This window comes from Bacillus rossius, chromosome 8, assembly GCF_032445375.1.
Source record: "Bacillus rossius redtenbacheri isolate Brsri chromosome 8, Brsri_v3, whole genome shotgun sequence".
Taxonomy (NCBI): Eukaryota; Metazoa; Arthropoda; class Insecta; order Phasmatodea; family Bacillidae; genus Bacillus; species Bacillus rossius.
Genome location: NC_086336.1, coordinates 28,283,430 through 28,355,518, shown reverse-complemented (window position 1 = coordinate 28,355,518; position 72,089 = coordinate 28,283,430). Strand labels below are relative to the sequence as shown.

General features: G+C 35.2%; 1 protein-coding gene across 1 annotated transcript; it reads left to right on the top strand.

The window, feature by feature from the left end:
- The first annotated feature begins 39,394 nt into the window (after positions 1–39,394).
- On the top strand, positions 39,395–58,325 carry LOC134534669 (uncharacterized). The gene is made up of 2 exons (XM_063373131.1): positions 39,395–39,448; positions 54,984–58,325. The coding sequence occupies exons 1-2, from the start codon at positions 39,437–39,439 to the stop codon at positions 57,576–57,578; spliced, it is 2,607 nt and encodes an 868-aa protein (XP_063229201.1). The 5' UTR covers positions 39,395–39,436; the 3' UTR covers positions 57,579–58,325.
- The last annotated feature ends 13,764 nt before the right edge of the window (positions 58,326–72,089 follow it).

The window sequence follows — 72,089 nt, the reverse complement described above, 5'->3', positions numbered from 1 at the left end:
CTGCGACAGGCTTGGCCACGGGCACGGCGACTGGCTTAGGGATGTGCACGGGGTACGGGTGGGGCACAGGAACCTTCACGGGTACCTTCACGGGGTAAGGGACTGGTTTATCTACCGGGTAGGGGACTGGCTTCTCCACAGGCACGGGGTATGGCTTGGGCACGTGGACGGGGTAGGGCCTGTCCACGGGCACATGCACGGGCACTTTGACAGGATAGGGCACGGCCTTCTCCACTGGATAGGGTACCGGGTGTGGCACGGCGATGGGAACCTCTTGGTGGATCGTGACGGACTTGACGTGGCCGGACCCCAGAGCATAGCCGCCGCTGGCTCCGCCCAATCCGTATCCTCCACTGCTGGCTCCGCCCAATCCGTATCCTCCACTGCTGGCTCCGCCCAATCCGTATCCTCCACTGCTGGCTCCGCCCAATCCGTATCCTCCACTGCTGGCTCCGCCCAATCCGTATCCTCCACTGCTGGCTCCGCCCAATCCGTAGCCTACACTGCTGGCTCCGCCCAATCCGTAGCCTCCGCTCAGGCCACCATAGCCATGGCCGCTGCTGCCGTATCCGGATAGGTCGTGTCCGCCGTATCCACTGCCATATCCACTGCCATATCCACCACCGTAGCCCAGGCCGAGAAGCCCTCGCTTCTCCTGCTTCTTGCTGTCTTGTTTAGTTTCTTTAGCAGAAGTGAAGGCGGCAAACACCAGTATGACAACACTGAACTGTGAAACACAATATCACAATGTATAATTATTTTTCAAATGCTGACGGTCAATAATTGATAGAGTAGTATCACTTCATATTTATCGCTTATCAACCCTAGAAGTAGAACAACTATGCCAAAAGAATATTTCAAGAGAAACAGCTAAATGATCCTTATAATTTATTATCTAATGAAGTACATATCGTTTATTAGCTATCACATATATATAGTAGTTTTAGCTTATGAGAGCATAATTTTGTTTATTAATGTATGAATGCATGTTATTTTTGTTGTCCTTTATACATATGTAGATATTTTTCATAATGATAGAAATTCAATACTATCGTGCAGGAACCTGGTTTCTTTCCTGGATGAAGGTATTGAGTTTATAAAAACGAATTATAACGAACATCTAAATCAACTATGAGGGATTCACGTTTTTTATGACGTTGTAGTGACGTTGATCGTACCACAGGAACATACAATTATTTTTAAAATAGAAAGTAGCCTTTGTGCTAATACAGTGAGAAGAAGTAACAAACATAACACACTAACAAACTTTCGCGAACCATAGGCAAGACCTGACCGTCACACCAAAAGATAGCGCGTTAAAAATTCAAGGCAACGCCATCTATTGATGAATTTAAGAACTAAACGTTTATTAAGGCCGTTAGTTTGCTAGCCGCCGTCAGATTCACTAAGCGGACGGGTCTCACCAAGGAAACGGATAGGAATTTTATCAATTCTTACTATATGTGTGATCGTGTGGGGGACATAGAGAAATGTCACACAATCACTGTTTTTATGTCTATGACCTATGATTTTCTTTTATAAAAATGAATTTACCCTTTTTTCACTATAATAGGGATACATTTCGTATTAAAATATGGCTTATGTGCTAATTCAGGATGAGAGCTAGCTGTATGCCAAATCTCATCCAAATCTGTTCAGCGGTTCGGGCGTTAAGGCGTAACAAACATACACACAAATTACGCTTCTATAATATTAATAGAATTAAAGTGTCCTATCTGAAACAATACTTGGCAAAGAAAACAGTTTTTTCCCGGTTATTTTCATATCACTTGTTAAGAAATGCGTATGTTGTTACAAGCCCAGTTGTGACTGTCCTGAACTTGACGGTAGCGCAGATGTAAACTTGTTTTAGAAATAAATATCATACCCAACTTGAGAAACAGTCTTTATCAGGGTGAATATATATATATATATATAAATTAAATAATATCTGAAATGCAGTAAGGACATAAATATCAATGTGTACCTATATTAATTAAATAACTTCTCTTTAAATGTATTTTTATGGGATAAAATCGTTATTCCTTTTTTTCACTGTTAATATACTGAAAGTTTAATGCAAAGTAAGCATCAAGCTTAGTACGGAAGTAATTAATAATATTTACCACACAAATAAAGTTCTTACCGTGCTCTTCATATTGGTGAGGGCAAAATAAGAAAGAAGGATGAAAGAAGTTGCAGCTGAAAGCCACTGCTGAAAACTGGTAACAGGTAAGGTGTTCCTGGCTCTTTTATACACAGGCGCAGCCCAAGTTAATAACCTCGAGTTCGTAAAAGACACGGTGGATGACCACATGGGTTTTCTCTAATTAAGAACAAACGAAGTCTGATAACCTAAACGAATATCAGACAAGGAGTAGGGAGGTGACGCCCTAACGGTGGATAAGTGAAGCATTTGACCCATTTATACCCAAAACACTGACAATGACGCTTATTTGAGTAGTGCATAATGTATTTTGGATGCAGGTCTGTTATTGTTTTTCAATTTCGTAAAACATCCAAGTTATGTGGTTGCATATAGCTTTTTCATTTTTAATGTTAAAAGATAGTTTTTTTTATATAATTTAAACCCACATAATTGCTATTGTTTGTGACGAATCGATTGCACATTTTATGTATTTATTGTCACGTTAATATGTAATTTATCTCAATTAAATATTTTATGTATTTTCTGAACATGAAACTTTAAACAGACACTGAATTATAGCGGTGCGGAAGGAAAACTGGAAACCACCATTAGATAGTAAGCATATTGTGTTATGTTCATTTTGAACCTGACTTGACTGACAGAAGTATTAAGCAAGCTAGACTAAAGGAGAATGTAGTTTTTAAGTTTTTTCCTGCGTTTACAGGACACTTGAAACCTTTAAGTATTTTGAAGGAAAATATCACTTAAGCCTAGTGTGACCTATGCTTAAACTGACGAAAACATCTCTAAAAAAAGGTTACTTGAAAAAAATTGGTTGTCTGTAAAGTCGGTTTACGGACGATAGTTTAACGTGACAACGGCATAACAAATCATTGATGAAATGATTGCATACTTAAATGAATAAAACTGAATCATTTTTATTTTAATAATAAAAGAATAAATACTTGAAATTATACTAGTAATCAGATTTTTAAAATGCAAGAATAATAAACCTATATTTCCGAAATTGTTGTTGTAATAAGCAATGAAAACCACATTAACTTTTCACTTCACTTTATAAACATTCGACGAAACTGTTCACGTGTAGATGACTTGTAATTAATTTTAAAAACTGGCGTTTTGCTATAAAGTTTAAATATAATTATGAACAAGTTTTCATATAAATATTCTCTAATTAAATATGTAACGTAACCCATCATTACTGCCCTCGCCAACAGATGCTTCTTTTTTTAATAATAAAAGAATAAATACTTCAAATTATACTAGTAATCAGATTCATTTTCTTACGTAAATTTGACGTAGAAATTATTTCATATTACACATACAAACAAAGTTTTAAGTTTTCACTTCTGTCGGTGAGGCGCAAGCGTACAATGGGCGTAACGGGACACAGCGTAACGGAACAATGAGCATGACGGGACACAGCGTAACGAAAAAATGTGCGTAACGGGACACTTTTTCGTGCGTGCAGTCAACGTTCATCGATTTATTAGAAGTTGTCACGTCAATAAGTGTTATGACAAGTTATAAGTACGTGAGTAAATGCTTAAAGCTTGTACTATTGCATGTTATTCACTTCTTAAGTATACCTTTTGCGTTATCGTTTTCTTAAAAATTCAGGAAATACATTTCAGTGATTCAAATTCTGTTACAACTCTCCACTTTGGTAAATATGTAGTAGGGTGTCACGGAAATTAAAATAAGTTAAAATTGTGAAAAGGCTTTTATTTTTACATCATAAAATTATTTTCGGTAGTTATATTCAGAATGCCAAACAACACTATCGTTTAATTATTGTAATATCATAATATCATTTTTCTGACACGGAATTAATAATAATCCTCGGAAAGTTTAAAAATTTAGTTTTTCAAGTATTAAATTATTGCATAATCAAACAAAACACTTTATTTAATAGTGTTTAGGGGGTAAAAAATCACAAATTCAAAAATACTATATACTGTAAAAAAAAAAAGTGATCACCATCACCTGACACTGCCGTACGTAAGTAAAATGATATAAATAAACCACAAAAACATTGAAGACATCTTTAAGGAACTGTAAGTGATTAAATTTTTACCAAATTTTACAGCCTAAACTGTGCTGCTACCAAGGTTATAGTGAACCTCTATACCTGTGCGTAATTGGTACAGTACTATCAGTGCAACCACTAACATTTATTGTGATTATGTATGTGACACAATCTCTCTCTCTCTCTCTCTCTCTCTCTGTGTGTGTGTGTCGCTGACCACAGATTTCTTTAATTAATAGGACGTGTGTGTTGATATACCAATATGCATACAACCAGTGTGAAAATTCAAATGCCACCTCTAGAGTAATCACACTGACTTATATACACTCTGAATCATTTAGATATTTAAATAGGTTGTTACAAAATTATTTTCGGTTGCTGAGATTAGTCATATGTATAGAAAGACAAACTGTAATTGAGGGTTCAGAATTAACAAATAGCAATAATAAAAATAACTGTATTGGAAAAAACACATTTTTTTTTAAATATTATATATAACTCTAATTGAAAAATAAACATCTATGCTGTTTGGACAAGGACTTCTGGACATAAGCACTATAATTAATAAAATTGTTTTTTTACAAATATTTATGAAAAAACAATTTTGTTTTATATATTTCTGTATTGCTTTAATATTAGACTAGCTGACCCGGCCACGCGTTGCTGTGGCTAAAGTTTTTGTTATATTACATTATAGTAAACAATCTAAGAGGAACAATAAGAGAATGTGTAATATGGTGATCTCCTTATTTGACTTTCTACTGCTATAACCCTTTAGTACAATGAAATTATTTAGGAACAAAGACGAAAATGTTGATGTTGGTATACAAATTCACTGGATTGAGATTTGAAGGGGAAGTACGTTGAACACAATTAATTAAAATGTTCTTACATTTGCTATTAAGCAGAAATCAATAGGTACAAAAAAAATTTATCAGATTTAATATTTCCATTTAATTTTATAACAAATATATGTATATTACAGTATAAAACAGTAAATAACATGTGACGCTTAAACTCATGAATGAGGTAGGCAAGGCAGACAGTCTTAAACTTTTAAACATCTAATATATAAAATTCTCGTGTCACAGTTTTCGTTGCCATACTCCTCCGAAACGGCTTGACCGATTTTGATGAATTTTTTTTTGCTTATCCGGTATCTATGAGAATCGGCCAACATCTATTTTTCATCCTCCTAAATGTTAGGGGTAGTCCACCCCTAATTTTTTTTTTTTTAATTTTTGGAGAAAATTTTTTATTTTATTTTTTTTATAATGTGGCATTAAAAAATACACACAACCCTAAATTTTCACCCTTATACCCCCAACCCCTAATTTTTAATAGAATTTTATATTTTTCAACCCCGGTCGATAGCTGATCAATTAACACTTGATCAACCTTCCCCGCCTACAGCGAGCTCATTACCTGGATTAACACATAGACCACATATTAATATGAAATTCCATCCCTAAGGGAGTGAAAAAGTGATAATTTCATTTTATAACAGAAAAAATCATAGGTCATAGACATACAAATAGTGAGGGAGTGTCATTTCTTTATGTCTGCCACACGATCATACACATAGTAAGGTCTGGCAAATTCATATTTTTCTCCTTGGTGAGACCAGCCCGCTTAGTGGAGCTCGCAGCGGCTAGCAAAATAAAGGCGCTCATAACCGTTTTGTTCTTAACTTCGTCAATAGATAGAGTTAGTTGCCTTGAATTTTAAACACACCATCGTTTGATGCGTTTGTCATGTCTTTAATTTTCGTTTGTTTGTGCCGTATGCGTTACTATACCATTCATCCAATTGCGATGCAATTTTGGTGAGTTTTAATGCGCATGCCCGTGAAGGTTTCTGAGACGGTATAACTATTTTGCAATAGTTGGAGCACAAATCGTTTCAAAAATGTGTTTATTTCATTTTATATAGCGGTAATTCGTCTGTTTTTGTTGTATAAGTGCACACTAATGACATAATTTATTTAAATATAAAAGAGAGTCAGAGATAGAGTGATATATATAGAGTGAGATAGAGAGAGACAGAGAGATAAGTTGAGATAGAGCGAGGTATAGAGAATGAAATGGGTTAGATAAAGAGATATATAGATGTATATAGCTATATAGAGATTTATATATAGAAGAGATAGAGATAGTGTGAGGTATATATGTAAATATGTAGATATAATGAGATAAATAGCGATAGAGAGATGCATAGATATATAAAGATGTAGATAGAGATAAATATATGTTTAGAGAGATGGATAGATGATTTGTATATGTGTAACTACTTCAAACATATTACAAAACATAGCTGAATGAGGCATTGCAATGCATGTCGAGCATTAGCTAGATAATTTAATTTTTTCTATATTTGTAATCTCTTATTTTTAAGCTTTTTTCTATATTACTTTATAGAGTCTAGATTACATACAGACCAGGTAAATAACTATAAACTGGCAGAGCAACGTCTGTCGGGATCTGAAAGTGATATAAATTATTTTGCACACTTGACATTCAAATTAAGAAGACAATTACTAACTACATCTGATTTCGAAAAAGGTACCCTTCATCATGTATTCAGCCCGGGCAACGCCGGGTACTGCAGCTATAAATTCCCTAGAAATAATTTATATGGCAAAACAACGTTTGCCGGGTCAGCTAGTCTTATATATAAAATTCTCGTGTCACAGTTTTCGTTGCCATACTCCTCCGAAACGGCTTGACCGATTTTGATGAAATTTTTTGTGCTTATCCGGTATCTATGAGAATCGGCCAACATCTATTTTTCATCCCCCTAAATGTTAGGGGTAGTCCACCCCTAAATTTTTTTTTTATTTCCAGTTTTTGGTAGGAAATCACCATGGCAACGGCTGTAGCATTGTTGATGCTTCATTCGTCTCCATGGCAACGACTATTTCATTGTTAGTGCAGTCCTCATCACCGTTGAAATTTTGCGGGTACTTTAAATATCAAAAATTGCCCTTTTTTTTTCAAGTATATATATTTTACAGACTTAAAAATTCACAGTAATGTTCCTTATGTTACGAAGGATGACATTTTCCGAAAATTAGATCCCATGGGTGGTTAAAACCAGGAAACAGTGGGTACTTTGTCTGCATGAGAACAGGATTTTCAATTGTTCATGCCTTCTGCGTCTCCATGGCAACGGGCATCGCGCGGCAGTGGCGTACCCACAAGGAGGGGCATGTATAATAAGCGGCGCAAGAGTGATCTGCCTGTAGACTGCCATAGCGAAGTACGGGTACATCAGTTTTATGTTGCGTGCACGAGTCGGGAAACCATCGGTACATTATACAGCATTGTAATAAATTTTCACGGAATATTTTATTATTTACCATTACTGTAAATGGGAGATGTGGCATAATTCTTTTTCCATTAGTATAGCCGTGCGAAGCCGGGTCGGGCAGCTAGTTAATATCTAATTTTTTGAATTATAAATACTTTCAATTTCAATTTAATTTAACACCAATCGGTGCACAATGTTTTTGGTTAACCTGTCTTTAGCTAACACAAATAGATTCGACGGTTTCCCAACACGTGAACACGCAACATATAGTTGCCCATGAGAAAAACACGGATTTTCCAAATCTAAACCACAAATGGACATTGTTTGACCTTGAGATTTATTTATAGACATGGCGAAAGCTAAACGAATTGGAAACTGTAGCCTTTTGAAGGGTATGGTAGAATCTGATGGTATCATCGGAATACGTGGCAGTAGGACCACTTTTCCTTTAAACTTCCCAGCCAAAATGGTTGCTTCAAGAATGTTTCCGGTGATCTTTTTGATGACAAAACGCGTACCGTTACATAATTGAGGTGGATTCAAATTACGGAGGAGAATAATAGGGGAACCAATCTTTAATCGAAGATTATGTGGTGGCATTCCAGGGATATCTAATGAATTTAAAAATTCAATCGGAAAATTTACACTTTCATTTTCATCAACAACAGTATCGATTGATTTAAAAGACATCAGATCGCCTGGTAACAACTGTTGAATCTGGAAGTTAATTTCGTCAACATCAACGTTTTTGGCTGTCAAAATCGCCCGTTGACTAAGCCATTCATGATTCAAATAATTATTCTGTATATCCGGGAAAATACTCTGAATCAATTCATTTTTATCCTGAACAACAGTGCAAAAATTGTCTGGTAGTTTAATGCATTGCGTATTTGGTTGCAGTTCTATTTTACCGTTCCCAATATCTAGTAGTTGTTCGGAAAATATTTGTGCTGATGGATCATTTTGCAATTGTACTCGCATATTTATGGTCAATCGAAGTGTTTCAACACTTCGCCATAAGAATGATTGTTTCAAACATGCATTAATCTCATCCGCGAAAGTAGAGCGAGGTATAACCGGTAAGGTCTGCCGGAAGTCACCAGACAAAAGTGAGATAGCACCACCGAAAAGTTTATTATTGCTGTTTAAATCTTGCATAGTTCTGTTTAATGCTTCAAGTGAATATTTGTGTGCCATTGTGCACTCATCCCAAATTATTATAGAACTCTTCCGCAACACTGCAGCTATTCCACTATTCTTTTTGATGTTACACATTGCATCTGGTTTATTATGAACGTCCAATGGCAGCTTGAATGTTGAATGTGCTGTTCGCCCACCATCCCGTAAAGTAGCCGCAATGCCTGACGATGCTACTGATAGTGCGATTTTTTGTTGCGACCGTATTTTGGCAAGAATCAACGATATTAAAAATGTCTTACCGGTTCCACCGGATGCATCCAAGAAAAAAAACCCGCCTTGTTCAGCAGCAACAGCCAGCATAATCCGATCATAAATAATTTTTTGTTCTGCTGTCAGTAATGGTTCACTGTTCATGATAATTGTTGCTAAACTTCCATGTTCATATTGATTTTCTCGTTGTAAATCGGTATTGACTAAGTCGGTGGCTGGACGATAAGGTGATGGCATACCATAATGATTAAGTGGTAAATTTGAAATAAGAACACATAAATCCTCGATCAAGACCAATGCTTCATTGTACATCTCTGGTGTATAATCTATGTTTTGGCATTGATTTGTTTGTCTAATTCGGTGCAAGATGTCTTCTGTCATACAATTTTTATATTTTTCCCACAAAGTTTGTGCTTGCGAGGGATAACATGTCGTCAAAATAATTGCAAACAACTGACGAATGTTATTCGGTGTTGATGTCAACGCAGCATCAGCAAGCGTTAAGTCCCAATGGTTATCGTCTTCTAGCAATTGCAGTTCACGACATGCATCCTGGTATGTATTGAATACTCGACCATTAACTGTTCGTAAAAATTCAAAAGACTTTGGTCCGGGAACATTCACCAATAACAAACGTAAATAGAAGCACTCACGTTGCTTTGGATGTACCGTGTAAAGTCTCCCCAATGTGTTAGCTTTGAATATGCCTGTAATGGAAGGATGTGGTTTTCCTTGTTTCCGTGGCTCCCATTTTTTACTGGATTTTTTCCATGTGAAATAACGTGTAACATCACCATACACCAATGTCTTCGCGAATTGGCCAAAAACATCAGGTTTTTGACACAATGTAAAAAATTCAGTTAGAGTCGTTTTCGGAGCTTCGAACGCTCTTTGGAGAACATTTTCTTCAGTGAAGTATACACGTTGACCGTTTTCAAGATGTATTGCCAGATGTTGGACAGCAGGATCTCTTTCGTGGATGGGAAAGCTGAGAATATGCCAAATAGCTTCATTGCTGCTAATGTATCTGCCCATTTGGTATCGTGCTATTTCGTCATTTTTATTTATGTTTTGTACTTCAAATATGGCCAAATCACTGCCTTTGTTTACATATTTACAAATATATTTAATTGATTTAACAGAACTGCAAAGCTCAACATTGATATGAGCTTTGTAAGTTTTTGAAAGTAGTGGTGAGTATGGTACCACCCACTGATTATCAAACTCAACTTGATTTGGAAAGTTCGGCAGTCGCATTGTATATGTGTGGCCACCATTCTCAGTACTTCTGCGGCGATACATTGGATAACCATCAATATCCGTGATCGTGTCATTCGTATGCGGCTTTGGGAAGTTTTTTTTACATTTTCCATTTTCCATGCACGGTGACGTCATGTTGAAAGCACCGCATGGCCCATGGATCATGTGTTTGGTGACAATATCAAATAATTCTTGATCAATTAATGGGTCTGGAATTTCGGCTGAAATTATTTGATCGATTTCTTCAGGACGGATTCTATCTTTAAGCCAAACCAAAATGTGGGCATGAGGCAAACCTCGCTTTTGCCACTCTATCGTATACAGCCAACAACGTGTGATACCAAAAATTGAATATTTAACAATAAAATCAATTAAGGATTTCAATTTTTGTTTAAACACACGTGCAGTTAAATCATGACGATGAATGGCTTGTTGTCCTGGCAATAGTAAAGTTTGTATTTCTTCCCAATTCGGATTACATGTGAATGTAATAAATAAATCCGGTCGGCCGTAATGACGTACGTAAGTCATCGCATCTTGTATGTATTCCTGCATGTTCCGTGGACTGCCGATGTAGCTTGAAGGTAAAATGAAAGCATTACCGATGTCATTGGGATTTAAATTTCCATCGATGTTTCCAGCAACAGCATCTCGTAAGTGAATATATTCTTCCGATCGTAGTTTTGCCTGGTTGAATCGAAGGAATCGCAAGCGTTCGCTTTCGACCTTAGCATACATATCAACAATGTATTGATGGAACAGCTGACGATATCGAAGGATATAATTGTCTTGATGTTGTCTAACCATTATTCGGTGTGCGTAGTAGTTCATTGAGCTAACTTTATTATTTCTGTAATCACCTAAAAAAATAAAAAATAAAATGCAATACGAAATTAAAATCTATACATACAGTAAGAAAGTAAATAGATAATTGTCAAACTTACCGGTATTTGGATCATACTGTTTGATATTAAGGTGATATTCATCTTGTCCTTACCAAAATATCAATGGATATTGTAGTGCGTCATATGAACGGTGTAGATCCGAAATCGTACTGACAGTGTTGTCTCGCCGTGTAATTTTTATAGATCTTTTGTCAACTGAATCACCAACCATGATAACAGCAACCTCATCAACAGTTGGAGCGTTGAATCTACCAGCATGTTCACCTAATGGTACTTTGTCGGCTTTTATGACGATTTGATAATTGTCATTTTGCAGTCGTGGCGAAACTCTTTTGATCAATTGAATTAGTTGATTGGGTTCTATGACATCCGTACGAATGGGTCAACTGCACGAATCGTTTCTCCTTCACCCCACCACGGTAGGGGGGAGGCGTGGCGGAAAGAAGGAGGGGTGCTGTATTCATTTCAGACCAATAGAAAAAATTCAAGACTCCGAATGGGCGGGGAGAACTGAGAGGATTCCGGGCCAATAGGATACCTGCCGTTAGCCACCCCGGCCGTACGAGAGTGGTATAGTCGATTCACAATAAAGTCAATACTTTCAGAAGCCTTGCTGAACATGTACTTTGTGCGAGCATGTTATGTATTCTCCCGCCACAAGTAAATACAACCACGTGACTTCAGCTGAAATGTTTTGATAGGGCTATACTATGCATGTGTAAGGATTCTGATTGTGCATTCCTCAAATTTATATTTTCCCGAAATGTACGTATATACTTGTTAGAGATGTACATTATACAACCTATAGCACTATTACTCTATTTTCCCGCATTTTAAATCTGCACTTTACGATGTTTACGTTACAAATATCGCAAAGCTCAAACCAAGGCCCAATCAAAAAATAACATAAGCAAACTGTTGTAAGTTAAAGACAAAAAATACATATATAAATATGTTTATATGCGAACACGTATGTGTTTACAAAGGAAGAATTCAACATCGAAAACTATTCTGAATAATGACACGCCACACTGCAGGCTGGTATGTAGGCCTTAAACGAACGTTACGTGTATACCAAATAACTTTGGATCGAGAACAAAATTATATTGCCAAAACATTTATGAACGAGTTTAAAATAAAAATATATTCAATGGAAGGAAATAAATTTCTTTGGGGGATAGAAATCACATCCTTCTTCGTGCGTTGCGTTTCTGGATAGTTAAATTACTGAAGTTTGGACGGAAGAATTTTGGTTTATGTCAGCTATGTAAAAATTGTTTGAACAGCGGAGAAATGCAAAGGGACTCGCTTGAATTAATTAATTGAATTAATGCCAGGCAAGAAAATACACACTATTATGAATTTTATAATTACAGTGGTATCAATGGAGAAAAACTTTGTAACAGTATGTATTTTCTTACCGGATCAGGTGATATTAAATTTTTAATATGAACATATCTGTTATTTTTTAATTGGTACATGAGTGATAAATCGGCCAAAAAAGTTGTGCTGCGTATACACACAGTAGTGTTACACTTAATAATACTATTTAGAAGTACTTGTTTACACACACACATAATTACAAAAAGTGGTATTGTTGGGCGCCTTAAAGAATAAATGTTTCCAGGTTTGTTGTTATTAAGGGACACTGCAATTGTTGGATTCACTTTCTCTTAATTTACTGGGATAGCTAATGATTAATACACAACACTAAAAATAATTCAACTGGTTAATACAGATTTATTATTGAGAGCAGAAAATGCGGCAAATGTAGTGTAAATTAACAATACATAAAAAGAAAAGATAAAAATTAATTACAATTTCAAAAGTTACATATGAATAATAAACTTTGTTTCTCTGGTTTGGCTCCTTATAGCGAAATATGATGCTTCAACAATCGGGAGATAGGTTGCACACATTAAAGCTATACAAAATTCTTTATTGGTTCGTATTTGTTTTGCACGGTTTGTCAATCACGTAATTATTTAAAAATGTTTTGGTAATAAAAATACTGAATATTTCTTAAATGGTTAATTATTGTTGCCTCGGCTTAGCTAGTCATAAAATTACATTGGTAGAACACCGTCCTTAATCTCAGTTAACCTCTGGGTATGTTATAAAAAAAGGGTCGATTTAATAATCGGATATTTCAAATAAAACAGTCTCTTAATCTTGTTGAGTTAAGTATTTCAGGAGAATTATACAGGTAACAGAGTGTGTTGTGGAGTGAAACAACGCTCGAAGAAGTCAGTTACTCACGTAATTATTTTTACTCTCCTATGATCTTTATCTTAACAGATAAAGCCTAAAATTTGGTGAAAAAACCGTTCAAATATACCGATTATTTATTTAATTACAAGAAATAGAATAAGGAAAACACAGAACATTTTTCTACCCAATAAAAAATTCTACAACTAATTGTAATGGCTGTGCACAGTTATTGATTTTCCACAACATGCATAACACTCTAAGGAAACTATAGTTTAGTTGGTGGCAACGAGCCAACAGCGTAAGTTACTTTGTACCGCTACTTTAGGCATAAGTCCGCGGACAGAACTGAATATTTATTGTTTTTAATGAATAATATTTTGTTTCAAACTGTTTTATCTGTTTAATTGCAAGATTGAACTATTAATACTTTGTTAAAGACGTTTCTACGCACGCCAAACTCTAGGCGCAGGTGTATTGTTGAGATGATCTCATTTGTATGGACCCCTATGATGAATATTGATACGTTAACGTAATTTAGGTTATTTTATATGTATTTTATTTATGTAAATATTCATTGTTATTAGTTTTATTTTTAAATTTATCGTATTTTTGCACTGGTATTTATATAGTAAATAGCTTGTAGAGGCTAATTGCAGGTAAACTGTAACCTGAAGTTTGAACAGCCGGCCAATCAGGTGGCGGCTTACCTGAATGATATGTTTCCAGGTAAATTGAATAAAGAATCAAGGAGAACGTTTTCGGATACTGCAGTGTATAGACGTCTGCCGCTGTGGGGCATTTATTTCATCAATATTTAATTAAATTTGGCAGTAATAGTGATTTTTCGACGCAAAGTGTGTTAATAAAGATATTTTACTTAAATTTTAGTCTTTATCCGCTGAGATAAAGATAATAGAAGTGAGAAATAAGTACGTGAGTAAGTTTCTTCTACGAACATTGTTTCACTACACAACCCACTCTGTTACATGTATAATTCTCCAGAAACATTTTACTCACGAAAATTAAGAGACTTTTTTATTTGAATTATTCAAGTATTAAATTGACATTTTTATTTATATTATACCCAGAGGTTAACCGAGATAAACGACCATGTTCTCCTAACGTATTTGAGAATAGCCAAGCCGAGGCAACAATTAATAAACATTTTAAGAAACATTCAATATTTTACTACCAAAAACATTTTTAAAATAATTAATCGTTTTATTAACTGTGCAAGTGAAGACGAACCAGTAAAGACTTTTGTATTGTTGTAAATGTGTGCAACCTATTTCCCGATTATAAAGATACATTTTTCGCTATAAGGAGCCAAGCCAGAGAGGCAAAGTTTATTGTTTTTTGTGCAGCTTATAACATTGGAATTAAATTTTATCCTCTTTCTGTATTGTTAATCTTTACTACATTTGCCACATTTTTCTGCCATCAATAATAAATTTGTTTTAACCGACTGAATTATTTGTAGTGTTGTTAGTTAATAACAGCCATTCCTGTAATTTAAGCCTAAGCATTTCCAACAATTGAATTGTCCCTTCGTAACATCAAATCTAGTAATATTTATTTTCTTAAGGCGCCCAACAATACCCCTTTTATATGCTTATGTGTATGTGTCAGCAACAGTAACCAACACACCATTATATATATATATTATAATTATTAATTGCAAAATATACACTATATGTAAGTGTATACCGTGTGCATGTGTTGTATCACGAAGCTGCCCTACAACATTACAAGTTTCAATTATCGTCAGTACATACGAACTATTTCGCTACTTCCCGACCAAGATCACTACATCTGAAACTAGCACCCTGCCACTTACAAGAATGTGTGCAATTTTTTTTGCAACGCGACTGTTTAAAGAAGAGACTAAGATGCTTTCGCAGATATGAATTACCTCCGGCCATAGAGTAAGTAAAGGGAGAGGCGCCACTCCCATAGTAATGATCGTTTGCTTAAATTTGTAAACAAAACCCTTGCGATCATACCATTTCTTTGCAACTTGACAACGAAAAAATTACAGCCAGATACAACCTGAGAAAGGTTTAGCGTGTGATAGTTGGCACCGTTGGCACCTTTGTAGTCGTCATATTTTATATTTTTTCGATAAAGGCTACTGATATTGTAAAATTGCTTTATTTTAGTCCTTATAATGGGACGTTAAACTAATTCCGCAATAGAAAAAAAAACTTTTGAACTAAGGCAAATTCGAACTCTCAATCGTCAGTGACGCCTTTACCCACAAGACCACCAATCTATCTTGAAAAAGATTGAACAAGTGTATGTACTTATATATTTTTTTGCACTAGTAAAGTTCAAATTAATTATAGAGCCAGATTGAAACTGATGATCGTTTAGTAATGAATTTTATTTCTGTTTATTATATTTATTTTCCATTCCATTTTTAATTTTTTTTTAATTTTCAACTTTAAAAACTAAAGTAGCAGCCCTAGCAGGTAATATGGAGAACGACAGGCCAACGTGCTCTAATTTTCGTTTTCGGCAATATGCCACGCAGCATTTAGTTTTCAGTGACATTTAAAAAATATATACTTTTACTTTCAAATCCCATTATTACCACGAGACAATACAAAGATGGCCGTATGTAATTATAATAACTGGATATGTAATAAACTAAAGAGATCAAAACTTGTAATTTTTTTTTCCGATGTTGGTGAAACATGGTATGATCTCATTTTTAAGGATTCAGTTTGTCCTATCTACTGTCACCCCCCTGCCTCCGGCCGACACTGCAGCGGGAGGCGAGTGACAACAATAGCAGTCCCCACGACGGTAGGGGAGAGGCGTGGCGGAAAGAAAGAGGGGTGCTGTAACCTCCCTATTGGTCAACTTCACCCTCCCCCAGGGCTACCTCCAGAGACCACGCGGGAACATAGAGGAATGTGGAGAGGGTAAGAAGGAGCGTAGGGGAACCGTTCGGGCAGTTGACGAATTCGTATACTTGACCGGTTCCCGTTGATTGTGATCTTCTAAAAAATTTTCCAATAATATCACAATTGCTCTTTCCTCTGCTTGTTCAATAAAATTATACAGGCACCGAGTCGTCACGCGCTCTTCACAATCGCCCATAAAATAAATTTGAAGAAATTTCGGATTGTTATCAGGCATTGGCATCAGTGATCCGATTTTATGGTACACCTGGCCTTGAATTTTGAATGTAGTTTCAAAATTACGTCCATCGGATGCACGATCGCAAATTTTAGTTGCCCCAAATGACATCATTTGGAAGCAAGTATTAAATTTGCGTATCTTACGCAAAAATAATTTGGAATCATCTGAATTGCCAGTAAGAAGGGATAATAAAGGCTCCGGCGGAGCGGGTAGAGGTGACAGCACAACTTTTCCTGATGCGCAGCACATGCCGGCTGCTTCATTCCGAAATTTCAATGCCTGACAATATTGACATACTTTATCCATTCCACCGATAGCAATTTTTGAATGCGCTGAGTAGTTAATATCTGGTGCATATTCAAAGGCAAGCCGAACGAATGATGCACGTGTTAAAGAGCGGCTGATCCGTTGCCTTTGTCGATCTAGTACTCGTACTGTAGCTATGTTTCGTTTTCGTGCCGCTCTTGTTTTCGTAATATTCTGTTGCAGACGTTCGTCACGCTGTTCTTGAGATTCTTGTGCAAGACTTTCTGCAGTCCTGATTCTTTGAGCTGCATTTCTTGTTTCGATTTGTTCTGGTAATTGCTGAGCTCTTTCAACACGTTTGCGTCGTGACCCTTTGCTGCTCGCGTTGTTGAGGTTAGATTTTTTCGGTGGCATTTGACTCAAAATAATAAATTAAACGTTTAAATATTAGAAAGAGGAACAGAAAAACATGTTATCATAGGACATTGAAATAATAAGTGCAAAATAATTTTCAATGGAGGTTAAATAAAAATAATATAAAAATTTTTGTACAATTATTGAAAAAGTGTGGGGAGCTTTGTGCCATTTTCTCATTGATATATTAATTAACTTTTATAAAACTATGTGATATTACTTACATGTATAAATTGAAATTATTGTTCCTGTGCTCCTACTGTGGCTATGTCTCGTTCTCCTGCTGCTTTTGTTCTTATGATATTCTCTTGAAGACGTTCGTTACACTGTTCTCGAGATTCTTGTGCATGACCTTCTGCTGTCCTGATTCTTTGAGCTGGATTTCTTGATTCAATTTGTTCTGCCAACTGATGGGCTCTTTTAATACGTTTGCGTCGTGCCTCTCTGGTGCTCGCGTTGTTGAGGTTAGATTTTTTCCATGGCATTTGACTGAAAATAATAAATTAATCGTTTAAATATTTGAAAAAAAAAATTGAAAATCATTCTAATTAACTTTTATAATTATGTGATAATACTGACATGTACATATTTAAATTATAGAGTTTAAATAATAAGTTCAATAAGAATTGAAATACTAACTTAATCGCTTAAATATAAGAAAAAAAAATTGAAAAACTTGTTATCATAGCACATTGAAATAATAAGTGCTAAATATTTTTTAATAGAGGTTAAATAAAAACAATAAAAAAAAATATTTGTACAACTATTGAAAAAGTGTAGGAAATTATGTATCATTTTTGCAATAACATTTTAATTAAATTTTATAATTATGTGATAATACTTACATACATATAACTGATGGGCTCTTTTAATACGTTTGCGTCGTGCCTCTCTGGTGCTCGCGTTGTTGAGGTTAGATTTTTTCCATGGCATTTGACTGAAAATAATAAATTAATTGTTTAAATATTTGAAAAAAAAAATTGAAAATCATTCTAATTAACTTTTATAATTATGTGATAATACTGACATGTACATATTTAAATTATAGAGTTTAAATAATAAGTTCAATAAGAATTGAAATACTAATTTAATCGTTTAAATATAAGAAAAAAAAATTGAAAAACTTGTTATCATAGCACATTGAAATAATAAGTGCTAAATATTTTTTTAATAGAGGTTAAATAAAAACAATAAAAAAAATATTTGTACAACTATTGAAAAAGTGTAGGAAATTATGTATCATTTTTGCATTAACATTTTAATTAAATTTTATAATTATGTGATAATACTTACATACATATAACTGATGGGCTCTTTTAATACGTTTGCGTCGTGCCTCTCTGGTGCTCGCGTTGTTGAGGTTAGATTTTTTCCATGGCATTTGACTGAAAATAATAAATTAATCGTTTAAATATTTGAAAAAAAAAAATGAAAATCATTCTAATTAGCTTTTATAATTATGTGATAATACTGACATGTACATATTTAAAATATAGAGTTTAAATAATAATTTCAATAAGAATTGAAATACTAATTTAATCGTTTAAATATAAGAAAAAAAATCTGAAAAACTTGTTATCATAGCACATTGAAATAATAAGTGCTAAATATTTTTTAATAGAGGTTAAATAAAAACAATAAAAAAAATATTTGTACAACTATTGAAAAAGTGTAGGAAATTGTGTATCATTTTTGCATTGACATTTTAATTAAATTTTATAATTATGTGATAATACTTACATACATATATTCAAATTAAATTATAAAGTTTTGATCAATGAAGCACAAATAAGTAAAAAACAGGATTAATTTCACTGTATTATCTTCATTATAATATGAATTCAATTTACACTTCAGTCTAAGTAACATGCTAACACCAAAAATTTAAAAAGTGGAAATAATTGAATTATACGTGTTTTTCGTTCACTACAAAAGAAATTTAATTAATTTTATAGCGTCAACAACACGTGGTAATTATGCTGTTAAAATGTAGCTTATATGACACGTTCGTAGATTTACCATAGCAGCGCCATCTATTGATTACTTACTCAACCCAGTCGAAAGGTATCGACATCTGTTAGAATCATTTGGTGTTAAACGTGCTAAATATTTTTTAATAGAGGTTAAATAAAAACAATAAAAAAAAATATTTGTACAACTATTGATAAAGTGTAGGAAATTGTGTATCATTTTTGCATTAACATTTTAATTAAATTTTATAATTATGTGATAATATTTACATACATATAACTGATGGGCTCTTTTAATACGTTTGCGTCGTGCCTCTCTGGTGCTCGCGTTGTTGAGGTTAGATTTTTTCCATGGCATTTGACTGAAAATAATAAATTAATTGTTTAAATATTTGAAAAAAAAAAATTGAAAATCATTCTAATTAACTTTTATAATTATGTGATAATACTGATATGTACATATTTAAACTATAGAGTTTAAATGATAATTTCAATAAGAATTAAAATACCTATTTAATCGTTTAAATATAAGAAAAAAAATCTGAAAAACTTGTTATCATAGCACATTGAAATAATAAGTGCTAAATATTTTTTAATAGAGGTTAAATAAAAACAATTAAAAAAATATTTGTACAACTATTGCAAAAGTGTAGGAAATTGTGTATCATTTTTGCATTGACATTTTAATTAAATTTTATAATTATGTGATAATACTTACATACATATATTCAAATTAAATTATAAAGTTTTGATCAATGAAGCACAAATAAGTAAAAAACAGGATTAATTTCACTGTATTATCTTCATTATAATATGAATTCAATTTACACTTCAGTCTAAGTAACATGCTAACACCAAAAATTTAAAAAGTGGAAATAATTGAATTATACGGTATTTCGTTCACTACAAAAGAAATTTAATTAATTTTATAGCGTCAACAACACGTGGTAATTATGCTGTTAAAATGTAGCTTATATGACACGTTCGTAGATTTACCATAGCAGCGCCATCTATTGATTACTTACTCAACCCAGTCGAAAGGTATCGACATCTGTTAGAATCATTTGGAGTTAACAGATAATTGTGACTGTAAAATATTAACAGACAAATAAATAGCAATAAATTAAAATTGCGACTATAATTTGAAATTAAACTATCCTATCTCTCAAGTTGGATCGAACTGCACATGGTGTGCGAATTTTATTATAATCGGTTAAGTGGTTTAGGAGTCCATTGAGGACAAACATTGTGACACGAGATTTATATATATTAAGATGATACAGACTTTAGGGATATATTATACTGATAATTTCTTTGATGAAATTTGGACACATCAAACAAATATCTCTCATAATATTATTATATTTATTGATAGAAAAATCTTTACGGTTTACCATTATGTTTAAATTGCAACACAAAATATTTGTGTCATATTGAAAATGTGTAGGAAAATGGCTTTGTTGAATCAGCGACTCAGTACGTTTTTGATTGGTGAAAACACACCTTATTGCACATCCTTTCAATGAAAGTCCATGACAGATAAACCAACTAACTTATTAAAAACCCGTTAAACATTAACACAAAGATGTTTTAGCACCTGAAACACTAATTACAATGTTATTTTGGTCGGTAACACATAGGCATCTTTCTAAAACGATGGTTAGTCGTAGAAGAACGTTTCAAATAATTAAACGTTTAAATATTCATAACTTTCCAATAATTAATTCTGATTTATCCTTTGCTGTACTTACTCCTACACAGTCACAGAAAATATAAAAGCTAAACGTAAACATTGCAGTAAAGTTCCTTAAGATATTGTTTTCAAAATAAAAATAGTTCAGAAGTTTGTGCATCTTATATAAATTCATAGCACAGTCTATAGGTTCTCGAGGGTTCAGGAGAAATGACATCACCTGCCGCTGTGTTGACATAGAGTTGTGGACCTGAAGACTTAAATATTGTTTATTTAATAACAAAACACTGCCGTGTAAATTTATTTAATATTTGTATAATAGTTTCTGTGATGGCTCACATTACTGTCGAAGTGGGTGCAAGGTACATCGGTTAGGTGAGGTGGGAGGGTGGTAAAATAAGCTCGGTAATATGGTGAGTGTAGGTGACCTTGGTGACTGGGTGGGGTACTGGTCTCACAAGAGTAGCAGAGGGGAACCACATGAGGGTAAATATGTAACTGATAGTAGTGAATGCAGTAGGACTTGGGAATGGGATAGAGGAAAAGGAAACTGGTATTGGTGATGAGGGTGATAATGAAAAGGGAGACACCAGGGTGATCTTGATATGTTGTCTCGGTTTTTCTGTTTTTGAAACTTCAGATGGGGGTGTATTCGGTTCGGCTACCGATCTGGTGTTTGTTCCAGGCATTTGTTTCCTGTAGTGAGGCGAGTTTGGTTCTCAACTTGTATGTGAGATTAAAAAATTACTGTCTGCATTTGTATACTTATTTTCGGTAGACACCATTCAATTAACATTGGTAACCATATCCTGGAATTAACTACATAAAATATTAAATTCTTCCAGGTAATCCAAATTTAAATGCAGAGTAGATGGTAGGATTTGCTCCTAGCAAGCAGGCCTAAATTTTTTCCTCAGCTGTTGAGCATCCCCTGAGGTGGGTTGCCCGCAAAGTGATAATTCATAGATCACCTCGTCCTTAAGAAGATATTCTGGAGTGATCACAATTATTTTTTTTTAGGTAATTTACAGAAAAACAAAAACCTTCAGGTGAGCAGGTGTGACCATAGGCGTGCCTACAGGGGGGGCCAGGTGGGCCATGGCCCCCCCCCCCACCCCTAATGTAATCACTCAGATCGGAATTTTCTCTAATGCGTTCGTTAATATTCGCATATTCCTGGCACTGTGACACTCAAACTGTTTTTCAGTGTTGCAGCGTGCTTATTAACAATATTTTAAAATATTTTATCGTTATGGAAATACAGCCGCCTTAGTTTATTTAAAACACGAGGTCCCTTAAAATGGCCAAGCAAAAAAAAAATTTAAGAGGTTTATTAAAGTTCTGTTGTCTGAATTGCTGTGTTTGCATTCACTAAAAAGAAGTTCATTTCAAGGTAGATCTGGACCAAGCTATTGGAAAATTCGAGAGGGAAAAATGTGTAAGTACCCTTTAATCATTGTCTATGGAAAAAAAAAAAACATATTTTCAAGTTTGTTAAAATTATACGGATATAAATATTAACTAGTAAACATATCTAGTTGATACTGCACAAAAATATAAACACGGCAATGAGTGAATGTATTTAGGCTATTTAACATTCTAAATTCAGCTTCTGATTTAAAAATTTAGCAGGGCCCCCCCCCCCCCCCATGGAAATGTCTGGGCACGCCTATGGGTGTTACCCTACCCGCAATTAGTATATCCTAACGTAAAATCTTACTCAAGGCTTACTCACTATACATAGAACTCACTTAACTTATGATTACCCTACAAAAATGGTAGGAAAATGGTCACACCTGGGTCGCACCGATTTGGGGTGGAATTACTGCACCACATAAAAGTGTAATGCACTTTTCACTGAATAAACTCATGTGGATCCAGAAGGTGAATGTCCATGAAGCTGATAACCTGGGGATGGCCCTGATGGTGAAAAGGAAGGGGTGATCTCGGCTGGTGCGAGCACGCTAGATAAGCAGGCCCTGGGAGGGGAATTACCAAGGGCGGAAAGTGTTCTGCGTGATGATAATGTGACCGTCTGCATCTTTGCCGCGTGTGACCACAGAAAGGAAGAGGGATGCAGCTGGTGGGGCAGCGGGCTTCCAACCGCTGATAAACAACGAATTCAACGGCATCAATTTAAAGATGACATCGCTCTATTGACAGGGAATACACACTGTCTTACAACTAAAGTTAGGGAAAAGGTCGGCAACTCGGGTTAAAAAAACTACATAAATAATATTAAAATTTTGTTTACCTCTTTATGGTAAGTGGGAAAAAGTCTTTCGGGGAGAAAATGCTACTAATAGTTGCGCTACAAAAACATAATGTGCCTGCATAAGTTACCCAACATTAATATACTAATATATATAAATTAAACATTCATTTTATCTTTATTACTATTTTATAGTACTAGGTATGATATAAGACGAAACCACACTAAATGCATTTAAAACCATGCTCTACTACCACTTGTCATGGTTTTCAGTGTATATTATATATATAGTAAAGAAAAAAATAACTTACCTTGGAAAGATTTGGAAAAAAACAGGCAATTAAAACATTGAACCTCAGAGACGACACTCAAGGCCAAACAAAAATGAAGTAATGTCTCCTACAAACACTGTGTAGACTGTGGATCTGTAACTTTAAACTAATAAGTAAAAATGCAGTTTCGTCTATTGGCGTGCTTCAATTTATTTAGCTTCATAAGTATCTTCTTTTGAGATTTAAAACTTTGACTATTTTAAATAAGGTAAAAGAAAACATAAACACCTTTGTGAATTGTTACAAAAGGAAGCATACATCAATTTCATAATTGAATAATTGAATTATAGGGTTAAATGAATAATAATAAGTTAGCATTATTAAAGTGCTGGCCCAAAAATGATTATACAAATGCATTAAACCATAGTTAAAAATAAAAAAATTAATACATTATGTTAAACATATAGCCAATTCACACACTGGTGCTTTTCTTTTCTGTTACATAAGTATTGTTATCGACAAAGCCATAAATATATTTATTATAATGTGGTTCAATTTGAATACATTTAGAAACTGCATGGTTTGTCTATAGGCAATAAATTATACAAATTTATATTTCACAAGTAGTATAGGATAGCCGGCCCGGGCGCACAGGTCCGGAGCGTGGAGCCGGAGCCGACCCACATTTATGATTGTGACGTCACGGCGGCCATCTTGGATGGCTGTGACCTTGACCTTTGACCTTGACCTTGACATTTGTCCTAAAAAATGTGCCAAAATGTGCCAAAATTGGGCAAAATTAACCCAAAATTCCTCAAAATTCGTCAAAATTTCAATTTATGTGGAAAAAAATTCCGCCAAAAATTCTCAAAAAATTCCACAATCCAAGAATTAGGATTTCAAAAATCCTCAAAAGTCGTTTTGCCCTAGAAAGAACCCAAATTCCTAAAAGAGTCTTAAGCATCCATGTCTAAAGCCTCCGATAAGCCTCTGACGTCATCTAGGATTATGACCGCCATATTGGATTATGACTTCACCATAGCAATTTCCGTTATGGTCGCCATCTTTAAAATATTTATTTATTATCCGATTTTAATTTAAAAAAATTTAAATTCATAAAAAAATTCAATTAATAAAATTTTAATGAAAAATAGTAAAAAAAATACTTTTACGACACAGAGCTCGGAGTCCTCGGTTTGAACCCGACGAGTGCAAAAAAAAAAATGGCGACCGATCTTTCCCTCGTGGTGGCTGCTGGCAGACTGACTCCCACCACTTATGTCAAAGTATATAGCGTCAGGTAACATAAGTCATGTTCGCCATATTGAAATTTGGATGCCATCTTGAAAATCCTTATTTATTATCCGATTTTAATGAAAAAAAAATCCAAAATTCATCAAAAAATTAACTTTTTTGAGTTCTGTTTGATTAGATCGATTTACGTCCTTGGTTCGATTCCCGGCGAGAGTAAACGGTCGAACTTCCTCCATGAAAGCTACCTAGACTGACCTACCACCAACAATAACAAGGTATATATCGTCAACTGGTAATACGACATGTCCACCATCTGGCCTCATCCGCTGGAGACCACCATCTTGTTTTCGTCTGCTAGAGTGTACCGATGCCATGTTAGTATAATTATCTGGTCACCATACCTTTGTCCTCAACTGTTGGCATTGAACTTTGGCCTTGACCTTGAACTTTGACCTTGACCTTGAATTTTTACCTTGACCTTGAAATTTGACCTTGACCTTGAAATTTGACCTTGACCTTCAAATTTGACCTTGACCTTGAAATTTAACCTTGACCTTGAACTTTGACCTTGACCGTGAAATTTGACTTTGTCCTGGTCGTCCATCATGGATCCGACATTTTATGTTTAGAACATGCTACCAGGAGCTACCACCTGCTGGAGTACACCATCTTAATTGTGTACTCGTATTATAGAGTACATTTCCATCTGGATAATTTTATTCTAACCCGCTACAGTGCAGTAATCATTTATTACCGTGGTGCCCCCGCCAACTTGAAATTTGGGCGCCATCTTGAAATCATGTAATAATGTAGCTAGCTTGCTTGTGAACATCTCATTGTAGTGCAAAGTTAGAGTTCCAGTACAAGCCAGATTTTGTTTTTGTATTTCTAGTTTTTATTTTAAATTTTTAATTATTTTTTTATTGTAATTTTATGATATCTAAGAAAACTTTTGGTGGTTTCTCCGTGTGCTATTGAGTTATTCTTGTCAAATTTATTGTAGTTTTCTCCGTGTGCTCTATATTATTGTTGACAATATTTTGATGGTTTTTCTCCGAGTGCTTCTGATTATTCCTGACTCGACATCTTATGGTTTTCCCCGAGCGCTTCTGGTTACACAATAGAAATTGATCTCTGCATGAAGGATTTTTTTACTTAATGAGGCAAGTCATTTTTTTTTCAAGGTTACATGTAATTAGTTAATTTCTGCTACTTAATCAACACTTGTAATATTTTTTTATCAGGTGGAAATTAAAAAATATATCATTACTCAGTCAAATAATAATAATCTCTGAGAAAACTAAGAAGCACTAACAGGAAGGACAAACTTCCTTCTCCTTGGAGTCTAGCGAAGCCATACTTCTTTTGCGATCGTTAGTGAGCATCAGCATCCCGCATAAAAGAACTAAATATTATTTACCTGCAAGTAACATGTGGCGACATCTGTTGTTGAACAGCAGAATTACTTGCAACAAGTACCTCTAAATGAGATAAATTAATTCTCGCTGATGAAATAATTAAAAAATTCTATTTAAGTAATATATATATCTAATTTAAAACTCTTAGTTAGCATCTGGCATTAGTCTCAGTAACTAATATGAATCATGATTCGGGATTTGTTGCTGTATCAAAACGTCATCACTGTAGATACTGTAGCTAGGTGTTTACCTTGAGAAAGAATGCTAAACGACATGAGAGAAGCGAGTGTAATTTGGGTCCTTGTCAAAAACCATTTCATTGCAGTCAGTGTCAGAAATCCTTTGGTAGAAGATATTACTTGGATAGACATTACAAGACCTGTACAATTAAGATGAATGAAGATAACGAAGACTGGGCTACAACATCGCAGAAGAGGAACGAAGGCGAAAAAGCTAATGCTAAAATTACTGATCTAGATCAAGATAATAATTTAAAATTTAAAACAAACGAAGGAAGTTTAACCACATTAGAAATGAAACTATATACACCAATATCTAGTCATCTCCATGAAAATGTGAAAGATGGAGAACCACCTGAAGCTTACAAGGTCGAAGACTTTGATGAATCATGTGAAGCTGGCATGATTGAAGATTGTGGTGACACATCTGAGGCTGACATGATTGAGTACTGTACTGAAGCACCTAAAGCAGGCAAGATCGATGACTGTGATGGCGGTCTGAGACCAAAACGACGGAAACGACGTAATAAAATAAATTATCCTCATCAAGCTTGTGATAATCACTGGCACGATGACGAAAGTGACCTTGTGGTTGGTGTTAAAACGATAGACACCAGAGATAATAATGTTTATTATAAACATGCAAGGATGATGAACGCAGCAGAAGAGATTGATTATACCTCATGGGAAGATCCTAACATATTGGTTGACAGGCTACGACTACTACATGGATCGCTTTGTGCAGGAAACTATTCGAACATTAAAGAAATATCCTTCATACTCAAAGAACTGAGGGAAGTTGGATACATACAATAATGGCTTAAGTTAAATGTATGTGTATAAACTTGAAGATAAATTAATATATTTTTTTCCAAATGGTATCTACCATTTATCTAAATATGATTTCAAATAAAACTTATAACTTAAAGGTGCAAAATACGTTACCACTGCCAGTCAAAATGTATACTAATAAATACTTGTTAATAATCATGCCAAGTTCGATAAGAAAAGTAATTGGAATCAGTTGGAACCAATTGAAGATGGAGCTGTTGGAGCAATTGGAGCCTTTTGAAGCATTTGGAGCCTTTTGGAGCTGTTGGAGCCATTTTGAGCATTTGAAGCCTTTGGAGCCTTTGGAGGCTGTTGTAGCATTTGGAGCCTTTTGGAGCATTTGGAGCTGTTGGAGCCATTTTGAGCATTTGAAGCCTTTGGAGCCTTTGGAGGCTGTTGTAGCATTTGGAGCCTTTTGGAGCATTTGGAGCTGTTGGAGCCATTTGGAGCATTGGAGTTGTCTTAAGCATTTGGAGGCTGTTGGAGCATTTGGAGGCTGTAGGAGCCTTTGGAGCCTTTTTGGAGCTGTTGGAGCCATTTGGAGCTGTTGGAGCATTTGGAGCCTTTTTTAGCATTTGGAGCCTTTTGGAGCATTTGGAGGCTGTTGTAGCATTTGGAGCCTTTTGTAGCATTTAGAGCTGTTGGAGCCATTTGGAGCATTTGGAGCTGTTGGAGTCATTTAGAGTATTTGGAGCTGTTGGTGCCACTTGGAGCATCTGGAGCTGCTGAAGACATTTGGAGCTGCCAAGCATTTGGAGGCCGTTTGGAGCATTTGGAGCTGTTGGAGCTAAGAAATAGTCGTTGCACGTCTATGCAGGGCTAAATGTTTATAAGATTGCTGGCTTTCGCAAGTGATTCTGTAGTAGGATAGAAATTATGTAATAAATATTATGTTTTTAAAAGACTTTGTGGTGTTTTATTTCTCGAACCTTACACTTTTCTGGTACTTTTTTAAATTAAATTTATTTTAGCTTCGTCCAGGATCGTTCCAAGGACATTAGTCGACCTAATTAATCAGTATATTGTTTGCAAATTTATTTAATGAATTTTTAACTTTTTCCTGAATTTCTAGGTTAATTATTACGAATGTTCCTAGATGTTGGTCTTGATGTCTGATGGGATGATGGTAGTAGAGGATTTAAAGTCTCTTTAACAATGTTTAATGTGGTTTATTGAAATTATTATTTTTTTTTCATAAAATGAAACATAATTGCATCGATCGAGTATCGAACCAAGGACTGGAGTAGATCGAATCAATATTTAAGTTAATGAGTGATTTTTTTGATGAATTTTGGATTTTTTCCCGCTTTTCTAGCTAAATTATTACATGATTTCAAGATGGCGCCCAAATTTCAAGTTTGCGGGGGCAACTCGTTAATAAATGATTACTGCACTGTAGCGGGTTAGAAAAAATCATCCAGATGGAAATGTACTTTATAATACGAGTACACACACAAGATGGTGTACTCCAGCAGGTGGTAGCTCCTGGTAGCATGAACTGAACATAAAATGTCGGATCCATGATGGTCGACAAGGACAAGGTAAATTTCAAGGTCAAGGTCAAAGTTCAAGGTCAAGGTTAAATTTCAAGGTCAAGGTCAAGTTTCAAGGTCGAGGTAAAAATTCAAGGTCAAAGTCAAAGTTCAAGGTCAAGGCCAAAGTTCAATGCCAACAGTTGAGGACAAAGGTATGGTGACCAGATAATTATACTAACATGGCATCGGTACACTCTAGCAGACGAAAACAAGATGGTGGTCTCCAGCAGATGAGGCCAGATGGTGGACATGTCGTATTACCAGTTGACGATATATACCTTGTTATTGTTGGTGGTAGGTCAGTCTAGGTAGCTTTCATGGAGGAAGTTCGACCGTTTACTCTCGCCGGGAATCTAACCAAGGACGTAAATCGATCTAATCAAACAGAATTCAAATAAGTTAATTTTTTATGAATTTTGGAATTTTTTTCATTAAAATCGGATAATAAATAAGGATTTTCAAGATGGCATCAAAATTTCAAGATGGAGAACATGACGTCATGTTACCTGACGATATATACTTTGACATAAGTGGTGGGAGTCAGTCTGCCAGCAGCCACCACGAGGGAAGGATCGGTCGCCATTTTTATTTTTTTTTTGCACTCGTCGGGTTCGAACCGAGGACTCCGAGCTCTGTGTCGTAAAAGTATTTTTTTACTATTTTTCATTAAAATTTTATTAATTGAATTTTTTTATGAATTTAAATTTTTTTTAATTAAAATCGGATAATAAATAAATATTTTAAAGATGGCGACCGTAACGGAAATTGCAATGGTGACGTCATAATCCAATATGGCGGTCATAATCCTAGATGATGTCAGAGGCTTATCGAAGGCTTTAGACATGGATGCTTAAGACTCTTTTAGGAATTTGGGTTCTTTCTAGGGCAAAACGATTTTTGAGGATTTTCTATATCCTAATTTTTTGATTGCAGAATTTTTTGAGAATTTTTGGCGGAATTTTTTTCCACATAAATTGAAATTTTGACGAATTTTGAGGAATTTTGGGTAAATTTTTCCCAATTTTGGCAAATTTTGGCAAATTTTGAAGGACAAATGTGTAGGTCAAGGTCACAGTAATCCAAGATGGCCGCCGTGACGTCACAATCAGAGATGTGGCTCGGCTCCGGCTCCACGCCCCGGACCCGTGCGCCCAGGCCGGCTATCCTATATTACTATCACATATTTGGTCGACTGGCTGGCATCCTAAAATCTTGTAGAAGTGAGACGCTGTGGGTGTCACAGAACTTAGAGGGGTTCTGAGGCCTCATGGAAATTTTGGATGTAGAATATCCTTAGCATGTTTGTTGGGAGTGATAATTTATTATGGTGCCGAGCTACAAGGAGTTGCCTGAGTTGCCTTAGGATATAAAGGTCCAGGAAGACCAATTGGCCGCAATCATGACTCCAGTTCTTGCTTCCTGTCTGCGAACAAGCCCAATCCAAAAAAATTATACCTGCTTCACATCCAGCTGTTAACAGGCACAAATGCCTCTAATAAAGGAAATTATCAGGAAAGAGAATAGGTATCGACAACTCACCAAAACAGGGAGTTCCTCCTTGAAATAACAAGGTGTTTCGCTGAGGTGCCCAGGAAACTCGGAGCGAAACTATCATGGTGGACGCCTAACACAGATAATTTAAACAAAAATAACAATTATTGAAATCATCTTCAATCGAAACACTGACTGACTGATTACAAAAAAGTAACTTCTTATAAGAATTGGGAAAGCATCTCTGGGCTCTGCGACTGCATCTGAATTTAAGAAGCAGAGGTAAATCTTTCTGAGCGCTGGCCTCTCAAGAAGAAAATGGCCGAGAACGATGCAGTTAGTTGGTAGTCGCGCCAAGAAGTTCCTGGTATTGCACATGTGGCACTTAATTAAATCCGGTGCTTCGCCTTGAAAGAAAGAGGGGATACTCTGGCTTCAGGTACGGAAAGTTCTGAAGATTTACGAGGGAGGGGTTGAGAAATATAGGCGTAGAGAGTTTGACACTACTATTGGCACCCGATCGCAGCGCGATCTACTGTGGATAGGCAAAAACCAATACAAAGTCGACTCGCACATCTCGAACAAGATTACTTTAAAAACAAGAGGGCTTATGGAGGAGACTGTTGTAACTCCCTGGTGGCTTGGAAGAGAAAGACAGGAGAAAATTTGTCTAGTGGTTCTCTATAGGACAGTGGTGTTGAGCAATAACTCGAAAATCGAGGTGAAGTAAGTAACAACTCCGCCAATAAATGTTAGGGGTGGTATGTTCGAAGCCCAGTGGCCAGTCCTTGAGAAAATCCGTTTTTAGCCGAGACTAAGGACCGATCGTTTCACTGGAGCATCATGGAGGAAAAGTCTAAATTGGGAGGTGGAATTTTGCAGTGGAAGAAGGAAATGAGCTTTACTGAGCCTGGAGACATGCCAGGGCATTAGGTAAACTCACTCGGGAGCCTCAATGGAAGTGCTCACCTCACGCGAGCTCTGAGAAACAAGCTGCCCTGGGAAGCTGCATCAAAAAAGCAATCCTGGTCACGATGACAGGGAGAGTTTCGGGAGCCGGGCATGCACCAAGGCAGGAAGAAAATGAGGTTGGATGTTGGCCTCACAAAGTGTTGGCAAAAGATCAGATAATGCTCTGGGAACGACTCGAGGAAACAGCCGAACAAAGATTGAGTGGGAGGGTACAGTGAGCATAACAATATTAAATTTAAGCTATAAAATTACTGTTAAGATGATAGTACAAAATTCAAATTAAAAATTGTGCCAAAAAATAATAATTAGTGGCACAGCAGAAAGATATCGTAGCTGAAAGAGAAACAGGAAGATCAACAGGGAAATAATCAATAGCTGGTGTGAGGGGGCACATGGCCGTTTCACAGGAAATTGTAGCCCTAAGGGTTTTACCTGTATCTGAACTTCGCAGTGGCCATGACTGTTTCTTGCTCAATGGATGGATTAATGGCAGACAGTGTTTACTTAATGTTGACACAGAAGCATTGGCATCTATAGTTCGTAAAAATATTGTAAGCAGGGAAAAAAATGAAGAGAACACTTATCCCATACAACTTAAAAATAGCTACAGGAGACACTTCAACTTGTACATGGACAGCTAAATTTGGAGGTAAGTTTGAAACTTGGACATTAACACAGACCTTTCTTGTTGCTGATATCACCGATGAGGTTATTCTAGGAGTGGACTTCATGAATAGATATGGATTAATTATTGACATGGAACGAAAAGACTCCATGTTAAAGATGAAAAGGTGGCCTTGTTTACCCCCAACCAATTAGAACTTCCTGTAATGCAATTGGTAGTTAGCGAAACTGTTTCAATTCCAGCAAACCATGAGCAGATAATAGCTTTTAGGATTATGGGAGACCCTAAGGAAGACATGAGCTACCTGATTCAACCAGATATGACATTCGGATTGAATATGCTCTTGGTCGCTCGAAGCATTGCAAGGTTCGGAGAGGTTGTATTAGTATGGGTGGCCAACCTCGATTCGCGAACAAGGGTTCTGAAACAGGGAAACCCAATTGCTAGCTGTAAACCAGTATCTCGGATATGTCAGTGTAAGTCTTCGTCACCTATTAGATATTCTGTGTAATCACTGCACCCATATATAGAAAATTTACTGTAGAGATGCCTTAGGGGAAATTGACCCTTGGAAATAAAGCTGGGTCTAAAATCGCATCAAACAGGTGATGCAGAGCTTCATGGTGGCTGCCTCTAGCAAAACTGGAAGAAGCAGAGAAGTTGATCAAGGGTTTGGTAGAGAGTAGTGTAATATAACCATCAGCGAGTCCTTGGGTTTCCCCAGTCATTTTAGTGGCGAAGAAATATGGCCAACTGAGGTTCTGTGTGGACTTCCAGAAGCTGAATGACATCACCAAAAAGGAAACCTACCCATTCTGACGTATCGATGACACACTTGATTCACAATCTGGCACCAGATGGTTCTTCACACTGGACCTCAAAAGTGGTTACTGGCCAGTAGAGCTGCACCCCGAGGATAAAGAGAAGACTACTTTGAAACAGAGAGTTTTCTCTTCCAGTTCACCGTATGACCATTCGGGTTATGTAATGCTCCTACAATTTTTTGAAAGATTTGTGGAATCAATCCTGCATGGCTTAACTTGGAGTGAAGAATCTTTTGCGAAATCTCCAGGATGTATTCGAAAGGCTTCACCATGCCCATCTTAAGTTAAGTACTAAAAAGTGCTTCCTGTTTCAACATAAGGGAAAATTCCTGAGACATATTGTATCGCAATATGGAGTGAAAACTGATCCTGAGATGTTCCAATCTGTTAAGGAGTGGACTCGACCAAAGGATAATCATCAATTAAGGAGTTTCTTGTAACTTTGTACCTACTATACGCAGTTTTTGCCTGGGTTCTCAACAATCGCAAAACATTTGCATCAGCTGACCAAGGACAAGAGAAAATTTATATGGACTTCAGCATGTGACACTGCCTTTCAAGAACCCAAGGAATCACTGTGTACTAGCCCCATACATTCCTACCCCGGTAAACATGGATAGAGTATCCTCGATATAAATGCAAGCAGAAATGGATTGTGTGCTATATTTCCATGTTCAGTATGGAAATAAATGAGTAATAGCAAACTACAGCAAGTTTTGTCGAACCCTGAACGTAACTATTACATTCTATTGGCTGTTGTGAAGTCTTTTCAACATTTACACAAATAATTATATGAGAGAAACGTCCTTTGACACACTGATAATGACACTCTTAAGTAGCTACTACAATTCAAGAATTAAAGGGACAATATTCGAAATAAAATAAACAGATACAGCAATATGATTGTCGAATAGAACACAAGAAAGGCCGAATTCAAAGCAATGCCAATGCATACCCGAAGACCTTGCAAGGCAAACTGCAAGCATTGCAATAGGGTGGAGAAAAATGAGGGAATTGAAGATTTTCGGCGAACAACGATAACTAATGGGGAATATAAATGGTAGGCTTCCAGCTTGAAAGCTCCTGGCTACCATTATAAGATGTCTAGAGTATGGTACTGAATATGAAAATGGCATGAGATCCTTAGTGACTGACGGGATGTGATAGTTTACATGGCACAGTGGGAATCATTGAGGATGGTGAATTGGCTGGTAATGAGGGCATAGAGTAAATGGAAAAGCAGTTACTATGCAACTATTCCTTTAAAATGTCTAGTGACAGAGATGATGATATAATTTTATAATGGTACCTCTAGTGGCCATCAAGGTGTGAAAAAAACTCTAGCCAAGATCGGTCAATGCTACTATTGCTTGAGGTTTCGCCTGGATGTAGAGGCATGGTGTAGACAATGCGAATAATGCTCAGCTCAAAATGGGCCACAACATTGGACTCATGGGACAATGAGGGCCTACAATGTAGAAGCCCCAAATCAGAGGATAACAATTTACATTGCTGGATCATTTCCCAAGACTAAATATGGTAACCAGTATATTCTGGTAACAATGTATTACTTCAGTAAGTGGTCAGAGGCTTATACACTTCCTAATCAAGAAGTAACTACAATCACAGATGCAATTATCAACAACTTAATTTGCAGATTTGGGGTATCAATGGAGCTCCACTTAATCCAAGGCCGAAATTTTGAGTCGACAATATTTCAGGAGGTGTGTTGGTTGCTCGGGATAAATAAAACCAGGACTACAGCTCTACAACCTCAGTCCGATGGCATGGTGAACAAGTTCAACAGAACTATTTAGGAGCACCTTGCCAAAGTTGTATCCGAGAATCAGCAGGATTGCGATCAACACATCCAGTTCCTGGATGTGTCTGACCACCTACTGGAGTTTTCTAGCCAACAACTGGATGTGTCTGACCACCGACTGGATGTACCTGACCAAAAACTGGACGAGTCTAACAATCAACTGAATGTGTCTAGCCTACAAACTGGACGTGTCTGGTCGTTGTCTGAACATGCCTGGCCATTGACTGGAGGTGTCTAGTCAGCATCTGAATGTGCCTGGTTAATCGAAGGTACTTTCCTAAAATACATATGTAAAGGTCTCGCTTCGCCTTCCAAGAAGACTGTAGGAAATTATGAATGCTATTAATCGTTTTATTTTTATACTTTAAAAATAACAATAATTTTCTATGTAATTTTGTTGTTTTATATTTTTTAAGCTCTCATTTTAATGGTAATTTTAAATAAATTATCTTTTGCATCCATCAAGTATCTAACTGAGGTGATCGAAACAATCGTTATTTTAAGAAGTGGTTTTTTAATATATATATTTTTTTTCCAAGTTTTTAGTTTAAATATTACAAACTTTCCAGATTAAGGCCAAATCGTCTTTTTGGAGACTGGTAGGCTCGGATTTTAAGCCAATTTTTAGGGGTGTTCTCCATAATTTATTAAATATTTTTTTCATCAAATCCTAATTCTTGCATCTCCCAGGTATCAGACTAAGGACATGAATCCATTTAATCAAATTGTAAATTAATTTTTTTTCGATGATTTTTATAAATGTTTCCGTATTTATTGGTTAATTAACAAGATTTTCCTAGATGATGGATGCCAAGGAAATAAATTATTCCTGAACTATTTTGGTAAACATTAAACAATAATTGCAGCAGAACCCTCTAGCATACGAAAACAATATGTCGGATCTGCCTCCAGCAGACGAAAACAATGACATCTTACTAGCCGACGATATATCCATCTGCCTTGGAATTAGTAGTGGGAGGTCAGTCTGCCGGTGGCTTTCAGGTAGGAACGATCTTTCGTCATTTTAATACACTTGTCTCACCGAGTTTGAACCCAGTATCTGTTTATATATTTTATTATTTAAATTTAATAAAGTACTTATTTTATTAAATTTGATTTTTTTTCCATCAGACAAAAAAATTAGCAATTTATAATTGTCAGATGTATTTAAAAATGACGCAATGATAGTTTTTTAAATAAGAATTGTTAAAACTTTTTTTAAATTTAAAACTTTTTCCTTTAAAATCAGATACTTTTTACGGATTTTCAAGATGGCGACCGTAACGGATATTGTAACGATGATGCCTGATTTAAAGATCATGTTATCAGCTGCTAAGGGTGGCTTGCTTTTAGGCTTTTAGGAATTTTTAGCTACTGAAATTTTTAAGGAATAAGATGATAAATTTTTCCCTCAAAAATGGGGATTTGTACCTAGAAATAGGGTAATTTCTTGTAATTTTGAGGAATTTTTAAGAAATTTTGAGGAAATTTGACAACAAAAATGGCCGCCGTGACTTCAGAATTAAATGGTGTCGACAATCAACAATCCGGACCCTGGACCCTGTTTCCGTACCTACTAATATGTACTACTCAGAGCATATTTTATGTCTGTATGTGTACATTTTCTGAGTGCGCACAAACATGTAGTACCCTAACATGATATTTAAAATTATTCTAGTAGAGGTTCCGTGTAGCGTACGTCCATACAAAAGTAGACTTACTGATGACACTTTGCTGTGCACATTGTAACAACATAATTTTTGTCTTCAGCGCGTGGCCTCATGACTGACTTAAGACATTTAGCAATATAAACATAAATAATAGTAGTTCGCCCTGGACTGAGACTTCGCAATTGTATGGTTTTGGTGATTGTAAGTTTTAACCCTATAACTAAAATCTTATGTTTGCAATGATGTCAACAACCTTACAACTTAACAATACAAAACCTAGATAATTGTGCAAATTGTTAAAAAGCTAACGCAAGTAATATATTTTTATAGAAATGGTGGATATAATTTAATTAGATCTAATTACTTGTTGATTTTTTTAAATTCTCATTTGTGAATCTCTGATTGTTTAGTTTATTTAATCACACCATTTAGTTGCCAAAGTCTTATTTTCTTTGTATCACTTTTCAAAAAATCCTTTACTTACCTTACGGAGAAGTGATAATAATCCAAGCACGACATCTTGGTTTTAACAGTTTTTAGGCCTTAAGAATTTTCTTGTGTTTGTTTACAATTAATATTCATAAAAGAAGAGTCAATTTGCAATTTAATGGAATGTCTTAAGTTAATATTGTCCTGCTCCTACAAATAGTTTCTCCTGCTAAATAATTGTTATTTAATATTTAAATTTTTTTGAATATATTCAACTGTGTTATATCTTTAATCATACACACCTTGTTTTATTCACTTTAAATAAGTTAGATTCTCTCATGTCATGACAACTTTGTTAATTTTTCCTTTATAATTAATTGTTAAGGACTTTTCTGTAAAATTAACACTTTACCTATCTCGCGTTAGTAATTGTGTCAGAAATATTTTCAACATATATTTAATTAATCGCTTATAACCGGTGTTAAAATTCGCACAAGTGTATGTAATTGTTATAAATTCTGCGACATTTTGCTGCAATTATAACACACATAGAAAATACCTATTTAAAATATTGATGGCAGAACCAATTTACAGAGAAAGCCCTTAACAAATAGTACTGACGAAAAAGAATCAACATTGCACGTGAGAACCGAACATTAAAATGTTATTAATAATATTATGTTATCAATAATATAAATGTAAAATAAATTTGGCGTCTTATAACTTATATACGCCGTTGATAATAATTGAAATATTTTGGTTCCTATCTCAATATTAGCGTCTCATCACCTGCAATAACGACACAAAGTTCAAGGAAACGGGAGAATGTCCCGGGAATGGCCTATGGTTAAGAAATATTCCGACTTTTCTCTGGAGCGATTTCAGAAAAGCCTTTGAATACAAAAGTCAGAATGGTTCCTTGATTCTTGCAAAGCGAAATATTAATTAGAAATAATATCTTGGTCATACACCACTGCTACTTTACACTGCTAGTCACAGAAAATCATTAGTACCATACAGCAGAGATAAATTCACTTAAAAACACGGAGAACAAGCCAATGTCAGCCGATGTCAAATGTCTCATGCCTGGAGAGCACAGAAAATTCCGTGGAAAAAAATTAGTTAGAAATATTTGCAGCAGAAACGAACACAGTGGGATGACACAAACTATCAAATATTTACCTTCGAGAATACATCAACTCTAAGATAATGCTAGCGGTGAAACAAAAACAAATCTAGAAAACACAACGAGAACACAGCGACGCATAGACAAGCCCAGTGATGTATCGTAAAAGAGAATCCGGACAACACGACAACAACACGGATATCCACAGTATATTTTCTATGATAAAAACAATTGTGACGTTTCGGAACTGGGATCTGTAACCAGTCATGATTTATGGCAACCATTTTAAACTGGAAATGAACCTTCTATGAAACTATTTCACAATAAAATAATCAAAGGATGGCGGGACCAGAGATTTGATGCCCAGTCTTCTTAAATGTGAAGCCAGTGTCAACGTCAGTTACATGTTTTCCGGAACATGTCCGGCTTTCCGCACCTCCTCCCTCCCTGTTCCAGCGCCTCAAAGGTAGAATCAGGGAACAGCTGATAGACGTGTTCGAATAGGCCTAACGAAGCTTCGACATAAGCTGGTTGCCTATCTCAAGGATCCGTGTTGCTTGAAATCACGCCCCTCCACCTGTCCGGCTGACGCCAGGCAGGTTTCTTAGGTACACGAGGACAATCTAGGTTGTCCACGTGCACTTAAGGATTCTTTAGGCTGATGTTCTAGCCTTCTAAGCAATCCGCGTATAGGCCGGGATGTCGCCCGCACTGACCCGGTTAGGGACGGTGAACTACTTCGTCCCAGGTCGTGAGATCCACGAGCACCCACCACCGACTGAGGCTCAATTCAACGTCAGTTACAGTGATATATTATTTTTTGAGAAAAATCTATGCAGGTCAGGTTTTCTGTATGTACGGATCAAGTGTTGCACTGTGCGAACAGCCGCCGAAAAAATTAAATATCATTAGTTGGCCTGCGCAGTGCTAGTCAACGCAGAACGACCTAAACGTGTTTTCTTCGTCATGCCAGTTCAGTTGATGCATCTAAAGTAATGTGTCTTGTCGGACATGAACGGCGCCGAAGGCCTCAGATGAACAGATATCGCTCTCAGGGTTTCCGAAACGTTTGGGCACAGAATAAAAAAGTTATGTACTTTTAGAAAACATGAATGATGTTGTAAAGGCATAGTTTGTTTTACTACAAGAAATATATTTTAACTTTGTTTAATACATGGCTAGGGTTATTTCCGCATTTACAAAATACGACTCTTTAAATAGTATTAAATATTTATTACGAAAATATGGTAATAATTTTATATTTATTGTTTCTTTCAAAGCATGACTTTTTTAAACCATGGACACGATAATCGAACATTCAACAATTTGACATTATTTTGTTTTACTGAGCCTAATAATATGCTCAGGTAATACTGGAGATCTATTCATAAATCAGTTTGCATTTAACTTTGACAATTGGACGTACTAGGAAAAAACAAAGCATAAATACCCGGATAGGAATTGTTACTGCAAACACTATTTCGTAGTGATACAGATGTTTTCATACAAATGTAAAAATTGTTTGTAAATGTAGATGAATATTTTTGTTCCATTTACCAAAAAATTTACAGTGTGGGGAAGGATACCGAAGGCCAGGTTGCAATAGATTTTCTCTTGGGGTGTACGGAGCGTGTGCTAGGCCCTTCAAGCGCCGAGCACAGCCCGCTCCTCGCTCACTGCAGGTGTTGATGGCCGGTGGCGTGTCGAGGCGGACGCGCGGAGACAATGCCTCGTCTCGAACTGTCGCCTCGACGCCTCGACGCCTCGACTTTCTACGCGACGCCGGCAGCGAGGCGCGTGGGTGCGTCGCGGCGCCAGGAGGCAGCCAGCGGAACAGGCGCCGCTCGCCAGCGCCGGCGCGCACATCCGCGTGTATAAAAGTGTACCTGGGGCGACGGCAGGCCGCAGTTACTCGACGACAGTTTGCCCAACGTCTTCCCAAACACTTCGATATGAAGAGCACGGTAAGCACTCGCAGGACTTCAATACGGTATTTCATGGTTTCACGCATTCTGTATTACGGCACTAATTTTTTTTTCGTATGTAACATCTTAGCTCTCGGTTCACGGTTAAAGTAATTTAGAGAATGCAAAGGAATCGCGTGGAATTTAACTGTATAATAACGGAGCGGCCATCTGTAGCGAGTGGTGCGTACCAAAGTTTACAAAGCCAAAAGAAAACTTTGTTCTTAGGGTTTCTTGAATGTTAACCAGTTCGATAGTATTTCAATGATATTTCTGATTGAAATCAGGTCCAAAAATCTAGTTTCAGTATTTTTTGGAGGTTTTTTTTTCATCTTAATGGTTTATTCATCTAGTTTTACCTATTGTTTTGCGAATCGAATGAATCAATAGTTGACGTAGCTTCTCCAGCAGTAAATTCTAATAGCGGCTGCGGAAACTACGTGTGATGCAGTTGGAAACACAATTTAACTTATGTTTATCACGCTTGGCATTATTTTTAAGAACTCTACGTTGAACTTTATGTTCGAGATTCGTATTGTGTGTTTGCAGCATGAGAACACAAGACATTTCTCGTGAGGGTGGTTACATCACTGGCGTGCACTGAAAGACTCGCTCACATTATTTCCGTGCAGATTACTGCTGTTGATTCGGGCCATCACATTACAGCGCTGCCGGCATCTTGGGTCGCCTCAGAGCTCATCTTTTACGTCGGTGTATATTTAATTACAGTGCATAATGTTTTATAGCAGTTTCGTATTTAATATTATCAAAGTTTCACACAATGATTAACTTTTTAAACATTTTACACACATCTTTCAAACTGAATTTAAGTTCGGTAATTCAGCCTGGCCATCTTCCCGAAGGAGCAATTTTAAAATCATTTCACGAGATTTGTTGACGCTATTCTTCAAAATCACTCATTAACCCATTAATGCCCAAATTAATTATTTTTGAAAATTAGTTATAAAATTTACATATCTGGTATAATTGACACCCCTAAGCATGAATAAATTTACAAAAAAAAATTACATGCTATAGTTTTTGAAAAAAGTGGTGTCCTATAAATATGACGCTGGGTTTAAGTGAGTCACAGTAATTTTTTTTTCACAAAATAATCTTATAACATTTAAATTATTTATTTAATTTGTATAACTTAATTTTTTAAATAACAATTTCAACACACAATTTTACGTATATTATAAGAAAATAATTTATGTGTCCATTATAAAATTTGCTGTACTAAGTCTAATTATGGAGAACTGTGAAAAATATATATTTTTTACACTTTTATGGAACTACAATAATGTTTTAAATTACATTTTATACACATTGTGCACACAAAGTCGACATACGAAAAACTAAGCTATATAAAATATAACAAAAATTCTAATCATATAATTTTGTACAAATTCACATAAATAAAAGTGCATCAACAATATGGAATCACAGTAATAATGCATTACACAGAGAGAGTGAGTGACAATGTACCAAAAATAAGAATTTTTATTTGTTTATGAATTTTTCAAAAATTGGTTTGGACAGAATTAGTTTACCATTTATATTTTGAACTGGATACAGATATGTGTTCCAAGATATAGGACCTATAGCATCAGATTAGTTCATAAAAAACATGTGTGTTCATGTACACTGAAAAATGTCAATTAGGCTTACTGCTTTCCTTTTTGTTGTGAAATTTTGGAAAACATCTTGTACATAATGTAACATCACATTTTGTACAAAATGTAAGTGGTTTTCCTTTGCATCCCCTGAATTGGCAACGTCTTTGCTTTTCTCTCTTCCCTATAATGTGGTCTTCCCTGTCAAATCGAATATCCTCTGATACTGCTTGCTTAGATGTAGAGGGAAAGGAGTATGGCCTACCTTTCATCACATTTTGCCCATGGCCTAGCTTTAGATACTTTACTGCTATGGATCTTCTGAAGTCTTTTATTGAGATTGACTTTGATCCATGTATGAGACGGTAAAGTATGAAAGCATTGACGATTGTCATATCAATTACTCGAGTTACAAGGCACCAATACCACTTCTTGCCTCGTATAGCAATTCCATGCTTTTCCAACAGCCAGTCATGGTGATCAACTCCCCCCATGTATTTATTATAAGACTTTATCAGGAGAGGCTGTGGAATAGGCAGTCGTTCCTTGGCTTCTCGACTCCACCGTAAAGCAGATGAAATTGGTTCTACTGTGTCATAGTTGGTTGCCAAGGTCACAGATCTGTTATCATTCCAACGAAGAACTAGTATTTCATTACTGGTATCAAAACGGTAATCGTATGAGCCTCATACTGATTTCTCTATTTCCTTTGTAGATTTTATAGGGCACTTTGCTGTTCTGTTGTCACGTATTGTGCCAGTAGCTCTAAAGCCTTTCTCCCGCAGTTCTATCAAAAGTGAATGGCTTGTGAAAAAGTTGTCAAAGAAAACTACGTGACTTGAAGGATCTTCAACTGCAGATAACAAACTCATAACAACTTTACTTCCGAGTGGACCAACAGAAGATGTTTCCGAAGGTTCTTTGCCACAGTAAAGGCTAAACTTATAACAGTATCCATTTTCACCACACAATGCCCATAACTTGTAACCAACTCGTATCGGTTTTGACCTTATAAACTGCTTTAGTGGATTGTGGCCATAATATCTGACTATCATTTCATCGATAGACAAGTATTTCTCGAAAATACCATACTGCCGGAATTTGTCATTGATTTTATCAATAAGGGGTTTTACCTTGAACGATTTATCATGTTTGTTGTCCTCAGCTTTAGAATGATCCTGGAAGTGAATGAGAGATTTGATTGTGCAATATGCATTTCTGCTAAAAGCATTCCGAACAACATCTAACCCTAAGTCTTCTTCTTCACGCCAGTAATCCCGCTCACTGGGTAACGTATGGTACCCAGACAACACAAGAAACCCAAGAAAGATTTTTATATCCTGTGTTGATATACTTAAATCATGCATATTTTTCTGGGTAGTGGCATACCTTATTGTTTCTTCGACAATAAAATCAAAGATTTCCTCTGTAAAAAACTTTTCAAAAATTTCTAAAGGTGTTGCATTTGCTAAGTCAGTCTTCACTAACTCAATAAGTCTGAAAAATGAATTTCCTGCTTCAGGCAGCTTTGTGTATTCTGGAATCTTTTTTTCCCAAGTTATGTTTAGGTTGTCAAACTTTTTCTTTTTTGTTTTTGACTCTTGTGGCGAAAAAGCAGTTGGTATGTCATTTTCCCCTTCTACCTCCGGAATAATTACTTCTATATTACCTGCAATATCCTGAATAAAAGGTGCTTCTAGATTTTCATCATCAATTGTCTCTTCGTCTGTCAGTTCGTCAACATCTGGAGGAAGAGCGGCTAAATCCTCTTCTATTTTATCGGAATAGAAATACTCTAGCGCTTCTTCAATAGATCGAAACTGTTGCCGACTCATTTTCGTAACTTTGCCCTGCAAAAAATACAAAAAAATATATTTTTTCCATTTTGACACCGTGAAGTGTAAAATATGTGCAACGCCCAGCGTCATATTTATAGGACACTGGTATTTATATTCAAATCTACAGAAAATAAAAACCAATAAAAATTAATTACACATTTTCTTAAACAGTTACATCAATAATAAGTACATCAGTAATAAAAAAGATAAACTTACCTCCAATACATCAGCAAAAAATAATACCTAAGAGAAGAGCGTACACGATAAGAAAAAGGAGCGACTTCACTTCCTCACTGTCAGCACAATACTGCGAACTATATGGAACAAAGGGTGGAAAACATGATGACTAAGGTCTCTAGAACTCATGTGACTCAGCACGCTGTCTCATGTTTCCTGGTGTTTAAGATTCAAGGACAAAGATAGTGTGTCCTATAAATAGGACGCTGGGTGATAAAGGGTTAAGTTCATATTAAAAATAATTAAATAGATGTACCTCAGAATATTGAATCAGTTATGGGGAAAAATTTGTTCGTTAAGTCTAGTTTCAGAAATGTGTGTTTCGTAATAACCAAGGCGAATTGAACAGTTTCTGTGTACAGAAGACGTCAGGAAGTGTAAAGTAGCCAAAAAAATATTAGATTAAAATAAATTTTTCATGCATATTCGGACTTCTTCCCATATACAAGAACAATTTTTTTTTTCGTTTTAAAATATATATAATAAAACAGACTTCAAGGAACTGGAGATAACAACTTTTTACAATAATCCGTTCATTCATTCTACTCTAACCACGGTGGAAGAAAGTATCAAGAAATCGTTAAAAGATGTATGTTCACAATAAATCTGACATCTATTAATTATTAAACTGAATAAATCGTTATTATTATAGCATTAACTACCTATTTTTAACAATAACTGCAGGAGCCATGGTGGTTAAATAGTCAGGTTCCTCTCCTGTCACCAAAGTGATCCAAGTTGGTCTCTCAGCGCTGAACAACAATAGAGCTTTTCGCGAGTTTCCTCAGGGTACTCTCATTTCCCCCAGCTCATTCAATTCGTCAATGTTATATTCTATATTTCTCACGTAATTTGTTTCCGATAGTTAAATATCACTACATAATACATGTCAGCAACATTATTTATCTTCAAGTAGCCGCACTTATCCGGAGTAATCATATTTAATTTTATTAAACATTTATTCCCCAATCTAATGCTTATCATCCTATTGACTTACATAATAAGGTGAACTGAGTTACAAGATTTAATATGCTTAATTGAAAAGATAACATATATTTCTAAGCGGCTAAAGTGTTTTTCGAGTGACAAGTACCTATAATACAAATATTACATAAGCACATATTGACCTTCTCTCCCCCCCCCCCCCCCAAAAAAAAAAAAATGTCTCATTTTCATTGGTTTTGATAAAAAAAATGTCACTTGTAAATAATTTTAGGGTTATCAAAAAAATTAAAGACACTTACCAAGTTCAGTACATGTGCGAGGTGACAAAGTGGTAACACACTGTCCTTAACATCGGAGAAAACCTCGTGTTCCAGTATTAAGTTTGGCCGTCATGATTACTCTTTTCCATTTTTTCCCTTACTCACTTCTGGTTTAATGCTAGGAATATTTTTTACTGTAGAGCATCGTCCATTCCTTCCCCAGCAATCCTGTTCTGTATCTTCGTGTGCTACCGCCTCTAATGTCCTCGCTGTCGACCCAATTTTAAGTCCAAATTTAAAAAATATATATGTGTGTGTGTGATTGAGTGAGTCTTTCAGTAATCGTAAGAGATGTGTAACATTTTACCTTAGTAAAGAGCAAATTCATGGGTTTTCATGTTGAAAATACACTTATAATACGAAACTTTCTCACGAAATGTTAAGTATGTTTTTTTTTAAATAATACAAATCGTGTTCAGTATACACGCCGCTAGAATTCGTTGCCAGAGAAGGTGCATCGACTATTGAATCATTCCATCTGCGGACATAAATTTTAAATAATATATTTAAATGGCTACGATAAAAGCGAAAAACACTTGAAAAAAATACTAAACTTTGACTTTGAACCTGATCAAACCTTCGATAAACCGAGTCATATAAAAATGTTTAAAATTTAAGACTTAAAATAATGTATGAATCTACCCCCTAAACGTATTGTACTTTTCAGAATTTTATTTTGACAACGCTATTGTCAGACCCAGGTTGCCATGGCGGTAGTTAGAAACTAGCAAATTTTGTGTCATTGCTGGTATATAGGCTGGAACAAATGCCACTGAATAGTTTATCTGTTCTTTCAATGGACCAAAGGTAGTTCTGATATGCCCTTAAGAACAAGAAACCAATAATACCACGCAATCCTGTCGGAAGGACTAAAGAAACCAACTTTTTTGTGTACAAGTGTGTGGAGTTCGGCCTGATATTATATAATAACGTGAATTGTGCAGTCCTATAGTAACAGGACGTCACGCTAAATTAAAGCGTAATATTTAAAGAACCATCCAGGATCACAACATGAATCAGTTTCTTGGCGCCGAGAGAGTGGCAATGTGTTTCAAGGACTTCGCTAATAGAAAGGTTCCCTTGCGTTCATCATTTCTGCGCATAACATTTAAAATTTGAAGACACTGCACGTTTACTGCATTTTAATATGATTTCATAGGAAATCAGAACTACCCGTTCATATGCTGTATTTATAATACATTATTAGCAAACACAGATATTTATGCACTCCAAATGGTATGCGGAAAATTGAGTACTACATTTTTAATTACCCTTATTTAACGTTATGTTTAATCGACATTAGTGTGGTAGATTTTATAGTAATATTTATTTAACTTAAATTACAAGAAAACAATAAATAAAACAGAAAATGAGAATTTCAATATGTATTGTATAATAGCCGATACGGACCTAACGTTATTCTTATGGGCCAGTGGCTTGGTGGTTTACTCAATTGTGGCTTACCAATAGCCACGAATCGGCCATGTTCGGGCATGTCCGCCGCTCCTTGACTATGATCATGACCTTGGCGGCAATTTTGACGAATCCACATACACCATCTAGGAATCCGCCATTTTTTTAATATGTAAAAATTTTGCTAAAAAAATAGATAAAAAATAGTTAATAATTGGTAAAAAATATTTATTCAATAAAATATGACGAATAATCCTAACAACTATTTAAATTACCCATCAACTACACGCACGTCAGTATGCTACCGATACTATCTTGGCTGCCATCTTGGTAATTCATAATTTTTACCTATAAATATGGGAGAATTCTAAATATCATTTAAAAATTTAACTTTTAAAATTTTATTGATTCGATTGATTTCTGTCCTTGGTTAGAAACTTGACTGATGCAAAAACATAATTTCAGGTAAAAAAAAATTATTTTTTTCAATAAAATATGGCAAAAAATCCTATAAACTGCTTAAATTCTTCATTCACCAGCCGTCAGTAAGCTATTGAATCCATCTTAGCTCCCATATTTTGTTCAATAAATATATATTTTTTGAACTGAAAGTAACTTTTTTGCATGAGTCAAGGATCAAACCAAGGTCAGAAATCATTAAGATCGATAAATTTTTAATAAGAGAATTTTATAATGAGTTTTGAATCTCTCCATAATTTATTGGTTAATAATTACGAATTTCCTATATAGCGGCCAAAATGGTATCGGTAGCTTACTGACGTCTGCTGGATGAGGAATTTAAGCAGATTTTACTATGTATCGTCATATTATATAATTGAATAAATATTATTTTACAGGAAATTAAATTATTTGCATTGATTAAGGATAGAATTAAGGACAGAAATCAATAATTATAGAAATGAGCAAATTTTGTAATGATTTTTGGAATTTTTTCCAAATTTTTAGCTAAATAAAACAAAATTTAAAAAGTGGTGGTTTACAAGATTTTGGATGTGGAGTCGTCAAAAATGGCTACCGAGTTCCTGATCATAGTCAATGAGCGCCGGACACGCCCGAATATGGCCGATTCATGACATTTGGTAAGCCACAACTGAGTAAACCACCAAGCCCCGTATTGATTATTATACACTACTTAAATATATCCAGCTAAAAGTGTTATTACTGCACGATAAACTTCAAACCACTGTGATAAATTTTGCAATGTTTCTTTCTTTGCTATATGGGGCCGGTAAAAGGAGTCTCTCTTGCATTTAACTGACTTGGCCGGCAATAAAGCTTTCGCTATGTTAGTGATTGAATTACTCTCCTTCAAAACAATTACTTCACATTAAATAGCGTTACGAGTGTGTGATTACAGGTCCGAAATTATAGACCAGTTAATAAAATAAATTTTTATTTATTAATTTAATTTGTAGTTTCAATTGAAATGTCTGTCCACAAATTAGTATTTCTTTTGTAAGTCCACTCTTCACTATCACCACAGTATCGCGGATCAACATTGGTTTCCTCTTACCGCACACCTCGGTCCCAACACACTGCTCCCCAATACTCAGACGTCCGCACCACGACACCGCCCTCGATGCACCAGACGTCAATGGTCCGATCTTCGCACACGAAGCCCGTCGCTATCGTTCTCCAGGAGTCACTCGCCCTCTTCTCTCCACTACCATCACAGGTCATCCACTTCGTTAATATACCTCTCAGTCCCGCCTTGGAAGGGTCTCGCAACCCTTCGAATTGTCGCGTCATCAGAATCCCCGAAGTTGTGAAAACAACGGAGTCCTATAGTAGCGCCACTTTACGTATAAGGTACTCTGGGAATGTGATGAACACTTGATAGAGAGGTAGACATGCTCCGCTGCTAATTGGATAACCATGGAGCGGAGTTTCAGGCACTACCTGTGTCCGGGAGGTGGGGTCTCCCCTGTACCTCATGCTGGTTCGGTGCGCCGGGCTTACTGTCCTGTCTCGTGTCCATCAGCCTCACATTATACATCTACCTCGTGACAGAATCATGGTAACATTAGCATTCTAACAAAACTGTGTTTATATTCCTACTACGCCAATTTTTCGCTCAATAAAATTGCTGTTACACCCCTCGTGCCTCAAAATTGAATTATTTTGAATTAATTAAAAAGAGCCTTGGAAACTTGCTGGATAAAAAAAAAGAAGTTAAATAAATTGATTTACCAGAGGCGGCACGAGGTGGGGAACAAACAAAATTTAGGAACTTCCTGTAACAAGCAAGGAGGAAGTTGGTGGATCGTTAAAATCAATAAATAAAAACTACACGATTAACTTGATTTATAGTTTCCCTGTTTTATTTGCCCTGATGAATTATCTTGTTTCCATTACTTTACATACAAAAGGTTTTAACAAGTTTCAAAGACTTAAAAAAAAAAAAAAAAAACGAAAAGGGGCCGGCCCGCGATTATTTAAAACAAAGTACATTCTATTGATACATTATTACAACTTGCAATGTTCTACTACATTAAATTTGTCGCTGATTATTTTACCATATCAGTGGATTAAGTGGATAGTCACTGATCGCTGGTTTGTCTTTAAAAGGGGGGGAATAGAAATAGAAACCATATCACCCGAGTCTTTCAGGTGTGGAGTTAAAAATGCCGAACTGTAGAATGGAAGGAAGCTGCTTCTTCTAATGGGTGGATCTCGGACTGCCGAAAAACATACTGATGGACAATTCGTCCACCAGTAGTTGCTGGATCTCGAATCTAGCTGAATATGTGCATCGCTGGGAGGTCGAACCCCTGACAAAACAGGGGAGTTGCCTTCAAGCTGCCATCGCGGAGTCAGCCATGGTCCGTAGCTCGCGATTTGCGCTGCTGGGCGCGGATGATTTCTTCATAGTTAAAAAATTAAAAGGGAAAATTTCAAAACAAAAAAATTACTAACACTATGCAGACAGACTAATCTAATTGAATTTAGTTGAGGGATAGCATCCCTTATTTAGGACGATTACATAGTCGCTAGCGGTCGGATGAAGTCTTCCAGAGTCTTCTGAGCTCGCCGGAGATCTGTCTGCAAACGTGACGCGCGCTGATCTGTGTCGCGGCAAACCGCGTCTCGTAATTAAAAAGGGGCGCCGGCTCTTACAGGTGGAGGGGGGTCTGGGCCGCCGAAAGATTCCGAACTTGCCCGAATGCGGGCGGAAAAAAAAACTCTGGCAGGAGTTTTGAAGTTGGCATCACTAGGCGACAGTAGAGAATTCTGTCGGAGGGGTCTAAGTTGAAAACAATCAACTCGCCCACGGCGTCCATATAACTCAAGGGAAAGCAGGTGCTTCTCTCTGGCGCCCTAGAGGGTAGGCTAGCGGAGAAGTTCGCGACTTGGTCGCTAGGTAGCGCTTGCGATCAGTTTTGGCGCACTCGTTTTTTGCGAGGAGACCTTGAGGACGGTCACTGTTGCCCAAGGGGTTACGACCGGTCATTGGTCTTACTTGGAACTGAGAAGGGGGGGGGGGGTGAGGGTAAAATGCAACGCTGCTGGGAATCTACGTCCCGTCGTGCCTGCAGAGGAGCGAACTTAACACTAATACGTGATGAAAAAGGCCAATCTCAACTCGTCTCTGAGAACTGGTCGCCTGCAAGCTACAGGCTTGTCTATGCAGTTTGGGTCACGAAGAGAAATGATATTACAGGCTTGAGGCGTGACTGAAGGCGGGGGAAATGGTAAGCTGTCTGCCAGTCAGGGATTAGGCCAGCAAAATATCCGATACGCCGATGGGAAAGGGGCTTCGGAGCACTGAGACAAAGTTTAACTCAGAGGAGTACACCAGACTAACAAAGTAAAATCACACTATAGTAGAGCAAATAAAATTTCCACACAAAAAAAATTTACAATCATAATAAAAATTTAAAATATATCGTGTCGAAATTACTAATTAACGGCACATTGCTAAACAACTCAATTCTCATAAAAATAATTATTGCCATGGTTCAGGATTTAGCCATTGACTATCATCGTACTACCGTGACAACACAGACATCAGAGAAACCATAAATAAATTCAATTTAAAGTAATGTCAAGCCGTTGTGCTGGTACGTCAAAGATCGCGAAACTTTCCAATAAAACCCTTTTTCAGTACCTTGTTACAATAGGATAGTGCGAGTGGTTCGGAAGCAAGATTTTCGCGCCATTTTAAGGCGGTATGGCATACTTTAAGGCAATAAAAAGAAATAGAACAAATGATTGCCTCCAATTTCTGAATATTTTGGGAAAATATCCGCTGGATCCGCTCTGATAAGGATTTTTCACTATCCGCAGAATATTACCGCCCTGGATTCTGGACTGGTGTGTTGTTGTCATCTACTGTGGAAGGTAAAGGCGATACAACCATTTCACCCCATTTGAGCCATGTTATCTCTTCGTGCCGATGACCGGGGTACGAACCTTAGTATGCATGATGATCAACCAATTATCTCTTTATAATCATCATAACCGACTCTAATTAACCAGTTTACATAAAATGGTAAGGGTTATAGAGCCAACCATAACATTGAAGAAATGATTCTACTTTATATTAAGAATATTTATTGAAATTGTGTAAGTCATATTATAGAACATACTCGTGAGATCATACAGAGGTGATAGTAGCCTAGTATAAAACTTAAATACAACAGAAAAATAGAGTTTCTTGGCTTATGGGTTCTAACTGTGTCGAAGGTGAATATATCACCGACGTTTCGGTCGAAGTTGCAGTCACCATCATCAGAGAGCAGTTACCTACTGAGTACTTACCCAGATAACTGCTCCCTGATGATGGCGACTGTAAAGTTGACCGAAACGTCAGTGATATATCTTCGTCTTTTACGGGGCTAGAACCCAGAAGACAAGCATCTCCAGACAATTTCCGCGAAAGCAGGCGATCTTTATACACAGCGAACAATAATTTAATTTTTTAATACTTTTCACAATTTTATTTGTGTCCATTTACAAAGATTATTCAAAATAATTATTTAATTGAAAAATAAAATTATTATTTAATACATTAAACAAATTCCATAGGCCTACTAATATGTGAATTCTTGAGTCTGTAGGTGTGTTGCATTTCCTACCGATATTATGGAATTGTTATTTAATTAGTCATAATACCTTCAACATGGGTGACAATTAAATCGATAAAATATACCAGTGAAATCCAACGAAATTCACAATTATAAAATTCTGGGTTCAGTTTTACGTATCGAGTATCGATAAAGAAAAATGTAATTATAGATGACAACACACGTTACCACACAGGAATACTGAGAAATTATTGGACTACAATCTATAGAAAAGATTTATCAAACATTTGTTGGAGTCATTTTAGTAAATCCAAGAAAAATATTATTGATAACTGGAACAGGATTTGAAACCAGGTCGTACAGGATTTAAGTCTTGTGAAGTAGCATTTCCCAACTTCACTCCGTTATTTTAAGGGGAAAAACTTAATTTCATTGATATAATTAATCAGAATGTATTTATTTGGAAAAAGTGGTACAACATTAAAATTTCTTCATAGTTTTTTTATCTAGATCGAATTGTTCATATGTGATATATATATATTAGTTATTATTTATTTATTATTTATTATTATTTGAGTGCCTACCAACAGTCAGAGCCTTTAACAGGTGGGCACTTAACAAATAAATACAAAAAATAACAATAACATAAACAAAACACAATAATAACCCAGCAATAAAATGGGACAACACAAACATAACACATGACGGAAGACACTGAAAATATATATAACTAAATTGGTTAATTTTAAATTAATATATTATCAATGAAATAACAATAATACATTATTTACATCAGAAATTATCTTAACAGAAAGAAAATTAAGGATTCAAAATGTCTTTCATTGAGATTTTTGCCCTTTTGTAAGAGTCAAAATCTTTCAAAATATCATTACAATTATCAGTACACCGTTTTGATAGCTCATTTTTTATGTGATACGTTCTAAAAGGTCGCATTGTTTATGATTGAATGAAGAAACTCGAAGACCAATTTTGTTTAATATTTCAGTGCTGCGGTAAATATTTATAAAACAATTTATTACAAAAACAGTATCAGAAACTTTCCTTCTAAACTGCAGTGTATGGGTGTTCAGGGTTTCAAGGGTTTAGTCGTAGTTAAAATTCTCTGAATTTTCATCTATTAAATGTTTGTTAAAAATGTATCTAAACAATTTCTTTTGTATATTTTCAAGTCTATTTGAGTAAGTGATAGTTATAGAGTTCCAGATGACAGAGCCATACTCTTATCTCGATCTTACTAAGGTAAAATAAAGACTAATTAAAGAATCAAGAAAGCTAGACAAATAAGTTAAATATTTAATAAGCCCTATTATTTTGTTTGCACTTGCAATTAAATTATCCACGTGGTGATGGAAATAAAATTTAGAATCTAAGAGAATACCTAGATCACGCATACAATAAGTTCTCTGTATAATGTTGTTGTTTATTACACAGTTAAAATTTTCTGTATATGTTTTCCTAGAATATGATATTATCTTAATATTCTTTACATTTAATTTCATTCCGTTAGTTTGACACCACTTAGTTACATTATTTATATCTTCTTGCAACAATATACAATCACTTGGTGTTCTAATGGTACTATATATTTTTAGATCATCCGCATAGAGCAGAGCTCTGGAATGCTGAATAACATTAACTATGTCGTTTATAAAAATTACAAATAGGTAAGGTGATAAGGTTCCACCCTGAGGCACTCCCGACGGTGAATTAAAAGATGAAGATAAAGTGCTACAAATACGAACAACAAAGGATCACTCATTTAGATAGTTACAGAACCAATTAGTGTAGGAGGCATTCAAACAAAAACTAATTAATTTATCTACAATTAGAGAGTGCTTGCATGTATCAAATGCTTTACTTAAATCGAAATAAATAGCATCCACTTGTTTGCGGGATAAAATTTCGCCGTACATATAATTAACAAACGCAAATAAATTAGTGATCATTGTTTTACCAGGTACAAAACCGTGTTGAATATCCGCTATTAAATGAGATGTATGAAAATAAATAGTTTTATGTATAATTTTTTCAAAAACTTTAGAAAAGCCATATAAAAGTGATATTGGTTTATAATTAGTAAATAATTGTCTATCACCTTTTTTAAATACTGGGACAACAATAGCTTGTTTCCATAATTTTGAATAGATTTCAGAAGTCAGACTTTTATTGAAAATGTGAGCTAAAATATCTTCTTGCAGCCCTTAATAACAAAGTTGGGAATACCATCTACTCCTGCAGATTTGGATGATTTTAGACATTTAATAGCCCAAAGAACGTGGCTGATTGTAATGATAGGTGGCATTAAGTTAGTTTCATACTTATGCGTTTGTGGTTGAATCTGCACATCACGGGGATGATTATAAATTTCAGCAAAATGTTTACCAAAGGAATTGGCAACAGCAGCTGGATCACTAATAAAACGTTATATTCAATAACTTAAGGAGACTGTTTGTAACCTTCCTTCATAATTTTAACATATTTCCAAAATTTAGATGGGGATAATTTTATTTTGTTATTTATATTTTCAATCCATTTGTTTTTATCTGATTTAATTTTCATTATTACTAGTCGTCTTAGATGTGAAAATTTATGGTATTGAATTTCATTATTTGTTTTTTTGTACTACCTAAAGGAGTGTTCTTTGCGTTTCAAAAGATAAATAAGCTGTTTCGTAAACCAATGTGGGTATGTAGATTCAAATTTTGTTGAGAGAGGAATACAATGTCCCAATGCATTTACCATGCTATTTGTTAAATATTAAACTATATCATTTATATTGTCCATATGATAAATACTATCCTAATTTAATTTTAGTAAAATCTCATAGAGAGAAAGGTAATCACCTTTGCTGTAGTTCCTGAAGCTGGATTGATAATTAGGGTTATTAAAATTATATTTATTGGAATAAGTTTTAATGACAATGTCTAGAGCAGGATGAGAGTTATCTTCATTGACAAACGGGTCGGGATGTTTATCAATACTTATAACATTCATGTTAGAAAATACAAGATCAAGCATATTTTAAAATTATAAAGTATTTTTATGTTGCTCTAAGCCAACAGTGTTAATTATTTCAAGTAGAAACTGTCCTTTAATTTTGTTGTAGTAATGACGTACATTTTGTGTATGGCTGTACTTCCAGTCAGTCCCTGGCACGTTAAAGTCACCAGTGAGAATTATAGTGTAAGGATATCTACTAAGATTGGCTTCCAAAAAAGAAAAATAATTTTTAAAGTCATTAACAGAGAAATAGGGGGTAATATAAATATTGCCTACTAAAAACTTTGTGTTATGTCCATTATCAATTTCTACCCAAACTGCATTGACTTCAGGTATATTAAAATCCGTTTTATAAAAAACATTTGAGAATCTACATTTGTCAACTGCTATTAATGCTCCTCCCCCACGTTTCATTATAGTTGTATCATAATTGCGATCCTTGCGGAAAATTTGAAAGTTATCATTGAAATAATGAGAGTTAATTGAATTATCATTTAACCGAGTTTCCGTTAAACAGATAATTGAGAAATTGGAATTTAAGAAATTTTCATAAAATTCACTAGATTTAGTTCTTAACACTCTAAAATTCTGATAGTACAAATGCCAGGTATCACTTATCAAATTATTTATTACCTAGTCTGATTTTTCTGCCCCTCCGGCCGCCACATTAATTAATCCAGGAGAAAATTCTTCAGCAGTATTTTGTCTTCCAGATGGCTCAGGGTTGTCACTTTGAGAAGAGCAGAAAGGTGACCCATTATCACTTTGCTTGTCAGGGTTATTACTTGACACGAAGAGATGTTCATTTTTAGACGTCCGTAGAAAGGAGCTATTAAACAGCCAGACGGCCAAAAAACTGTATTGAAAATAGCCTTTATATATATATATATATATATATATATATATATATATATATATATATATATATATATATAGGGTTTCAGATCTGATACAGCGTAATTTTTTTTAAATTGCACTTCCTCGTAAATTAATTCTTGAAATAAAAATATCTTCCGAGTAGTCTAATTTAATATAAATGAAATAAAGAATCCAAATATGTATTGTTTAAAGTATATATATATATTTTTTTGTTTCAGCTATGTGTTGTCACATTCGTTATCATCTGTGCTCATGCAGTTCCTGTAACGAATAAAGGATCCTATCATGACAAGCACGATGCTAGCGCAGTTCACCAAAATTCTGAGAGCATCAGCAAGCAACGTAAAGAAAACTATGAAGATACTAGCAAAAAACAAGGAAAACGTCAGCTTCCCGAATTTGGATACGAAAACCACTTTGGACAATTCAATGGAAACCAAAACAACTATCAACGGTTTCTTCCTCAAGATGCCATACTTCACCTAAACGAACCAAAACTCAGTGAGAGTCCTTCTTATAGTAATAGATACAATGAAGTTCACTCTAATCGAGAAGCTCCTCCTCAGCAATTTCCTCCTTTCAGTGCTAATTTTTATGAGCAAAATAATGTTAGGCAGAACCATTTTCAAAAACAGTACCAAAATTCTTTAATTCCAAATACTGGGTATGAAAAATTCAGTTTACCTGGACCGGCGAATATTTTAAAAAATCATGGAAATATAATTCCTTTCAATTTCAACCCAACCAAAAACATTGGACCTCAAAATTTGGATATATTCGTTGATAAACGTCCATCACAAAATAATAACATATTTTTTAATCCAACCGCAGAGACACCAAATTCCTTTCAAGTAAATAACAACTTAGGGAGACAACCTTTTACAAATTTGGCAATTCCATCTCCAACCCATCACCCGGGAAATGCCGCCAGCTTCAGCTATATTTCACACCATGATCAACCGCTTTATCAAAATTTTCAATCTGCAGAACATATTAGATTCGCGAACAGGTATAACCATATCGAAAATACTCGCAATGTTAGTCCCGATAATGTGTACCTAATTAGAGGGAGTTCTCATGGCACAACAAACCCAAGTAAGCTTCCAACTAACGGTAATTCGCCTATATTAGTAGTAATACCACATCAGGCAGTGCGAGGCAGTAACTCTCAGCAACAAAGGCATCCTTCAAGTAATCAGCAGCCACGCTTTGTGGGTTATACAGCTGAATATAGTGAGCAAGTGCGTCCCTTTGAAAGTAAACCAGTGGTAAATACAGACCAATATCGTCCAAATGACAACAACCCTGCCCATCAAACCAGTGCATTAGCTGTGCAGTTAGTAACTGTTGATAACAAAGAAAGCCCTTATCAACCTAGTAGTTCAGGAAGACCTGTATTTAATATTCCACAAAATGTAGTTCTCGTGAGCAAAAACGTACATAAAGCGAGAGAGATATCTCTCCCAACTAATCCTTTGGTCACAGGTAACATAGTTCCAGGAACACACAGCAACGTTGCTCATTCTTCCAGCAACTTACCAGCTGGTTTTATTGCTTCAGCAAATGGATGGCAAGGTTTTATTCCTGACAACATCCATCGACCTCAATCTGTTCCGTCTTTTCCGTTCGCGCCAAATGGATACGATTTTGTAAGTAATGGCAATGTGGTTCCAGCGCACCCTCGGATAAATCTCCCTCCAGTATTAATCGTTACCTCACAGAGTGGTTCTCCCAGAGATCCCAACGACTCTAATCAAGTGCATCAAGTACAACCCTCTGTTTTAGTACAGACCAACCATAATAACATTAACAGATTTAAAGGCAAGAACAACGTAAGGGGAATCATCAATTCCGTCCCAATCATCGGATCCTACACAGGAACTGGCAATCATGTCACAAACGTTGGAAATTTCCAGGGCGTTATTCCAGGGAATTTTATATTTGGAGACCAAAGGGTGCCAAATAATAACGCGAACTCATTTGATAATGTATTTATAGCGCCAGCTCTAAACTCCAACATTGGTGGTAATGATTTATTAGTTAACAACCCAATAAGTTTCCCCACAATTTACAGCAATGGACCTGGGAGATTGCCAGCTTTAAACCAAGAACAGTTCATTTCTGATAAGATAAATCAGCAGCCTGTAAACACCTTTAATCCAAACAGTCTACAACACCAACAGCATAGAGGAATTCCGAATAATTTTAACAATCTTGTTTTACTGTACAGCAGTTTGCCTCTAGACGTATATCAAGTAGGCCATGATAAACAAAATTTTCAGAATTCCAGTCAATTGGAAATAACAGATAATGCTAAATTCAACATAAGTCGTGGCTCATCTTCCCGCGGCAGTAACTTTCCAGTAGAAAAACGATTTTCGGATGACGTAAGTGATGTAACTAACCAAAACACCTTAAACCCAGAAATAGGTAACGCATCAAAAGAAGAAAATCTAGCAAGGTCTTCGTTCATTCAGTTAGGAAAAGAAAGTCGAAACTCGTATGGTGAGCAATCACTCCAAAACAAACAAATGCTTCTAGGTGAAAGTGCCCAAGCATCAAGTTCAAATATAGGAATACACTCTATGAAATTCACGCCACGCAATATTATTGGAAACGCACAACACAAACCAATGACTCTAGTTAAAAAGAGTATTCTCTGTTCCAAAGCTAACGGCAAAACAAAGCGTAGCCCAAACTGTAGCATGTTTGGATCTATCCTGAACCCCGAGAGACGCTCGCACAAGGAAAATGCTAAATTTAATGTAACTTACGGAGAGAAATTGCCTTCTCGTGTTAGGTTATTGAAATAGAGTGTTTTGAAATGTAAACTTTTAGAAAACACACAGAAAATATGATAAATATAAATACTGGTTGTATTGAAATCTAATCACAAAAAATTTCAACCTAAATTATCTAACTTTTGTATCAATTAGAAAAAGTTAATTAAATTTTATAAAGCATATTGCACATATTTTCTAGTCATAAAAATTGTCATCTCATTTTCTACATGTAACATAAAAAATATAAAAACGTTATTTCGTCAGAACACTTAATGCAGATTTAATCAAACTTTTCATTTTATTATTTTGTATATTTCAGTGCAATCATTTCTCAAGCTAACAATATGTGCAAACGTAAAGTCCCGAAATTTTTTAAAAGGGTTACTAAGTCCTTCCAGGTGAAGAATATTACAGCACTCTGACAAACTTATCAGAATTTTGTGTAGACATTATGGTTAAAAATGCATTAAATTTTGAAATAAAAAATTTGTAACTTTATCTGAAGAATGCTGCTTGCTTAGAAATATTTATTTGAAATATTTTTGGATGCTTCTAAAGGATTGCATAATACATAATATACATATTGTATATTATACGTAATTAATTAATGTAAATAAAATTGTAGCGAAATATAAAACTGTATGTTAATTTTTGGCACTTATTTGAAATGAGTGTGTAATGAAATCGTGCCAGCAAAATATAAGAAATGTGTTTAACAGTTTTTGTCTGTATTAAAATTTCAGGCAAACATAGCTATAAATAAAATTTATTTTTGAATATCTGAATTTTTTTTTAACAAAAATGATATCCTTAAAATAAATGTTAATAAATCTGTGAATGTGGCACCATGATTGTTAGTATGGAAAACAATTAAAGGTCATTATGTTAATTTTATTGTAATAAAAAGATACAAACGTAAGCTAGGATGCATAATTTTTCATTATAAGATAACAATATGCTACAGAAATAACTCAGGTTTTGCATTATGCCATACTCAATTAAAAAAAAAGAATCAATTACCACTAACCTTCCCTCTTAATTGTGCAATGCAATAGACATACATGGTCATAGATTTAGAAACTGTTACATTTAAAATGCATATTTTTTGTTTGAAGTAAGCTTTTGTTTAGCAATTGAATATTTCAATTTAAAACTGAAATGTAAACTTTTAGAAAACACACAGAAAATATGAGAAATCTAAATACTGGGTGTATTGAAATCTAATCACAAAACATTTCAATCTAAATTAACTGGAAAAACTTTTTATTTTTGTTTTCATTTTGATTTACTCGCTCATAATTGAGTGTTTATATATATATATAAAAATACCGTTTTAATTAAGTTACGATGTAAAATAATTTATGTGAAACATTTGATCAGCTCATATTACTGAGTCTATTACTGTTCTAGTTACACGAAAAGTTTGAAAATGGTAGTATCAACGATGTCTTTAGAACATTAACAGTTAGACTGTCACTTCTTTCAGTACGTGTTACCAAGGATGAAAAGTTTTTGTTTTACTGATAAAGAAATTTTTAAGTAATGGTAAACCGGAAATATATAATATAATTTTTTAAATCAATAGGTAACTTTTTTAAACTAACAAGAGTATTAAATATTAAACAATACTTAACACCATTGATATTAAAAAGGAGTATAATATAACAAATTTACATCAGCATTGCCTTAGTGCATTTTTAAAAATTAATAACGCTATCGTATACACATATACACATATGTAGGAAAAGCTTACAAACACTATTCCTTAAAAATATATATATACCTGACCACATTGAAGAAAAACTATATATTTTTATAAACAAATGAATAATTGAAGTGACAATGGAATATTTTAGGAATATGAATTGGTATTTGTTCCTCGGAAAAACATTCGGAATTTTCTGAACAAAAAGCAACATTCATGAAATTCAAAAGTAAAGCACATTATTTTACTCAGTTTTTAAATTGTATGGTCCATAATACTTTCTTATCAAACCATTAAAAATATACTAATGTCTCAATATAATTTCCTAAATATAAGTTGGGTTTTAAGCATAAAAGACAAATAGAATGAAACAATAACAAGAAAAATAACTTCTTCTTAACCAACGTAACTAAATATATGAAGACTTTACAAAACTTTATTAATTGATTTCACTGTAAATGTAACTTGCAATCAATAAGTGGCACATTTGTGTTGACTTACAATGGTATATGGTACACAAGTACCATCTTAATGGTACGTTTTGTTCGGGATGTTTCTTTCCCGCACGTGGGGTCGTGGCTCCCGTACGGTGGCGCCCAGCGGTGCAGTGGCTAACCGGCGAACTACTGGGTGACCAGTGGTGGAAGCCGTAGCAGCGAGAGTGAAGAGTTACTTCCAAGAAGAGAGAGAGAGAGGATGAATGTCGCCGACTAGTTCTGTTGGTTCACACGCGTGCTTTTGCTTGACGCGACGATGATGTAATTCGGGACTCTTGCCTAACGACTACCGCAGCCCAGATTCCAGTCGTCCGACCATCGAAGGAAATGACCTAACATCCGCGCGGAACTTACTGGTTCACGTCTCAACGCAACTACACTAGTTTGATGCGATCTATGGCTAACACTGAAAAAAAAGTTGGGTTATTTCTGTATATAGTGTACTCATACGAGCTGCATTTAAACTTTCCTAAAGACAAACAATATTTTAATTGAAAAATACTAACAATATATTTAAATAAGTTTTAGAAATGCAAACTTAAAAAGTAATTACGCTATAAATAGTTAATATAAAGTCTCAATATTTTAGCAACGTATCTAAGATAAATTTGTTAGTATTTAAGTTATAAAGCCCAGCAAATACAACTTTTTAACTGGCGTAGGTTACTAAACACTTAAAGTATTGGTTACTAACGTAATCCAATCGATTCAAAACCACATTTTTAGTGTGTGAATTTTTAAGTTATATTTTCATGCGAATTAAGAATTTCATCTAAATTCCCTAAACATTTTTCTCAATAAATACGTTCGTGGTCGATGTTTATAATGTCTAATTAAATTTTCTGATTGTAGTATTTTAAGTTTTGAGAACCACATTATTCGATAAAATAAAAAAAATATATAGTACAATATTTTTTATTATATTTGGTATAGTTTCCATTACACTTGGATGAAATAACACAAAGTTATAGTAGTCTTTCTGGATGACACTGGCTATTTATTCCCATCATCCGACCAACTGGGAAACAATTAGACAGCAATGCTACGTAAAGTTTGAAGAGTAACAATTTTAAATTAATTTTAAGGGTAATAAAAATTAATTTTAACTTCTTAACATATATTATATTCCTTCTAAGTATTTATCTGACTAAGAAGCATCAGAGTGGTAGTCATAGAGGGTATTATAAGTTTGTATGCCCTCCCGGAATCCCTTGTGGTTTATATATTTTGGTTTTATTTTGAAATGAAATAATGGCTATGCTCATGGTGCACGTAATCATTGTTAAAATACGTGTAATGTAATTTATATCAAATAGGCTATTAAATATAATTTTGCCACTGTTTTTTGTCAACAGTTTTCGTAAGAAAACAAGTAACTTCGTCAGTCATCATAAACAAACATCTTAATTTGGTGTTCCAGAGAGAGCTGAGAAACAAATACCACTGGTACTGTCAATTTCGAGACAAGCTAAATGCACGTTCTTTAGGGGAGACATCAGTGGTGGCCCAAGCCGCTGAAAACGTCTCTGAAGGAGAAGCTGTCGTGGTGCGCCAGGACGACAGGCACGTTCTTCTCCAGCAAGTAGGGCTGCGGCACGGGCACTGCGACCGGCTTGGCCACGGGCACGGCGTAGGGCTCGGGCACGTGCACCGGGTACGGCTGCGGCACGTGGACCCCGACGGGCACCTTGACGGGGTAGGGCACGGGCCTCTCCACCGGGTAGGGGACTGGCTTGTCCACCGGGTAGGGCACGGCGTGCGGCACGTGGACCGGGTAGGGACGGTCGACGGGCACGTGCACGGGCACCTTCACTGGGTAGGGCACGGGCTTCTCGACGGGGTAGGGCACCGGATGAGACACGCCGACGGGCACCTCCTGGTGGATGGTCACGGACGTGACGTGGCCCGGCCCCAGCGCGTAGCCGCCGCCGTAGCCTCCGCCGTAGCCGCCGCCCAGGTAGCCGTAGTCGCCGTAGCCGTAGCCCAGGTCGAACAGGCCCCTCTTGCCCGGCTTCTTGGCGTCTTTCTTCTCAGCCGCGGCCAGGCACGACGCCACCAGAAGGGCGACGCACACCTGTCGGGATCACGGACCGTCAATATAATTATTAATACATTCACTGAAATATTTAAAATTCCATCCGCGAATACTGGGCAGTCTGCTGTACCATAAAATGAAACAATAGACAGTCACTAAATAAAATGTCACTAACATTTCATAACGGCAATTCGGGAAATATTTTTTTGTAAGTCTACCAGCAATTCCTATGCAATTAAAAAAAAAAAAACTTTACTTCAAAAGGTATCCTTCAATATTATTTGCCAAACAATTTGTTTTACTTGCATTAAAATCGCTAAAAACGTTTATCATTCTTCAAAATATCTCTAAAGGTACACTATGGCATGCATTTAAATACCAAACTCTACATATATGAGAAATTTACAATTACTGAAATCATGCTTGCTTGAAACATTTATCAATATTCATTTCATTACTTTTACAAATTTTAAGCAATGTAATTATTAATTTACCAATTTATTACATTAAGGAGAAACAAAAGTTTTAAGTATAGGTAAGAAAATTTTATTAAAGCACTAATTTGGAGCGAATAGTTATGTAATTATAAAAATAAAGTAAAGTTATGTTTGAACAAAAACTCATTTCAAAATTTATAAGTAAACCATTTTTTAATTTTCTATGTCAAGCACATGGAAAATATCAAAATGTTTGATTTTTATCATTTAATTATTTAATATCCCAACTCAGTGGACGAGTTAAGCTACAAGGCTTTAAATTACTTTCTGGGCAACTTTTTTTAAAAAAATATTCGCATACATTTTATTTAATTACCTAAAACACGTAGTAAACAGATATCTATATAATATTGACTATGGATGATATAATAAATAACTAAATTAAATAATTAAATATTCTTTAAAGCCAATATAATAAACTTTTAATTAAATATAGAATTTCCCCAGATAAAAGGAACTATTTTTTTACTTTTTCAATAAATTTTGGACCTCAAATTATTAAATTAGTTAAAATAAGATTTTTTTAAATTTTACTATTTTAATACAAAAATTGCTTTAATATATATATCAAAATTATTATTTTATTTTAGTAAGAGTTTTGTATAAAATAATGTAGTACTACGTACTAACTTTCTTCCAACATACATGATTTTTCTTAGCAAAAAATTAAGTGTTTTAGACATTATTTTTAGGGTAATAAATTTCTGTTATGGTATCATATTTTCAGCTAATGTTTCAAAGAAATAATTTCAAGAACATTCGGTGATGGTTTATTACATAAGAATGTGGTGAATTCCTTTATTGTGTATGTGATTCTGTCTGTAATAAAGTAACTTTCAAAAAACGTCAAGCTTTACAAAAATTTTCAATCACTGTGTGTCACTTGTTTATATATTTATCTATCTAGTTATTTAAAACAAATGTTTAAAATTCATTACAGTTCTAAGATACCAATTAGGAAATAAATTATATTTGACTGTTTTAAAATCAAGATTAATTATAACAATGTATAAGGACTAAAATTGCTGTGTTTTTACCGGTATATTAGTAATGATTATTATTAATGATTAATCAAATGCATATTCACTCTTTGTAATCGAACTTATTGATACAACCAAGGGAAATATTTTGTTTTCTACAGTGAATGTACAACATAAAATATCAGTAAGTAGTAACCTAAATTGAAATAAAAAAGCCAGTACTAACATAGCAATGGAAACTCGAGTCTCTTACTAACAACTTAACAACATAACATTTGTCTAGGCTACATAGTGAATTAACCAACAATGTCTATAGAAAATCATTTCATTAGTCTGTTGTTGACTTAAATGAAAATAAAAAATTCGTTCGTTATTTTTAAAAGTTTGAAAAATACTTATTTGAGAAGTGAAAAATAAAACCTCCTAGAACGTGAGCTAACCTTTATGCAAATGAAGTGTGTATCCAACGAAGGGTTTTCTCTAATTACTTAGGTCGCTATCCATTAAAAATTATCTTTCACCGCTGTGACTTGAGTCTGACATTTCGAATTTAAATATCATGACTTGACCATATTTAATTTGTAAAATTAATGTCCAGTTATTTTTGTATTATAACATTTGATGGCAGAGGGGAAAATAATATTGGGAGAATACAAGTACAATTTATTTCATTTAGTACCCAAAAAATTATTTTGGTAAACTACGCATCTCGTTCCAGTGAAGGAATTTTTAGAGACAGAAATACACAACCAAAATAAGTGAAAATTTGGCAGGAAATGCCCATGGGATTTAGTAAGGAATCATCTCAGCATTTTCTTAGAGTTATTTACTTAAAATTACGAAATTGGCACATCCAAATGGCGATTCGCACCTGGGTTCCCCGTAATGCAAGTCCAGTGTTAATCACTGCACTATTTTGCTCCGTACAAAGAAATTTTTAAGTAGAAGACAATTAGAATGCATATCAACATGAACGTTTGAAATTCAAGATTATTTTTGTTGCACGCAAATAAATCAGAAAGATCAATAATTGGTTCACAGTTTCAAAATAATATTAACTCACCACATAATCCCCTAAAATAACGGCAACTCTTACCCAAGCAATAGTGAAATTAGAATTTTTTTTATTTGAAATGCAAAATTACATTAATAATGACTTAGAACAGCTTGCAATGAGATGAAAAAAAATGTTATGCTATCGGTTACTTCAATGTTAGTAGATACATACGAACATAATAAATCTGCATTAACTGGAAACTAAGGTAAACGAAATATCCAAGAAAATAAAAACATATATTTAAAAAAAATGAAACATATTTTTGATAAAAATTTGTAGATTTTCTTGGCTATCAATTTTGCTATAGCTTCGAGACACATCTAGGTGATACTTCTTAAACTTACCGCAGTCTTCATTCCGGTCGTTCACTGTAAACGCACTAGACTAGAAACCAAACTGGCGTCTTGCGTATTGCGTTCTCCCTATATATACTTTATCAAGTTTGTTTCCAAATACTTCTTCGCAGCTACATCCTGTGCTGAGGTTTGGGACCTTCCCCTACTCCTCGGTCAAGTTTGTTGGGAAACAACGACATGGTGTTAACTTTCTCTTCGGCCGCACCAAAACATAGCTGTGAGTACCTGGTTCCCGCGAGAGACCAAAACCCGCCTCTTCGTTCATCTTTCTCCGTCTTTTCTTCGGAAAACTGGTTAATCACTTTATGATGCCAATTACAGTTGGGTTCCATAACCCTTGAACGTGTGCGACACATGTGCCGTTGTCTAATTTCTTTGTTTTAAGGATGGCTTACGTAAAATATTAGGCCCTTTATTTATTTCTTTTGGAATATCATGGACTACTAGCTTTGACGAAGTTGAAGAATTATAACGTAGCTCGCCGAAAGGTCGCCACCATCTGGCCCAATAGACAAACGTTGTTTTTGGAAAGCAAAGTGGGTTTTCATGAACGACCGTAAGGCTCTTTTGCCAGCTCAACGAGCGTTCTTTTTCCCTCCACAATAGTAGTTGGGAAAGGCTCCCGGGAAATCGTAAAATGTCTATAATGTTTCCAATATAAAGTAAAGTGCGAATTTTTATCAATATAATATGACCAAGTAAATTTTGATGGTCGTAGGTACTTTTTTCACTTAAAGAGGTAGTTAAAACCCAAAAATTAAAATTCATGCTGCTTGTAGTTCACTATCGGTTATTGTTCCAATAATTTATATTGTATTTACAAAAAATCCTATACTATTTGTATTAATCATAAATTCTCCTCTATGAATCATATGAGTACATTTTAAAGCACAATTTAGACAAAAATTCACTCACAAAACTTTAAGATTATTAAAAATTCTAGTCTAAGAACAATCCACTTTCTCAATTATAGGGGATAGGGCTACATATAAAATAATTTTTTAATCCCTCTGAATTAAAAAAAAATCTTGACAAATCGATTTTATAATAACAAAACAAATATTCGGTCTGTCTGTCTGTCTGTATCTCAATGACGGAAATTCCCAGATCAGTAAATTTTTTACAAAGATCCTCCACCTCAATGAGAATTTTTTAATTCAAAATTGGAATATTTTTGTCATTTTAAACCAACTTTTTCTAATCATCGCCACATCTAAGCCTATTCAAATTATGGTATTCAAATTATGTAAATGTCGACGACATGTAAATTGAATTATTCAATATTCGTCGTAGATGCTCTGACAGTGAATCCTAGAGGCGGGATTGGAAACTAAGTGTGTTTCATATCCATGAATGTAGTTGAAAACCAAATTTCTAGATATATTTATCACGCTTGGCAATATTTTATAAAGTTCTACGTTAACTTTCGTGTCCGAGTTTCGTATTTGCAACATGAAAACGCAAGAATTTTTTGTTACCAAGATTAGATATTACACATATCTGTCAAGTACTAAAAGACTTGTTCGCCATTTTTTTTTCACTTTAAACGGTTAACGCTTCTTGGGGGGGGGGGGGGGGGGGCGGGGGCCTTGAGATGTTCAAGTTGAACGTAAAGATCGCAGGCTCACCAAGTCATTGTTTGAGATTTCTTGACTTTTTGTGGGTTCTACCGCGTCGAAATCGAATGTTTCGCCAACGTTTATGTTGACACTGCAGTTTCCATATTCTGTATGGAATTGCTACCCACATGATGGAGAATGCAAATGATATTAAATCGTCAGTAAACTTCGGTAAACTCTAACGTCAATTATATTCTCAATTATAGGGGATAGGGCTACATATAAAATAATTTTTTAATCCCTCTGAATTAAAAAAAAATCTTGACAAATCGATTTTATAATAACAAAACAAATAGTTGGTCTGTCTGTCTGTCTGTATCTCAATGACGGAAATTCCCAGATCAGTAAATTTTTTACAAAGATCTTCCACCTCAATGAGAAATTTTTTATTCAAAATTGGAATATTTTTGTCATTTTAAACCAACTTTTTCTAATCATCGCCACATCTAAGCCTATTCAAATTATGGTATTCAAATTATGTAAATGTCGACGACATGTAAATTGAATTATTCAATATTCGTCGTAGATGCTCTGACAGCGAATCCTAGAGGCGGGATTGGAAACTAAGTGTGTTTCATATCCATGAATGTAGTTGAAAACCAAATTTCTTGATATATTTATCACGCTTGGCAATATTTTATAAAGTTCTACGTTAACTTTCGTGTCCGAGTTTCGTATTTGCAACATGAAAACGCAAGAATTTTTTGTTACCAAGATTAGATACTACACATATCTGTCAAGTACTAAAAGACTTGTTCGCCATTTTTTTTTTCACTTTAAACGGTTAACGCTTCTTGGGGGGGGGGGGGGGGGGCCCTTGAGATGTTCAAGTTGAACGTAAAGATCGCAGGCTCACCAAGTCATTGTTTGAGATTTCTTGACTTTTTGTGGGTTCTACCGCGTCGAAATCGAATGTTTCGCCAACGTTTATGTTGACACTGCAGTTTCCATATTCTGTATGGAACTGCTACCCACATGATGGAGAATGCAAATGATATTAATTCGTCAGTAAACTTCGGTAAACTCTAACGTCTTCGACGCGGACAGAACCCACATGTCAAGTCAAGATAACTTGTTAGAGTTAAAACTGCAAAAAGAAAAGTAAAAAAATTTACGTCCCGTGTAGTTGCAGGATTGTTTCTAGCCACTCATTAAAGGTTCTGAGTGAGCGACCGTCAAAATCATAAGCGACACGAGGAAAACCTGCTCGCCGGTTCGGAACTGGAGCGCGTCGTCTGGCGTCGCTCTGCCGAGAGAGGCTTGAAGGGCAAGGACTCCGTGCTGCAAAGACTTGGTCCAACCTCAAACCAGCTCAGTGGCAAGGCACAGCCGCTAAGTGGATTGTTTCATTTCCTTTCTGCAGAACACTCCTATGCTGATCAATTCTTTGTTTCTTCTACGAGACTTTTCTACGAGTTGCTAGTTGGCCGCCATGTTTATACTAACTTCAAGATAGTCGAGAAAGTTTTACGCTTTTTCGCAATTACACATTTAACGACGAAGTTTGTTCGTGAAATTAAACGTAGACATCTAATTCATAAGAATTTTTATTAATATTATAGTTTTTATTTAAAACTTTAGTGTGAAACAATTTTTGATTAGACGAACGATTGCTGCAAGTGGTTGAAAAAATAAGGGGGAAAATTTAAAAAAAATTATAACTCTCTTAGTAAGTACACTTTCAAATACTTTCAGATTGTCTGAAGACTTTAAAATTTTGTCTGAATACATTTTTTTTAAGACGAACCAAGGTTGCAAGGGGTTGAAACAATAAAGAAGAAGAATTTTTAAAAAGTTTATTATTTACTATCATGTACACTCTTAAATCCGTTCTGTTTTATTGTAAAACCATAAATTATTATCTACAACTTACGTCTGAAATAATTTTCCGTATGATCAACCATTACCGCAATGGTTAGAATAAATAAAACTTGGAGGAAAAAAAATCATATCTCCCTTAATATGCACACTATTAAATCCGTTTCAATTGTTTTCAAACCGTTTAAAATTATCTGAAACTTTCTTCTAAAATTATTTTTGATACGACCAACCATAGCTGGAACGGGTGGAAAAAACAAGGGTTGGAAGTCAAATAAAATTATAACACCATTTGTAAGAACACATTCGAATCTGATAAAATTTTTGAAAACTTTATAATTTTTATCTTAAAATTTGTAGGAAACAATTTTTTATACGATGAGCCATTCGTGCAGGGTGTTGAAAAAAAAAAAAAGTAAAATTTTAAAAATTCATAACTTCCGTATTATGAACACTATCAAGTTCACTTTAAATTATTGTACAACTTTGAATTATATATATAACTTTTTTCCTAAATATTTTTTATACGAACTACCATGTCTGAAAGCAGTTAGAGTAAGTAGGGGTTAAATAACAAAAAAAATAATAACTACCTGAGTATGCGCACAATCAAATTCGTTCAAAATGTTTGTAAATTTTATAATTTTTATCAAAAATTTTTGTTTGAAATAATTTTACATGATACAAACCATTATTGCAAGGGGTTGAAAACAATTTGGAGGAGTAATGAAAGAATTAATAAAAATTCTCTATCATGTACAATATCGTATCCATTTTTCTTTTTTGTTAAACGTTCAAAATATTGTGTAAAACAATTGTTAAAATTAATGTTTGTTTACTTAGCACTACTGCAAGGGGTGCAAATAACAAGTTTTAATAGTAAAAAAATTTCATTACTTTTTAAACAGATATATTATCTCGTGCGTTATAATTTATTATATGAATACTAAACTTCATCCTCAACTTTTCTCAAAGAAATTTTGAAGAAACTAGTTATTATCATAAAATTATGGGTTCAAATAAAGAAAATTTCTTGGTATCAAATTCGTTTAAATTTATTTTAAGCCATTTTAATATTATCTTGAAACTTGGTGCAAAGAAAATTTTTATACGAGCAAGTTATTAGTGCAAGAGATGAATAATAGTGTTTAAATGGCAAAAAAATTTAATAACCTTCTTAGTTGGCATAAAATAAAAAAAATTTAAGCTATTCCATGTTGCGTTCTAAACTATTCAATGTTGGATACATTGAGTTGAAAATATTCATAATTATTTCGCGTGGAAAAATGAGCAAATCATTTCAAATCATTTTGTTTTATAATGTACCGTAAACCGGGGTTACTGTAGCCCTGGGGGTCTACTTTGGCCCAAAACGAAAAAAAGATTGTAACACATTCTATTTGGATGAAACGCCGTAGATTGTGTTATTTCTACGTCTGTCCGCTAGGTAGGATCATCGATCAAGGAAATATACCCTCGAAATGGTTATCACTCTCTCCACTAATTCGCAGCACTGTCAGTTGCGTAACAGTTAGTTAATTGCGTGTTTCGTGTTGCTGAAACTTCTGAATGTGAAACTTTAACAATACCCACTTTGGTTTTGGTAAGTAGTTAATTCGAAAGTGTCATATACATATTTGTACCCTATGTATTGTTTATATCGGTAAGTGCGACAATTTTTTTATATCGGTTGATGAAAACAATGGTTGCTTTTTTCGTGTTAAAAGGGGTTACTTTGGCCCACTTTCTTCGTGGGCCAAAGTAGCCCCAACACTTTTATTCCACTGCACTATATAACATTTTGTTCTGTGTTTGTACTTGTAATTAATTTTCAACAACTCCCGACATATATTATAATATTGCACTTGACACACACATACGTACTACATTTCAAATTCAAAATAGTACCTGAATTTATAGCTACTTGTGAACATTTTCCAAGACGTTTGTTTTTCATAAACTGTAATTAAGTGTCAACTCCTGAGGTGATAAGCTGACTTAAAACCTTTATTTCAGTTTCGTTTTACGAACGTGTGATTTAATTAGTAGAACAGAGATGTGGTACAGCTACACTGTTAACAACTTCCATTAATAAAGATACATTGTCAAGGCTTATTAAAAAAGACAAGGGAAAGTTGTGCCAATATTTCAAAACAACTTGCCAGGGATCGACTTAGTGAAGTCATTTTTGCGAAGACATAGTCAGCTCACAGTCAGATTTGTTTCGAACATTAAAAGAATTCGTGCTGCAGTGAATGAAGAGACCATAACTCAATATATTAGCAACTTAGAGGAACTGGTCAAAGATATTCCTCCTGATAATATTTATAATTTTGACGAGACGAACCTGACCGACGATCCTGGACGCAAGAAGATCATATGCAGAAGGGGCTGTAAATACCCAGAAATAATAATGAACTCGTCAAAATCAAGTACAAGTCATGTTTTGTGCGAATGCATCTGGACAAACAGTTCCACCCTATATTATATACAAAGCAGAACACTTGTGGTCCACGTGGACCGAGGGACGACCCATAGGAAGCAGATAGGACGAAACATGGATGGATGGACCTAGCAACGTTTGAAGAATGGTTTTTCTCTCATTTCCTTCCTATTTTGAAAAGGCAAGAGGGACCTAAAGTTGTGATTGGTGACAATGTTCCCTCCCACTTGAGCCTAAACGTTTTAAAATTGTGTCAGGAGAACAACATTCATTTTGTGTGCTTTCCACCAAACTCTACTCATGTAAGCCAACCGTTGGACGTTGCCTATTTCCGACCACTTAAAGTTAAATGGCGGAAAACACTTGCTGTTTGGAAAGAATCTGAGTGGGGGAAAACTGTGAGCATCTTACCCAAAGATATGTTCCCCAAGCTGGTAAAACAAGCGCTTGATGAACTTCAAAACACTGTATCTGCGAACATAATTTCGGGATTCAAGAAAGCAGGAGTGTATCCAGTTAACAAAGAAGAGATATTGAAACGTCTTCCCCAACAATCAACAGCAGTCAACCTGGATTTGGTGGGAGAAACATTCATGTTGAAGCTACAGAAAACAAGAAATGACATTGTTAAGCCCAGAAACACCAAAAGAAGTAAACTGAATGTGCCATCTGGACAGAGTATTACTGAACAGAACATCACTCCACTGGAACCATCTTCTGGTGGCAGTAAGATGCCGAAAAGAAATGAGCCTAATAAAAGAACACATAAGAAACAAAGAAAACAAAAGAAACAGGACGAATCATCATCAGAAGAAGATTCTGACAATTTCAGTATTGCATCAACAGGGCATAGTGATTTCAGCTTCTGTAGCAGTGAATGTGTATCAGAATATGGAACCTTTGTACCATTAAAATCATCACGAAACAAAAGAACTTGCCAATCTGATGCATGTGACGATGCCAGTACATCTGTGCAAGATGTGACGCAACAGGTTTCTGTAAATGACTGTGTGAAGGTGGGAAGTTTTGTTCTTGTGCAGTGGGATGGACACACATATCCTGGATTAGTTGTAAGTGTAACCGATTATGGTGCTACAATTGACTGTATGTAGCCGACCAAAAAAGCCTGGAAGTGGCCAAAAAATAAAGACAGCCTATTTTACAATTGGCATGATATTGTGCAATGCATCGAACTCCCGAAGATGATTAAAAGGGGATATTTCTCTGTTAACATATAATATAGTTTGAGATACTGTTGCCTAAGTCTTTGCAATTAATAATTATAAGTATAGGCAGGAATACTGTTATGTTACTATTAAAACAGTGTATTGCTTACTCAATTTACATTTTACATGTAGGAAGTTTGCCTTAAACAACAAAAATCAAGGCAGAAAATTATAGTTTTAAAAAATGTACCATTTCTATTTAACTTTCTTTTTCAAATCCATGTGCTACTTTGTCCCAAAACAGGTTTTTCTTGGTTCTGTTAAGGAAATTGTGAAGGTGGGCTAAAGTTACCCTAACAAAGGGTCAA